Raw genomic sequence first — 72,089 nt, 5'->3', positions numbered from 1 at the left:
ATAAAGAACTGGTGAATTACAATTATTGTAGTAACTACTTTCCTTATATTTAAATGTAGAATTCTGAATCAATGACAAGGCCTCAAATTGGTTAGTTTACAAGATGTGCAAAAGTATAGAATAAAAACTCTGCAGCATAATTACTGGCAGTTGAATAATGAATAATTTTTGCATGTTCAAACAAGTCCATTAATGTGACACATAAATTCATGAACATTTATGAGCAGTTAATATTCTGAAAGTTAGTGGAACTGGATATTTTTATTATCTTCCCTAAGGTAGAGCTATTTACATGCTCTGACCAAGTTTACTATTCCTGTCTTCATACCTTTGATTTTCCTAATAAATATGATTTTTATATTTTAAATCACAAATGAGCTTAGTGTCCATAAATTGAAATATTATATTTTTGCTTGAAATTACAAGCAGTTGTTCATCAAGATTTAGTGCATCTCTATTACCCATCGGACTAAACTAAACAGTAAGACTAAGCTACCAATGATCCTTAATAATCCTAAGGATTATATTTAACCAGATTCTCAAGGTAAGGAATGATATTTTTGTTTAAAATATACATCTCATAGAATATATACACTGAGTTGGAGCAATGGCAAAGTAAAATATGATAAAAAGCTTTGTCATGTTTCAACTCACTGCATCATTTCTCTGAGATAGAATTTTTAAATAATATTATTATTAAGCTTCAGAGTCTAATATACCTTATTTGACAAGCCTTAATTTTCATGGTTGCTTCTGTAAAATATCACAATCATTTTTTAAAATGAAGATTTGGAATTAGAGAAAATGTTCCTAGAATTGCTCTGATTCAATTTCAAATAATTTTCAAAAATATTTTAAACTATGTCATCAGTTATGAATTTAGATGAATAGCCCTCCAGAGGTCAATCTCACTGATTTTTATTATTTCTAGTAAACTATAAAATTCCACCACAGTGTAGACTTTATAGGATTTCAAATATATGTGAACATCTAAAAGAGTTTAAAAGAGATTGGTTCCACTCTTTGATTAAACATGACAAAATCTTTATATAATAGGTATTGTTTCTTTAAAACTAATGATTAATCTCACTTCAAGAGCCACATGAGTTTTAATACCAAAACTATAAGCTTATTGGAAATAACTTTTTTAATAATTTTTTTTCCTTTATCATCTGGTTGTAGTGAAGTTTCTTCCACTATGGAATGAAAGACATTGGACACGCTACAAGATTTTTGTCTAAATTTCAAATTAAAAATTCAGCAAGATTTCAGTTGAAAAAATTAGAAAGATCAATGTATCATGAATGAAGTCACACTTTATTTAAGAGAAAATAGGTTTAACATTTATTTCAGAATGTATGGATTTGCCCTTTGCTTTACTCTGGTAACAGAGGCACGTGCGCGCGCACAGACACACAGACACACACACACACACACACACACACAGAGTATAGATGATTTTCATGAGCTCACACTGATTGATGGGGTAAAGGGAAGGGGATATTGGAGACATGGGATAAAATCTACAACACGGTATAACTATATAATGCATCAAGGCCACATGTTTTAAACAGTAAAACATAATATTTAATAAATTGATTTTGGAAAAGAGAAGTAAGACAGGAGACATTTTGGTGTAGAAATTAACACAGAACAATTCCTAAAGAGATGAAATATTATTTATGATGCTTGTTTGCTGTTTACCTGGGTGGTTGGATGGGCGAAGTGTACAATAAGAACAAAGAACATTCAAGATGAGGGGCTGGGAATAGTATGAATCAAGGCAACAGCAAAGAAATTTGATTGTTTTTTTAGGAGGTAGCTAAAGTGGCCTGACTAGAAGAGAATATTCTTGTTTGAGAAACATAAAAGAAAATGAAATTACATAAATTAGGGATAATAATTTGTAAAAAACTTTGGAAATTAAATAATAACAATAAAGTTGGTCCTTGTTCTGTACTGATGCCATATAGAGCAAAAATTTTTGAACTAATGCTCAATAGATATATGATGAACAAGACAAATGGAATTTGATAATTAGGGAAATAGAATTAAGATAATCAGGGTATTAAGTAAGGTCGTAGTATTGTTATGACATTGAGCATTTCAGAAAGGAGGAGAAAAAGGTAAGATCTAATTCAGGGAATGATGCAATAGACAAAGAGTAGAAGAAAACCAAAATAAATTGGAAAATGGAAGGTCTTGAACACTACATATCCTTATTTAATATTTCAGACTATTAAACGTTTTTTGAATGAAGGAGTAAACACAGATGAAAAATAACAAATCAGGGAATCTCAAGCCCACTGCTATCAATTCAGTATCAATATCAAGGCAAGATTAATTGGAGAGAAAGAGTAACTGATTATAATTATTATAAACTATTGTACATATATATGAAAAATATTAAGAATCTCTCAAAGTAAGGAAATGTTATCATGGAATAGCATCACAAAATAAAACAAAAGTATATTAGAATTAGATTAATTTTAAACATACTAAGGAAGAGAAAATAAAAAAATCTATTAAAAGTTCACCTCAGAGCTTAAAAGCAGGCATCCAAACATCGTAGAAAATTCTCTGCAGTTTGTCCAATCAGCCTCCTTAAAAGAACACGGCCTCTTGGAGAGTATGATGAAGTTTGTAGTTATAAAAGCATGTACTGAGGTAATAGACTGGGTAAGATTTGTCCTTCCCATCTAGCTTATAACCTAAAAGCTTCCAAAAAATCCTGAATAACAATATCATCAATCTTGTAGATATGAGCTACTGAATGCCACTGTATATCATATCAACAGAAAGACAGCAGAATAGGTAGCTGTCAAACCAGCAGAATTTAGTGAGGAACAGGAATATGAATTCTCAATAAGAAATTATAGACAAAAGAGTTGGGAAAGTTAATTAAAGACACATTTCTTTTCATTTAAAAAATATGTATACATACGTATATTTACACACAGGTAAACATATATATCCTTTAATTATATAAGTTTATCTTATGTGGCATGTAGTACTATATGTTTTAAACTTAATTAAAAAATTTTATCAACTTTATTTTGTAAATGTCTAAATTGCGTAAGAATATTCACACTTGAAATAAATATTTGTCATATCTTTTTCATAATAACTTGATATAAATATCTTAGAATCATGAGTTACTTTGTAGATTTTTAGCTAGGTCCTCCAGTGAATATAAATTCGGTATTGTAAACATTTATGAGCTACAATACTGTGACTGTGTGCTCTACATGACAGAATGTTTTACATGGGTAACAAGTTATAATAGTTAAACAATGTTATGTTAAACAAGTGGCTTCAAATTATCTTCTTTTTCACAAGATAATAATGGTTTTATTTGTTTATTTTTTTTGCCACCACTAGCAGAAAATACTCTGCTTTTAAAGGGCTCACGTAATTATGATATTAGGCTCATCCAGATAACCTTCCTTTGGTAAAGTCAACTGTGCCATACAGTGTAACGTATCACAAGAGTGGTATCTCATTCATATTCAGAGGTTCACCCACACTCAAAGGGTAAGGTCAAGGTTCATTGGGGGGTCATTTTAGAATTCTACCTACTGGAGTCACCATTAATTAAATGTTTTAAGATAATACGATGTATGTAATCAGCTGTCTGGCTACTGCAGGAGAGCCCTCGACATCTGTAGATAATTTACAATGCAGATAATTCATACATTGATAAAAAGGCTTTAGGTGTAATAATTGTGTTTTCAATCTGCACCAAAATTACCACAATAAAATAACATGTTGCATGAGACAAAGCCATTGGAGCCATCACATTTTAAGCATTTTTTATAATTCAATTATTGGAATATAATTTGTCTTTGAATATATTAACACATTTATTATTGCTGTGGTGTAGGAGTATTGGAGATTTCCCCTGTACATCCAGCTTTTTTATTTTTCAAATTTTCTACAATATACTTATATTTTTAAAAAAAAAATGTTAGATTATGGCTTTTAGAAACTTTTAACAATATACATCCTTGTAATTGTGTGGCCTTCCCATAAACACTGCCCTGATTAGATCATTAGAGAGTTCAGATGGTAGGTTCATCTTTGCCTTTGCTTCCCTACTGAGAACTCCACAAGTCAGCATCTGTTGTTGTAACTGATTTTTATAAGCACAGAACATAATTGACATTTTTGACAAAATCAGTGACAAAAATTTTAGAAAAATTTGTAATGATTTACAAAGAAAAAACACAGAAAGGCAATTATTTGAAGAGTTAGGGAGAATTTACTGGCCTAATATATTCTGGTTATAATAATCAAATTGAAGAACACATTTAAATATTTTTCACATTCATGAAAAGCCTTTTGGGACAGATTATAATATTCTAATGCTTTTTCTTTACATAAGAATAGTTTCTATAACCAATATCATATATTTAAAAGAAATTTAACTAATGTCTATTTGTATCATTAAAAAAAGAAAGGATTTTAATGACATTTTTTAAAGTACATGATTTCCTAAAAACTACTACACATCCTCTATTTACAAATTTGATTTATAATTATTGACCCTGTATTATTTCTTCATTCTTCAATTCTAGATATATCCTTCAAAATAATTTAAAATATATTCTGAAACAATGTTTAGACATGATAATTTTCTCTCTCTCTTTTTTTTTTTTTTGAATCAAAGCTAGGAAAATGGTACCTTACTCTCGAACATTACACCTTAGTGAAAAGTAATACAAATATGGCAAATGCCAGAATTTTCAAAACACTGAACAGAACAGATAAATGATATCAAATAATAGTGAATAATAATTTAAGAGGAAATTAAGGTTACCTTTCCTGTCATAAAGATAGTCTGGGGATTTGAAAGCCTCCCATTATTTTCAACAAAATATTGCAATGACTAGCCATTCAAAACCTGAAAGAAATAAATCAATATACAGCAAAACAATTTCAATTGAAAAACAAAATTTTAAAATGTTACAAAGATACACATGTGCTGTGTCTATTTTATCCAAGAATCTATAAATATCAGAGCTTCTATACCCATTACATTGAAGTTCATGAAAGTATTTTTATTTATATTTTCACACACACACACACACAGAAGAAGGTGTTTCACTAAAGATTCCCATAGTCCCATTGTAGCATCTAAGTGGCATTGCATGAAAATTGCAATGTGCTCTACTTAATAAACTACTTGATTCATAATTATTAGATTTTTAAGATGAAACAAGATATCTTAGTAGTGTTTATACTTACATTTATTTTAATAAACTATAATAAAAATAAATGCAATGACAGCACATTATATATAATATGATTTTCCTTATTTTATTTTATTTTTTTTATGTTTGTTTATTTTTTGGTGAGGAAGATTGGCCCTGAACTAACATCCGTTGCCAATATTTCTCTTTTTGCTTGAGGAACATTGTCCCTGAGCTAACATCTGTGCCAATCTTCCTCTATTTTGTATAGGGACACAGCCACAGCATGGCTTGATGAGCAGTGTGTAGGTCCACACCCAGGATCTGAACCCATGAACCCCCCGCCACTGAAGCAGAATGTGAGAACTTAACCACTACCCCGGGGGACAGGCCCACCTTATTTTATTTTGACAAATACAAAGAATTCTTGGGAAACTGAGTCCATATTTGCAGCTGTGAATCAATTTTTCAAATGAAACATATCTTGTGTATAAACTATCTTGCTTTTCAACGAAAATTAGACTAGACATAATAAAGTTTATTGTCTATTGCCAACAGACATATTTTAATTTAATCCTGATTAAAAATCCCATATATATATATATATATATATATATATATATATATATATAGTGTGTGTGTGTGTGTGTGTGTGTGAGATGAGATCAGCCCTGTGCTAACATCTGCCAATCCTCCTCTTTCTTTGCTAAGGAAGACTGGCCCTGGGCTAACATCCGTGCCCATCTTCCTCCACTTTATATGGGACGCCACCACAGCATGGGTTGCTAAGCAGTGTGTCGGTGCATGCCTGAGATCCGAACCAGCGAACCTGGGCTGCCACAGCAGAGCGCGCGCACTTAACCGCTTGCGCCACGGGGCCGGCCCCCCATATATTTTTTTAATCCTGATTAATAAAAGTGGAAAGAAAGTTCTTTACATTTGATGGTAATTAAATCAACATCTACAAAAGTGTGTCTTTGTGGTGGGATTAGGATGTGTGCATGTGTGTATTTCACAATTAGCTCCAAGATTTTTAATTTTCAATTTATAACTGAGAGGGATTTCAACTGATAAGGAGTGCATAAAGGAAAACTGTTGACACTTTTTAGGAAGCTGTTATAAGGAAACAGCACATCTTTTCTATCAGAGAGCCTATTAACTCTCCTACATTCTCAAGAAATTTTTTTTAAATTGCTTCTTTCAGTACTTGGAGGTAGAACAGGTTATCTGAATGTTTAAACTGTTATCATTCTTGATGGTAAACGAGTTCTACAAGTTTACCATCACCATGTAAATTTGCTTAACTACTGCTGAGACTTATTTGCCCTGGATTTGTGGATAATATAACACACATTTTACTATGTGAAGTGATTACATAGCAAAACACAGGATCACTGCACGCATGGAATTTAAATAATAAAACAGATAAAATATCATGACTTTCATATTTCTGGGCAATAACAGGAATTGCTTTTCAGCTAAGATCCGGTCAAGAAGTTGTTTTCTCATACACTGGAGATGCTCATAATCTTACTCTGGAATTCAGCACGGGGAAAAGCCAGAGGGAGACACAGGTCTATAGCCAAGCTGATCCTACAAAAAAATAAAATCTAAAATTCAAATAATAAATCTTAAATCACATGTTATCAGAAGAAAGATACATCCCTTTGGTGAAACTATTAATAATTGTTTTACTTCCAGAAATTGAAATAATTTTTTTTCTTTATGCAAGTATAATAGTGGTTATGTTTCAAGGAAACAAAAGTCCAAAAAAGGCTGATACAAATGAAAATAGTAAAGGATACCTAGAAGGAAAACCACCAAGTGTGGTCAACGAAAGACAAGTTCAGCCTGCACTAGAGCAGAACAATCTAACAGTTTCTTTTTGGCAAGGCATTGGAAATCAATATCGGAAATACACTATACATTATTTATAGTCATTTTCTATAACTATGCTTAGTTAACTACTTGATGAAATGTACATATACATTTATAGTCAATTTTAACCCCTGTCCTGTGCCCCAGAAACCTATGTTTAAGTGCCAAATTAACATTTCTGCTTGAAGTCTCATTATACCTTGCGATATAACACAACAGTTTCAAACAGAACTTGTGGTCATTTCCTTGGTTATAAAGCCCACTTTTACTGCACTAAAAACCAAAGTAGCAACGTCATACTACGTGTTTGTTATTGTTGGTGCCCTCAAGTCCGAGCTTCTAGTGACCCTGTATACAGCAGAGCAGAACCCCGGCCAGTCTTTCTGCACCATCTTCTCACCTTCCCGCGCTATATCAGACAATCTTCTGCTGCTATTCATAGGGTTTTCATGGCTAATTTTTTTTGGAAGTGCATAGCCAGGTCCTTCTTCCTAGTCTGTCTTAGTCTACAAGCTCTGCTGAAACCTGCCCACCTTGGGTGACCCTGCTGGTATTTGAAATACCAGTGGCATAGCTTTCAACATCACAGCAACATGCAGTTGTCATAATATGACAACCAGATGGTTGGTGTGGTTCCCTGACTGGAAACGAATCTGGGCTCAGGTGGTAAAGGCACAAATCTTAAAGCACTAGACTACCAGGGCTGCCTATAGTACAGCTATATAATGGTAAACCCCTCCCCAATCTCTTCCTGTCACTACTTTTACTTATGGTTGACTCTGCTACCCAACAACTTAATAAAGTTATTCTTGATTTCATCATCACATGAAATTATTTTATTTCTTTACACAGTAGTTGTATAATATTCATTCCCTTCTGAATCATGTGTTTTTCAATTAGATCCTTCACTGTGGCTCCCTTTCCTTGCAATTTATTTTGAGGGTTTTGGTGAAGAATTTCAACTCATAATGGTGACACAAGTTATTACAGTGAAGTGTTGACACTGAAAGCATGGATAAAGGAAAATTCTACTGCTGTATGATAAAATGTAATGTTTACTGTGGCTTTACATGCTTTCAAGAATACGATTAAAGAAACAGAGGATAAAAATCATCAGTTGATTACACATTGGAAAAGTCATTTGTCAACACGAAAATCACAATAAACCCCTGCCAACAAGTATTAGAATAGCATAGGAGAAATGCCTAGAGAATTCAAGCGATTTGAAGAGAAAGGAGGGACATTTGTCAATAGGGGATTCTAGGAACATGTCTATATCAATCAAATAGGAGAAAGAAGTCACATCAATTATTTGAATGAAAAAATGTATTATACAAATGCATTAACTAGCAAGTTATGACTGTAAGACAAAAAGGCAAACACTAAGGTGTCATTGAGGTCACACTGCTGACAGAAGCTACCATCCCTGTGGTTGATGAAAGAAGAGAATAGGCTGAAATTATTAAAACTTAGAAATTTAGAGGCAGAGAACTGCTTCTTTTGGAGTGAAGAAGTGTGGCTGGGTGGCAATCATAGGAACTGCAAGCAGAAATCAACCAACAGGAAGCCACGTGGAAAGAGCAGATCCCTTCTTACTTCTCCGTCCTTGCAGCCTCCCTCTAGCACCTCCTACTGGCAAAGTCTAACACAGCAGCTGGCAAAAGAGAAAAGCGGATTGCAGAGTATCAGCTCCAGCGTCTTAAAGCTGAGTACAGAAGGGTGAGTTTGAATTATAGGGGTCAATTATTTAATACTGGTACAGCTCTGTAGAGGGACCTCATATAATGCTGACCCACTTCAAGCTCTCGTTTTCAGAATCTCATATCCATTCCACGATAAATGTGGATGTCCTGTAAATGACTTCCTGTTTGTCTTCTATGACCTGGGTAGTTCATCTTACATGAACTTATTTACTCTCTGAAGATTTGAAAGAGTTAAAAATAAATAATGCAACTTGTAGCCTTGGAAAAACAGAGTGGAAAGGTGAAGGACTGGAGACAATACACTGTTAAAGACTTAATTCTTCGTTGTTGCAGTTCCTTATAAGGTAAGTTAAAGCATTTTTCAGGGCTTTTTTTTTTCCAGGTGAAGCAATCGCCAATTGTTTTTAACTTTGTGCTTTATGTATTTTTCAGATTTTCTACACCAAAATACCACATGTTATTTTTACAATCAGAAAAAGACACATTTGTACAGAAAAGAAAAAACACAACTAAAAGATAAATGACAGTGGAAAATATTTGTAGTACATATAAAAGACAAACAGTATTTATAATAATATTTTAAGCCTATATATATCAAAAATTAAAAAGAGGACTATCTCAATATGAAAATGTGAAAAGACATAAATAGGCAAGTTACAGACACAAATGGTTAATCAAACAAAAAGGCTGACTTAGTCTCATGAGTAATCAAAGACATGAAAACTCAATCAAGAAGATACTAATTTTTATCCTTCTTTCATGTTTCACTAGGTCCACAAATTATGTAACTACATGAACAGTCCTGGGTGTTCTACTAATATGTGTGTATGTGTTTGTTTTCTGTGTAATCAAACAGATATTTGTGCAGCCTTAATCTTAGAAGCGATAGGTGAGGACGCTTTTCTTCACTTTTCTCTAATGGACGCTGTCTCTCTAACTACTCAGTCTTATAGCTAGGGAAAAATATGTGAAACACCTACTACAGTTCTTCACAAGCAAGTGGTGAACAAAAAGATTAGTTCCCAACTTTAAATTTTTTAGCCTCTTGTAAAGAAGGGAGTATGTATGTATATGTCGAGGCAACCACTGATGTAAAATGGATACCAAAAATAAGAGAAAAATTATGTATCTTCCAAGTTCCTAAGACTACAACAATAAGGTATACAAACAGTGATACAGAGCCAAAGAGACCAATGAATTACACTTTGAGTAAAAGGATATAAATATGATTATCACAATTAGACTATTCTATGACACAATGCCATATACTATAACAATAGAAGAGTAAATCATTCTTAGTCCAACATACATCATTTGCTCCACAATTGGAAGTAACGAAGATTATGAGATTAGCTAAGGAAATCTAATTTCCTTAAGATAAGCTAATTATCTCTTAGCTAAGGAAAGATAATTAATGTTAAATGAAATGTCAAATAAATTAGATGACAGTAAGGGATTTATTTATTCAGTATAAAGATGCTCAATTTATACATTTAGCCACTGAATTCCTTAGATTTTAAGAAAGTGTTAACTAGATTTTGAAGGGCAATTCTATACGGAAATAAGTAATATAGAATGTTGTTTCCCCCATCCCTTTATGTAAATAAATAACCAAACATTATTGTTTTACATTCTGTAAGAAAGTATGTGTATTATCTTTTAAGAAAAAGGCACTTATTTGTATTAACATAATACACCAAATTATTTTAAATATAGTGAATATATTTGTGGTAAATTGTAAAAATCACAACAAATTGTGTATTTATGTATAGCTTCAACCAGAAGTATATACATGGCATTAATAATGCAGTCTTATTAAGTTGAGACTCGTTAATGAACTGGTAAAAACGAAGATCAATATATATGGGTTCAAATTGCCATCTTTTTAAGTTTCATAAAATGGGAAAAGTACTAGATAATTAATAGTCTACAAGTAATTACTTTTTTTTCCCACCACTCGGTTAGTCTGAACTCTGGTTTTTCCTTCCTAAAGCTGCTTCTCTGACAGCCACCTGCAACTCTCTTCCTTTAGATGTGATAATCTGCCATCTAACTAATCTACACATACGTAAGACTAATGGTTTTGTTCCAGTTTTCATTCTGCATTCAGCCGCTATCCTATACTTTCATGATATATTTTGAGATAAGAATCTATCTTCATACCATTCCTCTTTTCACAGGTAAATTGACAAGATGAAAAGGACAAAATGGATCCGCACAGACAGGAAGCTCTCTTCTGAGATTAATTTGGTGGTAGCAAGTGTTTTGTTACTGTGTCCATCAAACAAATGTTTCCCTTTTCAGAAACCTCAAATCTGAATACCATTATCTTGAAATGTGTTTATCATAGATCTGAAGTATCATTTTCTATATCTAACATCAAACAGTTTTGCATTTTCTCAATTGGTCTGTCTTTAACCAATGTGAGGAAAGAAGCTTCTGGCAGTTCTGTTGAGATAAGAGCAGTCCAAGTTTTCTTTTACAGTCTGGTTAGAGTAGTTTTCATATAATTTCAAGTCCTTATTTTACTTTCAATTAAAGTATCTTATTCTAATTGTTTGCTATTTGGTCTGTCACTTACATTGTTGACTCATTTAGTTTTTTGCTTTCTTTCGGTCACAACAGCCTTGAAAAAGCAATGATTTATTAAAATAATAATCAAATTTAAAAAAATATATATATATACATCCAATCTGAATGTAATTAAATCCAAAAGCACGATTCCAGAATTACAAAATTATTTTAAAAGTTAGGCAATGAATGTTCATAAAATGATTTCTAAGCATACAGTAGAGTCAATATAGTCTACATTAGAAATGTGGTCCATTAGAAGACAACATCACAGGACTGATCAAAGTTAGTGTTCATGTCATTACACAGTCTTCTGTTTTGTTTTTCTCATGCCCTTTACATCCTGCTTAATATCCTTTGCTCTCAGGCTGGTCAACTATCCCAACTGTGGAATACCCTATACTCTGGATTTTTCTAGGCTACTTCATCTGATATTTATCCATCCTTATCACCAACATTCCACCAACTAACCTCAGTATACACTGGTTATATTTGCTCAATTTCCTGAGGGCTGTATGTTAGGTTCAATAATAGCAAATAAGTTAATACAATAATCCATACAGATGTGTTAATTAACTAGCACTATCACTTTTCATCATGACAACTTTTATGCCCCCTTTATGCCATAAAACTTGTTGAATGGTTGAAAGTGGGATCCTTCAAAATCTATCAACCTAATATACATGGTATGTGAATAAAAGCAAAAAGGTATATATGATATTATGTTTAAAGGAATTAGAAACTGACACAGTTGAGCATATAGATAAATTATAACTTTATGAAACAAGGGCATGAAATTCATGGTAACCCAAAGTGATGTGGATTTATAAGTCATCTGATAGATCTGAATATTTGAAAAATTTGTGATTGGACAAAAGGAGTATTTTTTTCTACTTTACAATATCCTTATTGCATAGACTTTTTCTACTATACATATATCTCCTCTCTTTCCAACTATGTGGCCTCACAAATTTGTTTTGATGTCTCGTTAGACCTCATAAAATAAATAAATCTCTGCTGATATTCACTCTGTAATCCAGAGTGGGCAATGGCATTATCTAATATGGGAGAAACTCCTTTATTTGCATATTTAAACCAACAACATGATGTTTCTGTCTTTGTGATTTTGGATGTAGATTCAAGCTGGGCCTTTACATCTTAAAAGCCTTTATTGCATCTCAATTTGAGCTGCAATCATACATTCCTTTTTTGTTATATTTCTTTTTAAGGTACTCCCAGTGCCCTCCAATGTGAATCTACATACATGACATAAGCTATACTTTAAATCAGACTATCTCAGAGTGCACTTTGAGTTTTTTGAAATTCCATCATGCTAATTTACATCAATGATTGAGTAAATCAGATGGTGAAGAACTACATTTGTGTCATAGAGAATGTATTGTCATAAAGTTCCTGCATTTTAGAAAAGGAAGCATAATACCGCCACTGGAGGAAAGAGGGAGTAACAATCTCACCATCAAATGGTATCATATAGGGCCCTTCCTTCTTTCCTCTAACCTAATTTGCAAGCTTGTTCAGTACACTTATGACTTACCCTTATTTCTTAAACTTAAAGTAATTGAATTTTGTCAGTAGCATTAAACCAGTATAATAATCTTTATATTCTAACATAATATGTAACCCCTTTACATTTAATATAAAATTGATATGTATATTTTCTCAAATATTGTCTTAAGATCTGTTCTCCATTTTTCCCTATCTTTCTGTTTTTTATTCTTTCTTTTTTTCTCTCATTTAAATCATATTTTTATTATTCAATTTTTCATTTTTCTATCTTGGTAGACATACATTTGTCCTACTTCTTTAAATGGTTAACAAGAGATTAAAACATCTACTTTTACTTTATCAAAATCGAATATAACTTGAATTTATTGCTATTTACTTTCCTCTTGATTTTATGGTTGTTCTAATGAATTTTAATTCAAAGTTATTTTAAACCCAAAATATGGTATTTTATTTTAACATGGTCAAAATTCATTTAAATTTATCCACATATTTATCCTCTCCATAGCTGTTCATTTCTTCCTGTGCCTCCAAGGTAGCATCTAGGAATATTTCTCTTTTGCCTGAAGGATACCTATTAGTTTTCCTTTAGTCTACTTTTGTTGGTAATACAGTCAATAACTTTTTTGTCTGAAAATATTTTTTTGCACTTTTATTTTTGAAAGAAATTTTTATTGGACAGAAAGTTGTAAATTGGCATTAATTTCTTTCATTGTTTTTTAAAGGAGTGCTATTTCACTTTAATTCTTGTTGTTTTGAAAGCAATCATTAATTTTTTTATCTGTATGTTTTAGAAATCTTATTTTTAAATTTGAATTTTAATAGTTACTGTGGGCACCTAGGAATGAATTTCTGTTTTCATTTTGTTTGGGGGTTGTAAATGTTTCTTGAATCCATAGTTTATTGTTTGTTTCCCACTTTGGATATTTATCAGTCATTATCTATTCAAATATTGCTTCTTCCCCTCTCTTCTCTCATCTACCTTAGGGACTTTAGATCTTCTAACTATACCTCTATTTTTCTTACTTTTTTTTTATTTTGTATGTCTTTGTCTTTCTATGATTCATTCTGTATCTTTTCTTCTGACATATATTTCAAATCATTAATTCTCTTTTAACCTGTTTAATCTGCTATTTAGCTATCCTTTAAGATCTTTATTTATTTATTGTATTTTAATTTTAAAATATCCATTTGTTAATTTTTACCATTTATAGTTTTTGTATCAAAATTTTAATCTTGTATTTGTCTCAAGTTTACAGTAAGCTCAGTTATTTTCCAATCTGTGACTCATAATGCCATCACCTGGGTATCCTGTAAACTTGTCCTTATTGTCTATTGCTTCTTGTTTTGTAATTATGTTATTTTATTTTCGTTTATGACTAATTAGTTTTTTGAGTTCTGGATTTACTATGATAAATGGCATATAAATTTTAGAGGCCTAAGGTTATGTTGTTTCACTCCCAAGACAGTTTACGTTTTCTTCTGTTCTTTAATGTGTCCACTTGGCCCCATGAAAAGTACTGCTTAGCCACTCAGCTTCTCAGAAATCTCTCCTGAGCAGTCAACGACAGAAGAGTGGCTTCAAATGCTAGCCTCACCTCTCTGATTTTTCTTGTCTTTTTAGGTAATCATTCTATTATTCTTTTTCTCCCCAATTGCATTTAAAAAAAAAATAACTGTTAGCTATCCAATTTCTTCCAATAGATAATTTTCGTATTTTGTCTAAGTTTTATAGTTTTTTTTCACTAGGAGAGTTCATCCAAATTACTTTTTAATGTCAGTGACACCTTGATTTACAAAAATGTATATATTTATGCATTTCATGATATTTTCAAAATTAGTATATGTAGTATGACCACAGAATTAAATAAACAACCAATTTATTGTTATTATAATTAAACCCTTGTGCATAACTGTAGGTGAATTGTAGTGGAGAGAGAAAATCAATATGAAAACACTAGGAAATTGAAAAATTAATAAGGGTATTAAATTCTCATTCTTGTTTTGTATTCTGTTTGTTTAGAGCTGATAATGAATTTACATATCCATCAAAACATATTAGAGCTATATTTGTGGCCTTAATGGTGCGGCTAAACCAAAGACTGAAACTGTCTAAAGAAACAGTCAGTATTTTGTTTTTTGAGAAACTTACTGAAAAAAAGAGGAATAAATACCTTATTTAAAATGTAACAATCTCTAAAATATAAAATCATAGATTAATTTAAAATCATTTTGATCTTAATTATAAACATCTAGTTAATCAATATTATTTATTTCGGATCTCACAAATTTAGAAGCAAGAAAAATAAAATTTTGACGCTTTAAAGGAAATGTAATGCTGATGAAATAAACTAACTGAAATATAAAATAAGTAAAATTAAATATGCCAGGGCTATTATTTGAGAAAATGGGTAAACTAATTGTAACGTCCTGTTTCCTTTAATGAATTGTAAATTATGCCTATAATTAATATTCACTTCTGAAACCCTAAAAGGATATTTTTATCTTTAGTATACCTAAATATTTGTGGCTCTGATTGTGAGATTTTGCTCATTGCAAAATTGTAGCAATTGCCAATTTGTGGGTATAAATAAATTGGAATCAGTCACAAAAAAATAGGATAATGAATGCTGACATAAAGATTGAGATGAGACTTACTAATCACATCACTTAGCAACAGCTAATGAGGAGGCCATCATTCCAATTTATCCCCCAAATTATATAATTCAGCTGAAGTATCATAAGCAAATTAGAAGCATTAATGATTGTCCAAAGAATAACACAGCAATGTAAAACCGCCCAATCCATCATAGAATTGTGGTTTGGTAAAAAAAAAAGTCACCCAAAAATTGTGAAATAACATCATATACTAGTTTGAGAGCTTAGAGGGAATCAAGAGTAATGTGAATTCAAAATTTTTTTTTTGGTCCTGTAATCATAAATCCCCATAGGTGTGACCATTTTTCCTGGTATATTTTTAAAAATTAGCTAGTATCTATAAGATTATCCTTCTTAAAATCAATGTAATTTAGTGGTTGTTGCTAATATCCTGTCAAAATTAGCAGCTCTTGAGGAAGTCTAAACATCATAAGGAAAAAAAATTATGCATTCTCTCCTCTCGCCTGTTACGTAAAGATCAAAAGCATTTGTTTATGTGTGTCTCAAAAGATACTAAAGGTCAAATAGTAAACCAAAGACACATTTAAAGAAAAGTTTTTCATCCATATCACTGACCAACATCAAGGATATATTTAGCCATTAAGTGTTAATGATGAATAAATTGGTATTGCAGCACATACTTAGCGTAAGCATAGAAATAATTTTTAAAAAGAACAATGGGAGTAAGTTTACATTTTCTTTTAATTATGTGATGGAATTCATATTTATACTTTTGAAAAATAAATAAGAAGTAGCAGTAAACAAATTAAGCTTTTATGCCCTTAGAATATTCAATGTAACTTTTGTGTTTCTATTTTAGCAATAACGATTGGCACACAGTGTAAGTGAATTTACATGTTGATTTACTTAAAATGAGACTAAAGTGCCATAAATCACACCTAACAGATATTAAATTATATTTTAATTTAAAATTTTGTATGGAATCAACATTCAAACTACGTGTATTGATAGAAATCGATCATTTTTGAAATTCTAACAAAAAAGTGAAAAACTAGTGTCAACTTATTGAACAATAGTTTTAGGTATTTTTTTAGCTTGTTTAGTGATATTATATTTACAGTGGAGAATAATTGTTTTTCAAAATACATATTGGGAGTTTAAACACGAGTCTCTTTAAATTTATACTATACAAGCTTTGAGCTTCGTAGAAAGAAAGTATTGACAATTCTGCAGCTGTTTTATAGAAAATAAATGTTATCTTTGTATTTAGTCACATTCTACATTTAAATTTTGGTACTCTTTAGCATATCATATTTTTAGAAAAAATCGATGGGCACATGTGCATTTTAAATTGCATTTTTCCAAGAATGTTTCTTTTATAGAAATGTGATTATGATCCAAAAATCTGATAGAAGAAATCAATATTGATAATAGACTGGACTTTAAAAATATTAATATGAAAATAGGAAGAGTGTGAGAAAGAAGAGCAGGTGGTGTATAATACAGCTAAGAATGTTAAAAGCGAGTCAGATTCAATAATGAGAAAAAGACAAATCAGAATTAATTACATTTCATAATTAACTGATATTCTTGTCAAAAAAATTGAAATTATGGTTGAAGACATACTTTACTTTCACTGAACACTACATGTTGCATGACTAAAAAGTGTCATTTTTCCCTAAGAGAAACAAATAATAGAAACAAAAATGTCTCTTCATATATATCATATATGATATATGCATCATATAAAGTGTCTGTGTGCCTGTTTATATATAAATGAAGATCTAGACATAAAGACTACATATTCTTTATATAGAATATGCATATGATATGAGAGAATACGTGTGTGAGAGAGAGAGTTAACAATTATTATCTCAATATACTAAACTAGAGAGAAGAGAAAGCTAATGTTTAAAACCCACTTCATAAAAGTACTTTACCCTATTTACATAAGTTCTGCAAATTTCACTGGCAAGTTCTTCCCTGAAACACTATACTGAATCGGGCCACTATAGAATTCTGAGTAAAGTTCAGTAGCTTTTATTTTCCTGAATCAAAATCCATTAATTTCCTTTTCACTCTGTGGGTTCTGCTGACCTTTATAATAATGTGAAAAGTATACCAATAATGAAGGGTAAAGATAAAATGAGGTTCTAACCTAGAAAGAAATCCAACCAAATTTTTTCTCAAGTGAAAGCAAAGCACAGGATTTAGGTGCCAATTAAATGATTTTAAGTGGGAGTATAACTCATCAATGACAACACTTTTTGTACCAAGTGTTTTTATCATTTTGTCATTACTTTAATTAAATTCAAATGAATCTTTAATTAAATTCAAATGAAGCAAAAATTTATCTGTATATTACTCATTTATTTACCTATAAAATTCACGTTAACATATATTATCATAATAATCATATAAAAGTTATTATTAGCAACCTTATATAGGTGAGAAAACTAAGAACCAAAAGATCTATATCATGTTCTAATGATTTCATCACAACATGACAATCAGTCCTTGTGTCAATATCCTTTGATTCCTACCTAATCATTCTTCCCAAGGACAGTGATTCCTAAGCTTTCAGTTTTATTGTCACATTTTGTGTTTTATTGTGATTTATCAGTCTGAATATAACTCATTGATCTGAAATTAATTTATATGCAAATTGAAAGGATTGAATTGAGTGAATTTAAAGATCCTAACTTACTGGTAATAGGCTAACACTTGAAAAGCTACTTCGATTAGGCCTATTCGTACATTACGTCTTTTAAAAATATCAATTACAATGTTAAGTATTTTATTCTTTTCCAAAGGATGAAGTAGAGCTTATGAGAATAGAAGTAATTTGCCTGAATTCACACAAACAGCAAGTACTGGAAAGAGTCAAAGCCGTGTGTATTTGACCTCCAAGTCCTCATTTTTTCAACTAAACCATAGTATGTAGTGGCTAAAAAATTATAGCAGTGTAATTCCATCAGACTTCTGGCAAAATTTCCTTTTATTCAAAGGAAGTTAAATGAAAAAATTTAACACTTAATGGTCACTTTCAATCTTGGATCTGAATAATGAAAATCACTGGTGCTTGCTTGTACTTGAACCATTCAGAAACCATTGTTTGCAAATAAATGCTTCTTTAAGGTGGAAACTATTTAAAAAAATCTTTAAAGAAAACCTACATACAGCTACTAATCACACAAGTGCAGATCACTATACTTTCTCAAAAATAAAAATTTCTTTAATTTTTCTAACCTTAAAGAAAAGCCTAATATGTCAATCATGGTTTATGGGATTCAATGTTATAGATGAATTAGTATTTCAAATTTATCCTTCAACATGTTATCCATTGGTTTGAGGAAACAGATTTTCACTACACACGCAGCAACTGATCAGTGATGAAAATTAACATTTAAAAAATAACTTCAAATTCTACTCTACAGTTTAGTCACTTTTAGAATAACTTGAATTATTTTCATAAAGGAATGTGAGTTTGGCTATAACTAGATTTCACCTTTTTACCAAATGACTGAGTCCTTTCAAATGTGTTAGCTTCATGGCACTCTGCTTTGTTATCATGTGGGATGAACTACTATAGGACTTACTGCTTAGAATCAAAGTAAACTACATTTGGACTTATAAGTTGTACCAGCAACATTGTGCTGCTTATCTTGAAGTTATTTTGGATCAGGGAGATGTTAAAACGTGCCTTGAGCCCATGGTGAGGCTAATTTTTCCACTCTTGATTCTTTTATCTCAGAGGTACTTGCCTAAGTTTTACTGTAGAAGTTCTTGAAAATACATTTTGCAAATTTAATTTGGGCCATCTCAAAATTTATTAATTTTTTTTGTTGTTTTATTATTATTATTTTTAGTAAGCTGACCAAACAGGTCCTCATGTGTGGGAGCATACACTCTTAAGCTGTTTCTTGAGTTCAGATTTTGGGATGTACTAATTACTAACTATGTAACCCAGGCAACTTAAATGGTCTCCTTATGCTTGTGTATATATATTTTTTTCATTTGTAAAATTAGTATAATGATAGAGCAGATCTCCAAGAATTGTTGAGGTGATTAAATTGGATTCTATATGTAAATTACTCATTCCCATGGCTGGCTAAAATATGATGTTCATAATAATGGGTGGAATTATTATTATGCAAATTATATAACTTGAGAAATGCTTAATATAATTGACAGATCCGTCAAGGGTTTATTCAAGAATCATTTGTGTATGCATTTTTATGAGTCAGACAATAGTGTTAAGCCAATGAGATTGAAGTCAGACAAGATTCAATATCTAGCTTTTAATAAATTACACTTGTATAGTTAGATAGTAACTGAAAAATTAGAAAAAGTTTGATAATATTTTGACTGTGTTAAGTTTAAAGACCCATGTGAAGAAATTTGAATATTTTCTTTGGAAAAATGTCTATTCAGGTCCTTTGCGAATTTTTTGATTGAATTATTTGGTTTTTGCTATTGAATTGTGTGAGTTCTTCACATATTTGGGATATTAACTTCTTATAGATATATGATTTGCACATATTTTCTCCCATTCCTTAGGTTGCCTTTTCATTTTGTAGATTGTTTCTTTTGCTGTGTCTAAGCTTTTTAGTTTGATGTAGTTCCACTTGGTTTTTTATTCTGTTGCTTGTGCTTTAGGTGTCATATCCAAAAAATTATTGCCAAGACCTATGTCAAGAAGCTTTTCTCCTATGTTTTTTTCTAGGAGTTTTATGGTTTCAAGTCTTAGAGATATTTCCCCCATATTCATTGCAGCATTGTTTACAATAGCCGAGACATGGAAACAACCTAAGTGTACATAGGCAGATGAATAGATAAAGCAAACGTGGTATATGTATACAATGAAATACTATTCAGCCATAAAAAAGAAAGAAATTCTGTCATTTGCAACAATATGGGTGGACTGCGAAGGCATTATGCTAAGTGAAATAGACAGAGAGAGACAAACACTGTACGATCTCACTTATATGTGGAATCTTAACAAACCAACTCATAGAAAAAGAGATCAGATTTGTAGTTGCCAGAGCTAGGGAGGTGGGGAAAGGGGGAATTGGGTGAGGCTAGCCAAAAGGCAAAAACTTCCAGTTATAAGATAAATAAGTATTGGGGATGTAAAGTACAACATGATGATGATAGTTAACACTGCTGTATGGTACATTTGAAAGTTGCTAAGAGAATGGATCCTAAAAGTTCTCATCACAAGAAAAAAAAATTTTTTATAACTATTGGACGTGATAGATGTTAACTAAACTTATTGTGGTAATCATTTCACAACATATGTATGCCAAGTCATTATGCTGTACATCTTAAACTCATACAGTGTCGTATGTCAATTACATCGCAATAAAACTGGAAGAAAAAATAAAACTAATGGCAGTAACCAAAGTAAAAAGTAAAGTACAATAAGAACACATAACAAAGTAACTAAGCTCCAACTTGGATAGAAGATTTTAGAGAAGTTCGTTACTCCCAACAGGAAATAACCATTGAGCTGAATCTTGAAGAAAGTGTCAGAGTTAGGCAAATAGTAGGTGAAGGGCAAAAAACATGCTGACTATAATCAAGAGCCTCCTCAAAGACCATAAGCAAGTGACAAAGTTATGATGTAATCATTGGGCAATATGAAGCAGTTCAGTATTTGTGTGTCTAATCAGGCATTGATTAATAAGGAATTTTGGGATTGATTGCATCTGGAGATTGAAACTTATACCAATAACTTAAAGAATATTTTAGGGAAAAGTGACATGATCAGAATTGTCTTATAGAAATATTTCTGATCTCACTGTGAATAACAGCTTGGAATGGGAGAAAGCTAGAGAAGATGACCATTAAGATACTTAGAATTATGGAAGGGAAATATGGATAGGCTGAACCTATAAAATAGTTGATGGATTGTTAGGAGATGAATAGTAATAATAGATCTACTGTGGGCCTTTAGTTAGTAACAATATTCAGTTCTCTAATTTTACAGATAAGTAGACTGATGTCAGGGACATTCAGTGATTTCACCAAAGTTATATAACTAATTAATGACTAAGATTGCATGATTGCAAACAAATCTTCTAATATTAGTTTTAATGTTAAATGGCCTAATTTATCCAAAACTTCAACACAGTAGAAATGTGATACAGCTTCTGAATTTTAAAGGATGAACTGGAGGCTCTGAATTCTCAGGGGAGATAAGGAAAATCAGAGTTCTAGTCTCCGTGGCATTCAATGAGATCAATTGAAAAGAATTCTGTCAACTTGCATCCTGGAATTCAGACAGATTTTCTTAGCTTTCTAATGAGGAATGTCAGAGAGACTCACAAAGGAGTCTTGTAAGAGGGGCTGCCCTGTAATGAGTGTGTGGACCTTGGAGAACTTCCTGATTCTGATGAACCCGGAAGACTGGAGAGAGACTAAACGTGTGTACTGAATTGTTCCTGGTTCATATATTTGAAAGAAAACTGCTTCTCCTTGGCTTGTGTCCAGTGAGGCCTGTGGAAATAGAGGTGGCTAAGGTCAGAGTTTGCAAAGTTAATCTGACAAACTCACAAGAGTGAAAATGATGTACTATTATCTCTCCTTTGCTTGTTAACCATTGCCCCCAAAAGTCTAACAGTCTGATTTGTTTAAATAACAGACAATGGTATTTATTTTCAATATTTGCCATTATCAATGAAAATTAAATAATGACACTGCAGAATTCAAATCGAAAACATTAGTTCAGAAAAAAAGGAAGTTTTTATTAACTATAGGAAAAATTTAACCATCAATTGAGTAAGGCGGCCTTAGTTCTTCAGTAATTATTAGAAGGAAATCATTAAATAAAGAAAATGCTGTTATCACTGTTAGGAAAACAATCAGATGGGGAGCCCCAAACTTCCCCCCCTTTTGAGTCTCTTGAGTCTACAGTACCATTCACGTCTCGACTCCCATTATGAAACAACTGAACCTCAGCAGAAGAGAACCGTCTTTTGATTCTGACTCAAATCTGTGTTGCTGCAGTTTGCTAGCATAAAAAGGTATACTTTTTTTTTCTTGTGAAAAAGTGTCAGATGTTCCAAAGGACCGAGAAAGGAAAAGCTGATCATAGAGATTAAGCTAGGTTGCTGCATGGGAAGGGGTGGGAGATGGTGAACTGTGTTCAGGAGAAGAGAGAATTTCCATGTGGCATTTTCTTCTTCTAAAAGTTCAAGTCTTTTTTCTCTTGTAAAGTACTAAAGAACTTGCAAGTTCATTATGGAATTTCACTTTCCATTCCTATGGATGAATATTGTTTTTGTTGTTACTCTCCCTTCATATAGGGCACATATGAAAGTAATCCCGGTAGGAGAAAAAATAGACTTCTTAGGTAACAGGCATTTGGAGTTTAAGTACAAGCTGTATACAAAAGGTGTCTGAAAATCAAGTTTCCGTCATCTGGACATCTGGACAGTTGTGATTCCTCTAGCTGGGAAAGTGAAGTCTTCAATCCTGTGAAAATTCAGGTGTAGTCTCTTGCTAAGGAGAAGGAATAAAGTTTTGATTCCTTGGCAACCCAGAATATGCTAGTATCATTTTTGCAAAATCCTGCTTGTCACACCACAAAGTCATAACTTCTGATCTTCCTACAAGATCGCATCTATGAGGAGTTGTTACCTTCCCAACAGAAGAAATATACATATATATGTATATACATATATACGAGCCTCTTCCTAGCAGTTGAAGGCCTTAAGAGCAACATTGACTCTTACCTGGTTTCCCAGCTGGCTGACCCTCCCTACAGATTATGGATTTGATAGCTCCCACAATTATGTGAGACATTTCCTTAAAATGTCTGTCTGTCTATCTATCTATCTATCTATCTATCTATCTATCTATCTATCTGTCTGTCTATATTCTATTTCTGTTTCTCTGGAGAATCCTGATTAAAACACCATGTTTTACACACTGCATCTCAAATAAATTAGATTCTTGATTCTTTTTCAACAGCTTCAATATAATAATACCTCATTAAAATAATGCCTAAAATCCCTGGCATAGATTAAGAAGGACAAAGATAGATTATTCTTACTGGAACAATTGTGGACTATTGTTGATATATATAATGGTCTGTGTTGAATCTATGCTTAGATACATGGGAGAAGCTATGGCCATGGGAACTCTTACCCATACTGGAAGCTGACACTCTGAGAGAAGTCTAGTGTTGCAGTTAATCTGAACTAGAACTGTTGCAGTCAGAATAGGCTAAATTGTGCTGTCATAACAAACAATTCCAAAATGTTGGTGATTTTTAAAAACATGTTCATGACTTTTTATACAAAGTCCACTGTGGATTCAAAGATATTCCATGTGATGACTCAACACTGGACCTTCTTATTAAAATGCTTCTTTACCATTGGTGACACAAAGGAAGAAAGTCAGCGAAGAGTTGGGCACTGGCGACTATATGCTTCCACTTGGAAGAGACACATATCATTTCAGCATATGTTTTGTTTTCCAAAGCAAGCCATATTATCATGCTTAACCTCAAGTGGCTGGAGGTGGTTTAATCTCATGTGCCCGGAAATAGATTGGAAATGGATATTAGTGAATGTGGACAGTGGTAATATTTGGACAAAGTAAGCAAAACAAAAGAAAATATTTTTGATTGTTCAAGTCTTCCAAAAACTAAAAAAAATGAGAGAGGGCAAAAGCCTCTATATGTTCCTTCTTCTATATCTCATGTCTCCAGAATAGTAAACCATGTCAAGACTCTCTTAAATGTATTGTATCCAGAGATCTTTGCAAATTGTTTAACTTCTCGATCTTCAAATCTTAGGTTAGTCAGTACCTACTGATTCTGGAAACTGTTTTTGATGCTTCTTTGGGATTAGGTGCCCCTTCTACATGAACTGTAGCACATTGTACACATAGTAATCACCTACTACTAGTGTCATGTAATGGTTAAATGCAGGGCTCTGGAGACAGACTACGTAGTTTGGAATCCTGGCTCTGACCTTTCTATATGACAAGGGCAAATTTCCTCATTAGTAAAGTATAGTGTTCCGGTAAGATCAAGTGAATTAATACATGTAAGTTCCTTAAGAGTATTAAATATTCAATGAATACTGGCTATTATGTTTATCATGTTTCTTTTCAGAACAAAGGCAAGGATGCCCTATCCTTACATCAGTAGCACAGAATACAGTTACTGACACATAAAGCACTCATAATACATTTTTATTGAATAAATATACAAAAGAATGAAGATACAACGTCCTTATAAAGAACTTACATTTAGCCAACTTTCTGGTCCTAAACAGTATCACTGTGAGTTAGGAAAAAGTGAGCTTTTGTTTGATAGTTCTCCTTTTTTGGATTAGTTGCTTCCTGCTCAAGTCTCAGGAAACTACTTGAAAAACTCAATCACATTTAGATGTGAATGACATTAAATATTTGACTTGTTTTACCTTTATCAGGACGCACAATGGGCTTTAAATTTTTATTTTTTAAATCATGCTCTATTGTTATAGATATAAAGTCTTCTGGCTCTCTTCGATAGGAAAGAAATCAAACGTAAGTCATTAAAAGTAGCTTCGCTCTTAAAGACAGTATTGATGATCCACTTGGATGCATTTAAAGCAGACGCTCACATGAGAACAGGAGATGTGTTTCACTATTAATGAAAAGTGCATGTAATTTTTAACTTTGGATGTCTACAAGAGAAGATGTTAAGCTTGGAAGGAACAATTAAGGGAAGGGAGAGTATGGTGGTTACGGCTCCAAGTTATGTACTCAGCAAGACTCAGTTTTCTTAGCTGCTTATGACCAAGGATAAGGCTCTCTATGGAGACCTAGGGAAGAGATGCTTTAAACGATCACCGTCACCACCTATAGCAATAGATTATGTGAATCAGCACTCAACAGTTTGCAGTTTACCAAGACAGCTACCATTCAGTGATGAATGTTTTGCTACTCCATTACTGCAGAAGACACTACGAATCAATCCCCATGGTATCTATACGAATCTAGAACTGAAGGCCTCAAGCAACTAAAATCAGAGATTAACTGAGACCATTACTGCACCAAGAATGCGGAAGAGGAGAGTAGACACAATAGCTACATCCCAAAATATCCAGCTTAAACCAAAGTAATGAATATTAGAAATGAAGGTATTAGGAAGATGAGAGTAGAAAAGAAAAAATGAAAGGGAATAAGTTTTTGTGGAGCCAGAAAATATTTCCTACACAGCTAAAATAGTTATGTGTATCACAACATACACACAAACCTGATTCTATTGAAAAATATAGTAAAACAATAATAAAACTAAATTGCTGGACCTCTTTAAATTTTACTATTCTTCTCATAAAATACTGTATAATATACTCTAAATTCAACTGAATATATTTTTGTACATTTTTAACCTATGTTCTTATGTGATATGTAATAATCATAAAGACAGCTCTGAAATATTTTTGTCAAGTAATCAAAAACTTGCAATGATTTTAGGTTATTGAACAGTCCTACAGTAATGGTGAGTGGTTATCACTTTAATGTGCTATTACATCAATAGCTGTTATGAAAAAGTAAACGTGATATATCTTGACATTGGCCTAAATAAATAGTGCTGGGTTTATTTTGTATGTTATAAGTCAATTAACTGCCATATAATACAGTCTTTCTTAAACTTGTTTTAGTTTAAAAATAAATGTTTCACTTATAAATTAGGAATAGTATTTTCTACTAATAGAAAACAAATGATACACATCACCACTCTTTATCTCTGAAAAACAAAACAAACAATGACACTGGATTAATTCATTCATTGTGGTTATAGAATTCATACTTTCCCTTAATCATGATATAGGAAATAATCATTTTGCTATCTTATTATACTACTTTTATGTGGAAAAGATTGGGTCATTATCTTGTATACGATTTTCTGTGGGCAAACTCCAATTCCAGTGAGTTTCCAGCTGCTAGGATAATGATGTTCTGACATCTTGCTCAATAGGAGTGCAGCTCCCACTAATAAACAAATATCACCTACATACAAGAAAAACACTGTGTTAAATGGAAAATACAACAAGCTTGGATTAACATCATTTATTTTCACATCCTTATTTCCTGTTTAAAAATGAATATTACCTAATTATTCCTAACTAATTACTTCTATCTGAAAACTTTTTGTTTAAGTTAAGAAGTTGAATAGTGCACATAATAGCTCTTTTGTCCCTGTGATAAGCCAACATTTATGCTGCTGAATTAGGTTTGGAGGACTTGGTGCCTGGTTCTTGTCCCATTACAAACCATGAATGTGGCCTTGGACAAGATATCATTTGCTTCTGTGAGGATTTCATAAATAGTATATATAAATAGATGGTAGACAAAGACAATGGAGTATGATAAGAGTGTAAAATATTATGGTTACTATTAATTTAAATTCTCCCATTGAGTAAACTTGATCACCTCTTCAACGAAGCATTTTCTGACTTCCTAAGGAAGAGCTAATTACTCTCCCTCTGTGCTTTAAAAATAATTTATCCTGTATTATAATTAAGCCACCCATCACACACACACACTGTTGGACTGTTCTCAAGGGTTGGGACTGTACCCCTACCACACTATCTGGAAAAGAATATAAGGAGGGGAGAGAAAGGGAGAAAAGAGGAATGGATGTTAGCTAAGGGCTGATCTTCCTCACAAAAAAAAATAAAATAAAATAAAAGAAAGAAAGAAGATGAGGAAACAAAGGAGCACAAGTATGTATTTATAGCTTTTGTTATATTAACCTTCCTGTTTATCATTTCTGGTTCTCTTCATTTGTTTCTGTGAATTCAAATCACCATCTCAAGTCAATTCTTTAGCCCAATATAGCTTTGCTCCCACCCACCTCTTTTGTGCTATTATTGGCAAATATATATCTATATGTCATAGGCCCAATAATATATTATATACATATTGCTTTATATGACTGCTTTTTAAATCAGTTGAGAGAAGAAAAGAGGAGAAATATATATTTCACTGTCTTTTATAATTACGTAATTACTTTTACCAATGCTGTTTGTTTTGTATGTGGATTCAAATTACTATCTGTAGTCACTTACTACCAGTCTTAAGAAATTTCTTTAATATTTCTTATAGTTAGGTGAGCTAGCAGCAAATTCACTCAATTTTTGTTTATCTAGGACTTTCTTTCAGCTTCAATTTTGAAAGGTAGCTATGCTAAATTTGTATTTTAGTTTGATAGTTTTTTATTTTATCACTTCAAATATATTTTCCCACTGCCCTCTGACCCCCAATGTTGCCGCTGAGAAGTTGACTATTAATATTATTGAGATTCTCTTATAATGATAGTAGTTTCTTCTTGCTACTATCAAGATTTCTCCTTCTCTTTGGTTTTTGGCATTTGTACTGTAATGTGTCTTCTTGTGTATCTCTTTGTCTTTATCCTATTTGAAGTTCACTGAGCTTGCTGGATGTGCAAATTAATGTTTTTCATTAAACTTGGTATGTTTTCTTAGATGTTTTCTTTTTTTTTTGCTCCTTTTACTCTGTCCTCTCCTTCTGGTACTCTCATGTATACATTGGTGCATTTAATGCTTCTCCTATCACTCTGAAACTCTGTTCATTTTTCTTTCATTCTTTCGTCTCACTGTTCTTCAGATTATATAATCTCTGTTAATCTGTCTTCAAGTTTGCTAGTTCTTTCTTTTTTCCTCTGAGGAAGATTAGCCCTGAGCTAATATCTAGTGCCAATCTTTCCTCTACATTTTTTATGTGTTGGTTGCTGCCACAGCATGGCTGATGAGTGGTATAGGTCCATGCATGAGATCTGAACTCATGAACCCAGGCTGCCCATAACATCAGAAACAAAACAAAGAAGTCCATTCTTGACCCCTCTATTCAACATTGCATGGGAGATTCTAGATAGGACAATTAGAAAAGGAATATTAATAAAAACATCCAAGAGCCAGCCGTGATGTTCTAGTGTTTAAAGTTCAGCGCCATCACCGTTTTGGTGGCCCAGGTTCGCTTCCCGGTCGTGGAACCACACCACCCATCTGTCAGTTGCCAGACTGTGGCAGCAGCTCACATGGAAGAACAAGAAGGACTTACAACTAGGATATATAGCCATGCACTGGGGCTTTGGGAGGAAAAATAAAAGAGGCAGATTGGCAACAGATGTTAGCTCAGAGTTAATCTTTCCCTGCAAAAAAATTTCAAAAAACACAATAAAATAAAAGCATCCAAATAGTAAAGGAAGAAGTAAAATTATCTGTACTCATAGGTGGCATAATTTTGTATACAAAATATCCTAAGGAATCCACTGAAAAATTTATAACTCATAAATGACAAGTTAGCAGGATATAACATTCTTTCAGATTTTCTACATAGATGATCATGTTATCTGGCAAGAAAGACAGATTTATGTCTTCCTTTCTAATTTGTATATTTTTTATTTTCTTTTCTTGTCTCATTGCATTAGCAAGGACTGCTGGTACGATGTTGAAAGGAGTGGTGAGAGGGGAAATCTTAAACCTTGTACCTGAACTTAGTGGAAAAGCTTCATTTCTTACCATTAAGCGTGAAGTTAGCTGTAGGTATTTTGTAAATAGTCTTTATCAAGTTGACAAAGTTTCCCTTTTTTCCCAACGTACTGGGAGTTTTTATCATGAATGGGTGTTCAAATGCTTTTTCTGCATAATATGATTATGTGGTTTTTCTTTTTTATGCTGTTGATGTGATAGATTATATTAATTGATTTTTGAATTTTCAGCCAGCCTTACATACTCGGGATAAAACCCATTTGGCTGTGGTGTATAATTTTTTATCCCTTTTTTGGATTCAATTTGCCAATATTTTTTTGAGGATTTTTGCATTTATGTTCATGGGAGATATTAGTCTGTAGTTTCCTTGTAAAGTCTTTACCTGGTTTTGGTATTAGGGTAAAACTGGCCTCATAGAATGAGTTAGTAAGTATTCCCTCTGCTTCTATTCTCTGAAGGAGATTATAGAGAACCGGATACAATTTCTTCCTTAAATGTTTGGTAGACTTCACCAATGAACCCATCTGGGCTGGTGCTTTCTGTTTTGGAAGGTTATTAATTATAGATTCAATTTCTTTCATAGATATAGGCCTGCTCAGATGATCTATTTCTTCCTGAGTTATGGCAGATTGTGTCAAAGAATTGATCCATTTCATCTAGATTATCAAATTTGTGGGCATAGAGTTGTTTATAGTATTCTTTTATTGTCCTTTTAATTTCCACAGAATCTATAGTGATATCTCTTTCGTGTCTGATATTTGTAATTTGTGTTCTCTCTCATTTTTTCTTAGCCTGGCTAGAGCCTTATCAATTTTATTCATCTTTTCAAAGAATTGGCTTTTGGTTTTGTTGATTTTCTATATGGATTTTTTGTTTTCAATTTCATTGATTTCTTTTTTTTTTTAATTAATTTATTTATTTTTAATTTTTTGTTTATTGCGGTAACATTGGTTTATAACATTGTAAAAATTTCAGGTGTACATCATTATACTTCTATTTCTGCTCTAATTCCTATTATTTCTTTTTTTCTGCTCACTTTGGATTTAATTTGTACTTGCATTTTTTAAATGATGAACAGAGATCAGAAATGGCAAGAGTCAAAAAGTGGTGGAAGAGAGTAAAAGTATTTTTAGGTTGTTAATTTAGTTAACCCAACCATGAAAAATTACAAACACAAAATTCATATTAATCTAAAATGTCAAATCTGACTTGACATTGAAAGATAATTTGAGAACAAATTAAGAAAATCATGGCTGGGATAAATGTTTTGAGTTCCTTTTAATACTCTGGATACCTCATCCTTCAAGTAGCACATGAATTTTTTTTTTCTGATGATTTTCAATGTTGTTTTGGATCCCAGGCATGGACCTACACCACTCGTCAGCCATGTTGAGGTGGCAACCCACATACAAGATAGAGGAAGACTGGCACAGATGTTAGCTCAAGGCTAATCTTCCTCAAGCAAAAAAAAAAAAGAGGAAGATTTTCAACAGATGTTAGCTTAGAGCAAATCTTCCTCACTGAAAAAAAAAAAATTATTTTTATAGCCCACCTGCCCCAGGAGACATTTGTGATCTTTCTTTAAGAATCACTGACATCAGGAGTTTGTTCTTGGTTGTATTGTACCTCTATACTCACCTAGATATAAAGGACCATATTTCAAAAATATGTTTATGTATAAAATATATGTATAAGATGTTATGCAAATGAATGGGACCACTATCTTAAAATCAGTTATTATCTTAAATCATAATAATATGAATTTTTTGTGTGTGAGTGTGTCAGGAAGATTAGCCCTGAGCTAACACCCATTGCCAATCCTGCTCTTTTTGCTGAGGAAGATTGGCCCTGGGCTAACATCCATACCCATCTTCCTCTACTGTATATGGGACACCACCACAGCATGGCTTGACAAGCTGTGCATTGGTCTCCACCCAGGATCCAAACCTGCGAACCCCGGTTGAACCCTGGGCTGCCGAAGCAGCGTGCACGAAATTAACTGCTACACCGCCGGGCCAGCCCCATGAATTTTTAATAGGATATCATTTATATACTATCGTGTACATCATCCTAGTTTATATGTGTCTATTGTTAAGGATTGTAATCTCTCCCTTCTTGCCCTATTTTAAACCTTCATTTTATCTTGCACAGTATATATGACATTTGAATCCTAGCTACTATGTAAGCTTTACTTCATTCTCATTAAGAAATAAAAACTTTTAGTTCCTATATCCAACCAGATGATGTTTTCCTTGTATAAATATGCCATCATTTTGTAGTTTTTCTAACACCATCTGTGTTATTCTGATGTGTAATATTTTTCATGTATTTACCTTTCTTACAAGAATTTAAGTATACTGAAGACAGGAAAACATGCCAGATAAAAAATACCTCCATATTCCAGAGGATGTTGTTTTATATATAGCAGGTCCTAAATATATATTTGATTAATGAAGTTATAAAAAACAACCCCTCAGGAACACGTATCTTTATCACTATTTTTCCTATAATCACATTTTCACAGCTAAAATTTGCTACCATTTAGAATTTTGGCCCTTTAAATAGAATTACTAATGAAATCCCTATGTATGTGAACATCAGTCTAACTTGGAAATAAATTGATGTACCAGAACTCTTAGCCCAGTGCTGAAAACAATAGTTTTGGCTTTTAATTAGTTGAGTTGATTTTATCAGTCTGGGAAATTGGATGAGTTTTTTAAATTTAAGACTCATTTTGTACTTTTTAAATTATTTTAATTATTGCAAAGTGTCCAGGTGCAATATGGTAGTCATTTATAAATAAATAAATAAAATTAAATAAAATACAAGATCATTATCATTATGTGTAATGTACTAATTACACAGAGCTCTATTCAGGCCAGATTTGATTACTGTGATTCTTCATTGCTATTTCTCTAGATTTAAAAGCCAAGCATTATTACAACCAATTTCTTTTAATTTTATGACGGACTCCTTTTATTTTACCCTTTCTCATTGCTGCATGGGAAGAAGTAAAATTGTACTGTGCATAAAACTACATTTTTCTCCTAGTTTGAGAAAATTAGGAGGTGTCCTTCTTTATCTTTGAATTTAAAATGTATAATTCACAGTGTTTACGTGAAAAGAGAATGCCTGGTATTCTGGTATTGGATATTGGATGCTAAAAGGCAGCTTGTGTGGAGGAAGTATTACTTTGTATATGCAGTCCTTTTAACTGTAAAGTATGGAATGATGAGAACATCAAAAATTTAAAAGGAGAAAAAATGCTAGAGTTTTAAAGATAAAGGTAACTAACTAGGTGGAATATCAGAGCCCAGAGTAAACAATCCATTTGGATTAAAATGGCATTGTACTGCTCTGTGTTGGGTGACCCAACATGGATTAGTAGTGGAAACTAGTTAAGCTCAGGGCGGACTTAACACTGAGCTTATGTAAACTTTATATGATAGTCTGAAAATTGTTTTCACCTTAAAAAAATAAGATAAAAACAATTGCTGTCCATTTTTACCTACTATGTGATAGTTTTTACATTAGTTAATTTATATGTACTATCATCTAAATCTCACAACAACTTTCTGGGTTGATATCAGTATTCCAGTTAGAGAAAAGGAAGCAGAAACATACATAGGTTTATAGCAGTTTTCCAAGGTAACGTTGAACATGCCAGAGCTTGAGTTTCAGCCACAACTTCCTGACTGCAAAGCCTAGTTTCTTTCTACGAAGCCATACAGACAGAAGGAAAGAAAGATTGTGAGCTGAAAGGTAGAATACAGAATGAGTTCTGTTTTAAGGTTGTCTGGCTGGAATCAGTGAGAAAAGAAATAGAGATGGGTCATAGAATTTTAGGGTACAAGATTAATGAGTTACCCTCAATTTTTAAAGCACATCCGTTTCTAAGTCCTGTAATTGTCTTTGTATGATACTAGAAACAAAATATACCTCACCATTTGATAAGATAGAAAACGTGATGGTCCAAATATGTTTAGAACCTTTTCAAGGACACACAGTAATAGTCCAGACAACTATCAAATTAATTTTCCTTGAAGCCAAATAGAGAGATTTCATCCACAGGAAATAATTTAATACTATCATTGAAAAGCATAGATAATTTTGAAAGGCAAATATTTCAATAATTTTTTTTGTTGTTTTCAATTTCATTCAGATATTTAGTCAGCAGCCCAATTATCCCTACTGTGTATATAGTACAACTTTAACTTGCCTTAAGAGACAATGCCCTTTTAAAATTTTTATTTTTAAACCTTATACAAAGGGGTGATTTGCATTTAAAACATTAAACTCTTTAAAATCTTTCCTTCTCAATGTGTGGTTAGTGTTGATCTTACCTTGACAAATGAAAATGTGAGCGGGAAATTAACCACTATTCTTAAGTGTAGAAGTTGTTCTTTTGTGGAAGGCAAGGAAAACGAGTGTTTGTTAGCAATTGCTAACTGCAAATATGTATATTTATCTCTATGTTGCTGTAGATTCTTTTGGTGAGAAGGTCAAAAATAGATGAGTCAAAACCTTCAACTTTTGACAACAGACGTTGAACCCTTGGTATGGACTGCTTCTGAAACCTCTTGCACCAAAACCTCCCACTGGAGTAGCCTTTCACCAGGAAACCAGGGCAGTCAGGCTACAGTCCACAGTGAGGCCTGCCAGAACACCCACTGCCACCAGTTTTAGGTGCTTAGCATTATTATTGAAGGTACTTTCTTGGGAATTGGCCTCAAGGGGAGTGAGGACAGTATGGGAACCTCTTTAGCATCACTTTGAACTTCCTGGAACTATTGACTAACGTGCTTCAATAAAGGGATTTATTTTATTTACCCAAAGTTGTAGAAAACTTTCATTGTGCTTAAACTTTGCTGGTAATAGAGCTTAAGAATAACGTATCCGGTAAACTCATTCAATGATATTTATGGAGTACCTGCTGTGTGTTGGTTGCTGGAGATAATAGTCCTCAAAAGGTTAGATGAAGTTTTTCTCCTGATAGAGCTTACGGTCTAGTTTTGGAGACATAAACAAGCTACACAAGCATAGATGCATGATCGCGCATTCTGAAGTGGATGTGCAGGAAACGTGTGAAGAAAAAGGACAGCATTCTATGAGAAAGAACAGCAGGAGCTAGTTTTAAACAGCGATCTAATAAGATCAGATTACCATTTCTGCAAGACTGTTCTGGCTGCTGAATGAAGAAGATGCAGAGCATCAAGAATGACAGTGGAGAACCGATGATAAAGCTAATATCATTAAATCTAATTAAAACTGTGTCTTCAGAGTTACATACGCATCCTTAATTATTTATTGTTGATATATATACAACTCATGACTTCACAACAAATATCTTTTAAAATTTATCCTTTTCAATTAACAGCATTCGGCAAATATTTATTAAGCACCCACAACTTATCAGGCACTGTGCTCAATGTTGAAGATCAATGATGATAAAATGAAAGAACACATTGTCTTCATATATTTCTCAGTCTCATGGTGAAACCAGACAAACAATACCAATAAAATGTGATGAAAATTGTTATTACTTAATCTGTAATGATACTTAGTGGAGTGGAATATTTTAAGATGAGACAGGAAAGGTGAAGAGGGAGTAGATATGCAGAAAGCATGGCAAATATGTCAAGTTGAAGAGAAATGTGAAAACAAAAAGAATAATTTTCCATGGAGAGAAAACACAAAAAGATTCTAAGTGGACAGATAAATATGAAATATTGGAGGAACTGAAAGAGATTCAATAATGTCTGGAGCAAAATACGGCTATGAGATGGTAGGTGGTTGGGAGTGAGATGAAGATTTTAAGTAGTAAAAGATGTTATTTAGGTAGAGTGCAGTTCAGTAAAAGCCACATAAGCCATAACAAAGAGTTTGAGTTTGATCTGAAGTAAAAAAGAATACTACTGAAACATTTCGGGGAGAAATATCAGAACTTGCGTTTCAGAGGTGTAACTGAGGCTATGATGATGATAGTGGACATTAGAGGATCAAAGTCGGAATCAGTGAAACCGGTTAAGAGGCTGTTGGAAAATAACAGGCAAAAGGTGGTTGATGTTACAATTGGATGATGTTTTGAAATATTTAAAGTAAAATCAACAAGCCCTGGTGACAGTTTGACTTCTGGGTTGGTTGAGCTATTGGGAGAGAAGAAAGTAACTCCCAGTCAAATGTACTCCATTATTTCTGCCATCCATTCTGTGACAAGGATGTGGATATGATAGTGGACTTGATTGGCTAGGAAGAAGTAACATGAAGATCAGGCACATGTGTGTGGTGATGGATTGTAACTAGTATTTCGGTGGTGAACATTTCTATGCAGAAATAGAAGTATAATGATGCACGTCTGAAATTTATACAGTGTTATAAACCAATGTTACCTCAATAAAAAAAAAAAAGAATAACATGAAGAAAATCAATGTATTTTAAATACCTGAAGTGTACTTTTTATACACCCAGCATATGAAGGACACAATTTAGGCAGAATCAGACCTAACAGACTACAAAACTGTATTCCTGTCTGCACATCAAATCCTGACTCTCCCAAATACAACTGGCTTTTTCTCAATGTACATGTCAGAAAACAGTTTTCCTCCACATCAAAGGAATTGGTTAGCAAAATATATGGTATTTGTAGAAAGTTCACAAAAAGAAGGAAAAAATATCAGGGAATTGAGAGTAAAATTGGCTACTGATAAAAACTGAAGATGAATGTTAAAATGTAGTTTTTAGTACTTGGGCAATTATGCAAATCATAAGCAGTTCATAAAAGATGATTACATTTAACTGCAAAATAAATTAAAGATTGCTAAATAGGTCAGCATTATTAATCTATCATCTTTTCAAGTTCATGGAGTGACAAGGGTGAAAAGTCGAGGCTAAATCATTAAATTCTAAATCTTAAGAAAGGAATTAATTAAAAATATTAAGATTATTGTTTCTTTACTGAGTACAATGAAAGCATAATTAGAGTCCATTTTTTTACCCATTAATTCACTAAAACATACTACAAGATAAGCATATAAAATCTGTAAAATGTGGAATGAGAAACAAGTAAGACTAAGTAAATTTATTTTCTAACTTCTTCTCCTGGATATTTGTGTGCTTAGGCCTCTGATGTAAGCCAGAAAGATCTGGATATCAGGGTTTAGCAGGCAAGTGGTGGCACAAAGAATCAGAGGAAGAAAATGAGCTAGGAACCATAGAAAAGTTGTGAAACATCTTCAGGGTGAACAGAAGAAATTGCCTAAAACCTACCTTTTAGTGGAGCCAACAAAATCAAATCTTGCTGAAGAGAACACCAGAGAAATGACATGCTTGAACTTTAAGATGCAGCAAACACACTATAAATCATATTAAATTTTTTTTTTCAATTTAGGTAGGTGCTGGCACAACTAAAAAGGATGGTAAGATACATTCACTGTCTGTAGAAAGTTTGGAGAAGAGATATACATTTAGAGTAAGGTGTTTAGATGCGCTTTTAAGAGAAGAATGAGTGACATCAATGAATGGGGTGTGGAATCACTTGGTTTCATCTTTAGCCCTCGCATGTGCTTGCCTCTGTTCTGGAAAGGTTACTTACTATTCTAGGCCTAAAGCTTTACTTTTCTCTCTGTAAAGAAGACCTCTTACTTTCAGTCAGCAGCTGGTTCCGTCTTCTTACACATCGCTGGGATGTTTGTTATATGATATCGACACAGACGAAGTCAAGATTAGGATCAAAAGCAATATTCTGTTTTATCTATTAGCAGTACTGATGTATGGGTCCAGATACTATTTAGTGTGTTTTTAGGATCATCATACATTTGAAAACAACTAGAATGTACCAGCATAATTGTAACCATATGGCAAGAATTAGTTAATATTTTTCACCTCTAGATTTATTCATATTTATTGATGTGAATTGTCTACAGTGGCCTCAATTAGTTTGGCAAGGTCAATTATTTTAGATTTTCCTCATCAAAACTTATCCTTGATCAATTTATTCATTTTCATGGTTTTTTTTTTTTTCAGTGTAACTGAGCTGTGTTATGACTACAGTAGATACTGTGCAAATAGCTTGCCAAATTCCAAATTTTCCGTATAATTTATAAAATACAGTAAACAAATGGACTATCAAAGCTCACTTTTGTCCTTCTAATGGGAGGAGAAAAGAGAAGAGACAATTAATGAAACAATATACAGCTTTGCCTACATTGTAGATATCAAGCAATTTTATTATACTACATTACATAATTTCCTCCCTGAATAACTAGTGATAGACAAAATTTAGACTCATTCCCTGGTGACACCTTACTGTGCTCTTTATAGAAAACATTTGATTTGGATATAGAATTCTCACAATTCATAGCACAATATTATTACATTAAGTTGCAAAGTGCAAAGATAATAATTTTCCACTTCAAGAAAATCACTAAACGTAAGAACTTCTTATATTTTTATGAAATTAATGTGATGTTAAATTTAGAATGGGGACTTTGACCTCTTTGAGAAAACTAATTAAGTGTACTGTTAATTAATTGTAAAATAACAGTAAAATTTGATTAACTGCTGTTTAAGACTTTTAGTTATCTATTAGCTCGGTACCAAAAAAATTCTCATTTCTGTCACTTTGTTATTTTATTGGGTTGTTTGTTTAACTGCTTTTTGAGAATTTTTTTAAAGTAATTACGTGTCAAGAATATTCATTGCAAATATTTTCTCCAAATTTGTTGCTTGACTTTTTACTTGATTCACGTTTTGATAAACAGATGTTCTTAATGTTAACTTAGTCAGGCTGAAGAAATTTCCTTTACATTTGTGTTTTTTCTGTCTTATGTAAGAAATTCTGCCCTACAGCAAGGTCAGAAAGATATTTTTTCCTAAATTTTCTTCAAAATTTTTCATCGTTTTGCCTTTCATAATTAAATCTTTAAAACACCTGCGATTGAATGTGGATATGTGAGAGCAAGTGGTGAAATATCATTTCTGCCACAGAGTTAAGCAGTCATTTCTCCATGATTCATTTAAAGATTTCTCCTTTCCACACTGGTTTGAAATGCCTGCTCTGACACAAACTGTGTCCAGTTATTCATTTCTCTCAATGACCCATTGATCTATTCTTCTGTAAATAAACTAATCTCCCAACTATGATCACTTTAGAATTAGTCTCTCTTTGTTTTTTATGTGTTGGGCCAGTCCTTCTCACTCCCAACTCATTTTTTGCCAATATTGCCTTAGCTATTCTTGGTTCTTTAAATGCCCATTTCAATTTTTGTTCATCAAATAATATGGGAAAAGAAAAACCTATTGCCATCTAGATTGTTTACTAATTTTTTCTCATTTTGTTGTGGTGTCTATGACCTATAAACCAGTGCTGATTCAGTGATATTAGTAGATATTCTCATCTTTTTCCCTCCCAAAAGAAAAAATTCCAATGTTTCACTCTTACGTAAGATTCACTAATGTATTATAGATAATATCCATCTGACTAAAGAATTTATCTTTTATTCTTCATTTTATAAGTATTTTAATCAGTAATAGATGTATTTTATCAAATACCTTTTCCTAATTTAATTAAATGACGCTAAGTATATTTCTCTTTATGTGCAACTGTGATATATTACATTAACTACTGTATAATGTTAAAAGACACCAGCCGCACCTCAGATAAACCCAACTTGCTCATAACATAGATGGTCATAAAGTAATTGGTCATGATCATGTTTATGAATCTCCCTGACTTTACCCAATAAGCCAAAGAAACCAAAGATAAAGAAACCAAAAACACATAGGTAACTTCCACAACAAAGCTAGACAGAAAATTATTCTTGTTGAACTTGAAAACACTGATAGTACATGAAATGTGTGGTCTCAGCAATGATGCAGGGGAAAGCAAAAGGAAGGCAACTGTGTTTGTAATGTCCTGGCTAACAGTAGAACCCCAAATTTGAAAGTGTATTGGGCCAACCTAAAAGTAGCATCTACTCTATTAGGAACAAATTTTCAAGTCAGTAATGGACAATGATGTGATAAAGTCTAAGCATGTTGGAGCATTCCATACATATAAACTTTATAATTAACAAACATTCTTTCAAGTAAAAGTCTTACCACTCAGGAAAAACTGGAGGAAAATCCAAATTGTATAGGACAATTATAGTACAGGGAAGGGAAAAGAATATTCAGATAAAAGCAAGAAAAAGGAGTGTAGAAAATTTATCAGAAGGTATGATTTTTTTTTCTTATTGCCTTATGAACCCAATAATAGAGAAAGCTCTAGAACTATGATTCTAGAAACCCCTTTCCTGGCCAACACTTCCTTCTAGAAGTATTGGGAAACTAAGTGCTCATGAAAAATGAGCAACAGAAAAGTATTGCAATCAAATCCCATACAAAACTTTTAGAGGATTATAAGATAATAACAGCAAAATTTTAACCCTACTAACAATGAAACTATTCAAGAAAGACATGCCTAAAAAGTAGACAAAAAGTACAATCTAATATTTTAAAAAGAACTAAAGATACTAAGATGTTTACAGCAGTTTTGAAAAAAACAAAATAAATTAGAATTTTTAAAAAACTTAGAAATGAGATTGGAGAAAAAAAAGATTGAAAATAAATGTCATAAAATTCAAGAAATAATTAGAAATAAAGAAATAAAAATACTTGAGAAATGAAGACTAAACCTAGGTAAATCCAAGGTTGGATTACCTTGGATTTGCTCTTAGAATCCAAGAGCAAATAAACACAGTGGAAAAAGTCATAAAAATATAACATATATAACAACAACAAACAACAAGGAGGCAATGTGCCTGAATTAAAGACAAAGAAGGGAATAGTAGTAAGACGTGTTCAGGAGAATTACAATGACACAGATCATTTTAGACTCTTATTCTAATTATCCATTACTGTGGGTTTCCTGTGTATTAAATCATAATCCATTTCATTAGTCAACTTCAACTAGAATGTGTTAAAATAATAGTATAATAACGTAAATAATGACAAAATGGCTTAAAGTATAAGAAAAATAATTTTTATGATTCTTTGTGTTCACTGCTCTCAGGTTAGCATTCATTAAACATTCAAATTGAGATATTGAATATGTAGTTAGATATTCCAGATTTAAGATAATGGTTCAAACTGGAGATATAATCTTGGGATTCATCAATATAGATGCTTTCATAAACCATGAGACTAGATGAGATTATGTAAGAAGTGCATATATATATATATATATATATTCATATATGTATATAAAATAAAAGAGGTCAAAGAGGATTGTGCCCTGGCACTAGCACCATGCCTAGCCATATTGGAGCTTAAGGCAAAAAAATTGGTAATGTTGATTCTGTTTTTATTTATAATTAGATATTTTGTTTATCATGGATTTTTTGATGAATTTTTTAAAATATTGAAATAATTTTATCCCTGTTACTAAGTTTTTTGACACTGTCTTAAATTTTATGCCCAAAGTGAGTTGGTCATTGTATCACCATACTCTCAAGCTTACCTGAGTACCCCAACATTAAAATTTTGAGGCGATCTTAATGAACCAGCAAAAGACACTGAGACAGACTGGCCAGAAATGTGAGAAAATCAAATGAGTATGGTGTCTAGAATTCAAGAAAAGAAAATGTTCCAAAGAGGAAAAAGAAATTAACCTGATTAAATGCTGCTGAAAAGTAAAATTAAATGAAAATAAAGAAATGACCAAGAGATTTAGCAACAAGGTTATTAGTGACATTGGGAAGTGCAGTTTTAGTGGAACGGTGGGTATGAAATCTGATTAGAGTGAATTCAAAAGAGATAGGGAGAAAAGAAAATAGAAAGAGTGATTATAGACAATTTTTTCTAGGATATTTTCTACAGAGGAGAGAAAAGTTGAATGGCCTATGAATAAATGAGATCATGAAGTTTATTCATTTATAAGATGGGAGAAAAATAAGACCATTTATTTATAAGATGGTCAAATGATATTTATATTCTAAAAGGAGTGATACAGTAAAAGGGAAAAACGATGATGTAAGAGAGGAGAGTAGCTTGAGACATGTCCTTGAGCAATTAGTGGGAATGTGACCTGGTGAATAGCTGTTAGAATTGGCCTTAGCTAGGAAGGTGGACTGCTAATACATTTGGAACAGGAAAAAAAGGTGGAGTATATGGGAGCAGAAGAGGGAGGTGATTTGATACAGCAGTACAAACTAATCTGTTATCCTCTGACTGCTTCTATTCTGTCTATGAAATAGAAGGTGAAGAGGGGAGTTGGGAGTGTGGACTGTGGAGACAGTGTCAAAGGAAGAGAAAAAATTATAAAGGACAAAAAAATGAAATAATTATCTGGGCCTCTAGGGAAATGGAAGAGATAGTGAATTAGGGGAGTCTAAGATGTTATGTTCAGCTGTGTGGGTGTAGCCATAGACCAAGTGCCCAAGGAACGTCCCATAAAACTGTATTTTAACACCAAAATTCTGTATTTCAGAGAGTGGGATGGATTCTTCCATGGTATTACTGTCAAAAAAGAAATAAAACAAGATTATATCTGTATTTCCACTTTTGCAAAGTCTTCCTTTTCCCAATAAATGCCAACATTTGCCAAGATGCAGCTAAAAGTTTTGGGGAAACTTAGTCCAATTCCCAGGCAGAATTAAGCTCCCTTACAAAGCAGTCTCATATCACTCTGTAGTGATTTCAAAATATTTATCACGTTAAATAAAAACATTTAAAAACGACTAATCAACTCTGTCATTTTCTCTGACTCATTGGACAAACGAACTTTATATTAGAAATGAGTTTTATTCCTTGATACTGTTGAATAAACTAATGATGAATGGGACATGTTCATTCTTGTTCTGAAAATGTAAAAGCTGGAATGTTGGATGACCTTTGGAATTTCCTAACAGTTATATGATTTTGCACTCATATTTTGTAGAAAAATATTCAGAGTAGATTTAAAACTGTTTTTGAAATGGGTTGATAGCTCATTCTGTGGATTCTTTTGAATGGTGCTCCAGCAGGCAGAATATATTAGCATTCATCTTAGAAAGGAAGTGGCAGCCTATCAATTTCCATAATTCCAACACAAGTAATCAATTCATTGGGGGTAATTACAAGCTAAGACTTCAAAAACACTTAACTTGAACTGCTTAACCTCAAGCTTAGTTGAAAAATTTCCTAACAATGGTTTCTTGGTTCCTGCTTAGAGATTTTGCTCTGAAAAATAAATGTTTGCTAATTCTTGCATTGAGTGCTGTTGTATAAACCACCTCGAGGCCAAATTCAGAGGCAGATCTGCTTAATAGAGAGAGAAAGGAGAAACATTTTATTTCCTTTATACAACTACTACCCTCTCCATTTGTGAAAACAGCTGCCTGTGTCTGCTAGTCATTTGTTGTTTATGTATTTTGGATGACCCCCACTGGGATCCAAAATTTGTCACCCACATTCATTATATTCATCTTCTCCAGAAACTACTATTACTTTATTCTCCAGAGACCTGGACCACAATCAGTTCCTATAAAACCCTATTTGTATTGCCCCCTTACTCAGTTACAAGTATGAAAAACTATAATGTATCCTTTTAACCTGAGGGCAAACATTTTCACCATGTGCAGCTTGATTAATATCAGATTCTGATGGAGGAATTTATAGACCAGAATACCAAATGTTCAGCTCTCTCTTGTTCAAATTTTCAATAATAAGTATATCCATACTATTCAGTATGATTCTGAAAACTTTTATATTTTTCTACCTGCTCAAAAGGCCATGCTCCTAAGCAGGAAACGTGTAAATCCCTCTTCTGGTTATTGTTAAGTTCACTGCAGAGAGTATAAAAGGGAAAGCTTACAAAAAAATAATCTGATAATAATTATTTGATGAAAGATAATATATTAAACTATTTCAATATCTCTATTCATAAACATAAAAGTAATTTAAATGTATTATTTCCAGCACAATTACTTTTGTACTAGAAATGCAGCATAAGGAAAAAAAATGTGTATGCTTATTTGGAGATATGTTTATCTATTTTCTTAGATATTCACTATCATAAATATAGGAAGTGAATCCACTCAATCTTTTTTCTCCCAAACCTTAATGGATTAAAGCAGGTGAAGTTAAAAGTTGCTAATAGTTAATAGTTATTTTTGTAAGATTATCATTAGTCCCTTCTAATTTTTCAATAAAATATAAATACATGGGATTTTAATTTATTTGAAATAACAAACAGAACCTTATTAAAATAACAATAAGAGTACACTTGTCTTTAGAAAGAACAAATAATTGATGGCAGTTACATCTGGGGAGCATATCCTACAGGACGCTTAAAGTTCTTAATTTGAAAAATTGAGTCTCTTGTTTTAGGAATAATACCTGATTGTAGTGGGCATGCATTTTTGCAATAAAATAATATATCTGATTTTTGAGAAGTATGAAAAAAAGATGGCAGTGATAATTCATCTTCAACCGACATTCGGTTTCAACAGAATGCTCCATTCTGTTGAAATTTTCAAATATTACAGACATATGCTATTTCAATTTATACAGTACCACATTGTGATGAAGTTGAAAGCATCAGTACAATGTGAAACAGAAAAACAAATGAAAAGATCAGGTAGAAGGAGGGGCAAAGGAACGAAAAATCTGTAGCCCGGACAATCAGCACCTGAGTAATCAAGATTTGTCTGTATTCTACTATGAGGTAATGCATCTTACTGCTTATTAACTTCAAACAAGAACTCTTACTTTTTGTCTGATTAATTTGAAAATTCAAGTACCAGTTTCTTGATATCACTGCTGATACGTAAAATATTTAACTTTTGAACTCATAAAATTAACATATAATATGATATCTCAGGGAGAATCAGTGCAATAATACCAAACAAATGAAAAATGCTTATGTAGAAATGAATTCCCAGTGTTTTTTCCTAGGTATCTGTGCTTAATCCAAATACATTGCTCAAGCATTTTTATGATAAGTAAACTTATTTATTTTTATGTTGAGATAGTAAATTGAGTAAAAATTGTCTAAGTATGTGTGAATTTTCCAGTGATGGATCTCATCCTCAGGCCTTCATATGCCTTTTTCTCACACTGCTAAGTTATGTTAGCAATACTTAAGATAGTTCATGAATGAAATTCACTTTTACAGACCTAGATCTGTACCGCCCAAAGTTTGGCTACAGTTTTTAAATAGTTGGATTTCTCATTAAACCTCAAAACTCCTCAATAAAAGAAAATGCCTCAACATATTTTTATCAACATGTATATACATACATATGTGTGTGTGTGCATACATACATTCACACACACACATTTATTTATACCTACCCAATCTAAAATGGATCTAATTTACTGATTCTCTGTTAAATTGTCTAATATATTATTGCTGGACACATAAACTTTCTTTTTTATTTTGTTTTATTTTATTTCATAGTCTATGAGTAACTTTTTCACTGTAGATATGTCATTTTCTGTATTTAGACCAAAGCCAAAACTTGCTAGTTACTTTAGGTCATAATTTCCTTTTGCTAAAAATTGCAAGACAATTACACCTCCAGATCAGGCAGGCTGCATTTTTTCAGTGGACTCCATGTTGAATACTTTGCTGGTTTAGATGGCAGACTTATGCTCAAGTTCCCATGAATGTTATGCAATCGAATTTCAACCCAAGTGATTGACAGAATATCAGTTAGGACTAAGGCAATCACATACTTAAGTTTATAAAACATTATTAATTGAAAACCATTTACATAGATGAGTGATTGAGTTTACAAAAACCTGGATTTTTTATGTTAAATATGTAGTGTTCCAGGTCAATTTTAAAGCCACAAGCCATTTTGAGCATATCCGGTGCTCGATGAGATCAGGTTGACAAAAATACAGGTATGATTGTTGTCATAGAACTTCCCAGTTTTGGCAAACAACTCAACAGAAATTGATGTAAAGACCATCTGAGGTAAATATCTAACTAACTAGACTAACTTTGGAAAAGAAGGAAGAGTGCTTTAGTTCATAGAAGCTTTCACAAATCTGAGGCTAACTTCTCAAAAGTCCAACATTGTCCATCATTTAAATTTTAGAAATGTATATAATTTTAAATGAAATAAAATGTTCATATAGGAATAGTCACTACTTTTGGGAATCTCCTCACCAACTAAATCATAAGTAGATCTGTAGCATCTACTTGAGATTTATGCTTAAGTTCCAAGATATAAACATGTACATATATACATATACAGTCTTACAGCACATAAGGACATTCTGATCAAAAACAGACAACATATAAGATGGTGGTCCCATAACATTAGTACTGTATAGCCTAGGTGTGTGTAAAGCTACCATCTAGCTTTGTGTAAGTACACTCTATGATGTTTGCATGATGAAATCGCATAACAATGCAATTCTCAGAATATATCCCCATTGTTAAGTAATGCATGACTGCATATGTCTATACATAAACACACACACACACATATGCATGTGTGTATATATGTACGTGCAGGTATGTATATCTATACATGTATGCATACACATATTTAATACTGATACAAATATAAAACCTCAAAATAACTTTCATATTTGTACTAAGTGCTCTGGGGTAGAAACTTCAAATATCACATAGTATCCACTGCTTTACCCACAATTAGAATATCAAATAACTCAATCAATTAATAAATGTCTTATAGTTTTAAAAACTAGAACTCTGTTAAATAATACTTTCATAATCATGGAAAGACATCTACTTTTTATATCAACATCACAGAAATAGTTACAGATACTAATAGAATTGGAATCTTTATTTCCATCAAGAATATCCTTTCAAAACAACATAAAACTAATTGACACATCGAAGCTTTAAAAGGAAGGAGTCATAAAATCAGAAATGTTCCTCCCTCTTTTTTCCATTTATAGTTACCTTGACCAACACCAACTTCCACTTTCCTGCTCCCAGACCATAAAGGCATGGATATCTATCATCTATGTATCTATCTTCCTATCTATCTACCTATCTACCTATCTATCTCTGTCTCTTGAGGTTATGTTTATACATTACTCTATCTTCAAGAGAGTACTATGAAATGTATCAAAATGGGAGAATAAGTAGTTGAATAAATTATATTTACAATTGCTGTGTTCCTTGAGCTGTTCAGAAAGAAGTGCATATTTGTAACAATAAACTTGTCTTCTCAAACTATACCCTCCATAAAGATAAGTCATTAAAATACCTCTTAGTCATGAGAGTTGGTGTAGGGTAAGGGCAAAGAAATGTGATTGAAGAGACACATTTAAGCCCTGGAACAAAGGACCAAATGCATATGGTATTATTCATGGTTCACTTTATATTTTGCTCCTATCCATAATAGGTCGTATATTTGCATACAATTTACCTCAAGTAATGAATTGAAAATAGAATAAAAGATTGAAATATATTGGTCAGTTATTTATTGCATAATCTACCTAAATACATGCTCTTTATTGCCAAATCAAAGAAAAAGAGCTACAATGTCAGTAAGTTACCTTATATTTCATTGTTAATTTATGGTGTACACAAAGCTAGCCTCAGGATCTCCTGATTTTTAGTGACACCAATGGTTCTTGAAGAAATAAGGACATGTACTCCATCTTCAGTGTGCTCAAGGTTATTATTCACAGTACAGGTTATACAATATATTCTGCTTTTATAATTTTCTTTTTATTAGTTCCTTCTTTGGAATTCTTTTTCACATCTATTTCACTCTTTATTTTCCATCCCAGAACAGCCTGTAGTTGTTCTGCATGAGTTAAGAAGGGAATATTTTTAAACCTCCTTTGATTACCAGGAAGAGCAGAAAGAAAGCAATTTTAAAGAAAAAAATCTGCATTTACTTGTTGCTTTAAATACATATGAAAGACAGTTTATGAGACTATACACTCAACAACAAGTAGGTGATTTTTTTTTTCAATGTCACTCATCGGGAATACTGTTTTATTTCTGTGTCCAGTCTTTCAGAGAACCAGGAGAGAGTCTACAGAAGTAGCCAAGAAGACGTTTACCATATTTCTAAGGGATTATTTTATGTTGGGACTTTAGAAATATTTCAAATTACTTGAAGAAATGAACGTAAACTACATTATAAACAATAAAAACTACCAATTATTAAGCATAACGTGCCATGAACTACACTTTGTGGGTCTTGTGTTAACTATGATTCTTTAAGGCCTCAACAAAGACTAAAATATTAGGAAGTTTGGTCCTGGATAACCGGTTCACTTGGTCATTTATTTGACTACACCCCGGTGTTGCTTATACATACTATCTTGGAAGCCAGTGGTTGAATTTTGACTATCTATGACAAGTTAGCACTCTTGAGTGCACTTCACTAAGGCAGACTTCCACAACAACCAGCTTAAAAGCTAACCTAAATCCTATTTTGGTTGAGAACAATGTCACCTATTTGTAAACGGAGGGGGAATAGGGAAGAGTATTATTAAAAATGTATAAGGTATGGTATACCAAGCTCCATAAACACTGAAAATCTTCTTTCTGAGGTAATTTCCTGTGTCCTTCTATGAATTAATTGCCATAACAAACTACCACACACTGGGTGTCTGGACATGAATTTTGAGAGTATGCTATTCAATGCACTATAGTCTGCTTTCTGTTTCTTCAAAATTCACATTCATTCCACATGCAAAACATATTCACTCCATCCCAACATTCTCAACAGCCTTAACTCGTTCCAGCATTACTTCTAAGGCCAAAAATCTCATCTAAATGTCATCAACTCAAAAAGTTCTAAACCACATCATCTAAATCAGATACAGGTGAGGCTCTGGGTAAAATCCATTTGCAGTATTTCTGCTGGCTTGATATTCTCAAGAACCTTGTCCATTGCCAGTGTATGTCAAGGAGATCCATGCCATTAGACGCTAGGATCCTCCGCAGATCCTTCCTGGGCAACTTCATCTCTACTTCTGGCTTCTGCTGAGATGATTTGTTGGATCGGTAAGTCACGTAGCTATTATCTCCAGCAACAGATTGTCCTCCTCACCCTTGGCATTTTCTCCAGAGGATGCTTTAGCATCTTTTGAGATAAGGATAGGCTGAGAATTTTCCAAAACATCAGGTTCTGGTTCCAATTTGCTTTATGGTTTCTTCCTCAATTGATCTCTTTCTTCTCACATTTTACTATAACGGCAAGGAGAAACAAGGCTACATCTTCAAGACTTTATTTTGAAATGCCCTCGGCTAAATATTCAAGTTTGTTGCTTACAAGTTCTGTTTTCTTCCCAACAGTAGTGTACAATTCAGCCAAGATGTTTTTACCCCTTTATAACACAGATTGCCCTTTCTCCAGTGTCCAATGACAAGTTTCTCCTTTCCTTCCGAAACCTCAACAGAAGCATCTTTCATATCCATATTTCCCCCAATGGTCTCTACAAGGCAACCTAGACTTTTTTTTTATCATGAACTTCAATATTTGCAGTCTCTACTCATTACCCAATTCCAAACGAACTTTCACATTTTAAAATATTCGATACAGAAGCACCCCAATTCTGAGTACCAAAATCTGCATTAGTTTTCTAGGGCTGCCATAACAGTGTATCATCACAAGCCAGGTGGCCTCAAATAGCAGAAATTTATTCTCTTATAGTTCTGTAGGGTAGAAGTCTGAAATCCAGATGTTAGCAAGAGAGTGTTCCCTTTGTAGACTCTAGGGAAGAATCTTTCCTTGCCTCTTCCAATTTCTAGTAGCCCCAGCTGTTCTTTGGCTTGTGGTAGCATAACTCCAATTTCCACCTCCCTCCATCTTAAAAACGCCTTCTTCTCTATATGTCTGTATCTTCTCCTCTTCTTATAAGGACACCAATGATTGGATTTAGGGTTCACTCTAAATCCAGTATGATATCATCTCAAGATCCTTCACTAATTAGATCTGCAAAGACTCTACTTCCAAATAAAGTCACATTTTAAAGTTACAGCTGAGGTTCCAGCCTGATAAGGGGGAAGGGAGGGAGAGATGAACTAGTCAAAACACTATACCTTCTTTCTCTAATGTCGGTAATTGCAAATAAGAGTCAAAGGCTGTTGGATTTGCCATAAGAATGTGGCCTTCCAGTGGTTTTTATTTTCCATTTTAATCCAATATACACACTACTACCTTCAAAATACCTGCATGGGCAGATAACAGGCAAGCAGCTATAGAGGCGCATACTAGGAAAGCTATAGAAAGTCATGATTTCCTTGGATTTGGTCTCTTCTTAATGGAGTTGAGTTATTTTGAAGTATGATGAGATTCATAAATATAAGACACACTCAAGTATAGATACATGTTTCTATTCCAAGTCAACCTCTTTTTTCCTGTTAGAGATAAACCTTTACCTCCAACACTAATTAAAAGCTTTTACTTAAAATTATTATTACAGAGTTTGAAAATATTTTCACTGAGGCTGGAAAACCTGAGATTTGTTTAAAACCAGAAAATATATTTACATTTTTCAAATTATAAAATAAACCCTTCACCACTTGCAGGAAATTAAAAAGAACACACTCACAAGACACACACACACACATTTTCTTCTAAGTTCTACAAGAAATGTTGCCAAACAAATATGAAACTCTCCAAGTGAATTCCAACTGAGTGATTTTCAAAAGCAGAAATTATTTTATAAAGCTAGAAATGTTCTACTCCACCTTATAGTTTACAATTGAAGAAAATCAAGACAAAAGATGTTGAATTTCCCCTAATCACATAGCTAATTAGTGACAAGGCTAGAGTTGTACATACTTGGTTTCATAGACTGAGTCTGCTGATTTCTCTCACTCGCAGACCAAGCCCCTTGCTTGCTGCTGATAGTGTCTCATAAAAATGGCAAGGACTTGAGCTTTCTCTACTTCTCTGTTATGTTCATGCTGAGGCCTGTGAAACATACACTGATCTGCCTTTCTCCCTAAAGTTCTCACTTCTGCAGCATGGGGAAATCCTGCACAGTGTGAGTGAGGTTCAGACTGTTTAACCAGAACCATCTATTAAAAAGATATGTAGACAAGAGTAATCAACTCATTTCTTTGCCAAGGAAAACTAAATCATTATTTCTAAGCCCAATATTATGGGGCTGTCATAGCAGCTGCTCTATAGAATAGCAGCAGTGATAATAATGTCTGTTTTAATGCACTGTTTTAAGGATCAAAGGACTCAACATATGTGAAATTGCCTGACACATAGCAGAAAATCAGTGAATCTTAATGTCTTCTTTACCTTTCAATTAATTATACAGACAAAAAAATTGAAATAACACAGACAATGAGTCTAAAAGATATCAAGATAAATAGAAACTAAGAGATTATGAACTACTGAGAGTATTTAGACAAAAGAGAAATTCAAGACTTGTAACACACTTTCTCAAATATGTTGCATTGGATGTATAAGTAATTTGATATTCATTGAGTTTTAGAACTGGAATGAATCTTAGTATGTACTTAATCTGAATCAGGATTTCTCAACCTCGGCACTATTCACATTTTGGTCCCAATCATTTTTGCTGCTGGGGGCTGTCACGTGCACTGTAGATTGTTTAGCAGCATCCCTGGCCTCCATTCTCTAGATGTCCATAGCACTCCCACCTTCCAAGTTGTGATAAGAAAAACACATTGCCAAATGTCCCCTTGGGGCAAAACTGCCTCCAACTGAGAACCACTGGTTGGAACTGATCATTTTATTTATAAGAATCAACAATATCAAGAATTTAGCTGGTGTCCTCTAAATAGGTCATGAACTGCAATGAGATGGAGAAGAAATTTCAATGAACTAGGGAATCCTGTGGATTTAATTTTGGTTTCTCCTCTGCCTTTTACTTTCTGTATGACTTGGAATAAGTCGTTTATCTTTTATAGTCTTAGTTTCCTGAGTTTGGAGGCAATCCACCTCCACACACACACACACACGTGCACACAGATACACTTGTGTATTATTATCAACATCACTATTGTTAGTTAAGAGCCAGATTTTAAACCCAATTGCCTTTCATACCTAATTTGATCCACTGAAGTAACACTCAGAGCTGCCTATAAGCAGTATTATCAAAATATGTTTCAGCCTCCACCTACATAAGAATAACCTGACAATGCTTGCTAAAATGCAGATACACAGGCCCATTTCCAGTTCAATTAATTTAAAAGTCTAAAGTAGACTTTCAAATTGGCATGATTAAAGGATAACATTAGACGATTCTGCTGTTTCCTCTTATTTTTGAATCACTGCCATACTGACCATTTTCAGATATTTCCAAAATAACTTCTATGATTTTCAAGTGTTATGTTTCCGCAATGCAATATTTTCCAATGCAATATTTTCCATCTCTTATTTGCCAAAAAATCTTGTTGACAAACAATTTTTACTAAATCACTCCCTGCTAAACTTCCTCAATAAGTCTTTCTCCACTGTAGTATAAAATGCACTCTATCATGACAGAATATCCTCCTGTGGTCTGTTCCCTTCTGTGATCTGTTCCCTTGTCCACTGATCAACCGCATCTCCTATATCTTTCTTTTCTTCATCTCCCTCTCCCTTCCTGACTTTCATCCTACTTTTCATAAAGCACCCTTCCTGGCATATATACGCCAGTACTCACACTTGAGAATCCTACAACAATAAACTTTCTCTAACTCCCTAACACAGGTGATTCTCACAAATGCCATGCTTTGCAAATCCTGGTCCTCTATTGTCCACCATATAAAATTCTGTCTTTCTAATCTCATATGATGCACTCCACAGCTGGATACCCTTATCTGACTTCCACAGTGATGATTACACGCAATCCTTAATCCTTTTAAATACAGTAGTGTGTTGTGTGTGTTCCCATGAACCACAGGATCACAGTGTTCTCTAATGCCAGAAATAGTACATTTCCATTCAATTATTTTATATATAGCACCATAATTGGGGCAGAGTAAAGATTCAATAAATATTTGTTGAAAGAATGAATGGTACTGTGAGTGATACAAATACTATTGAGATAAAGTCACAGCTCGAAAAGCTTATATAGTAAATGAGATGACTATACCCATAGATAAATATAAAATAGAATGCAATGTGTACTCCACCATATTAATGGTATGCATACAATATTACAGGAGCACAGAAATAGGATGATCACTTGTGTTCACTTATATTCCTGTTTCTGTTCCCAACTAGATCCAAAAGAGTTCTTTTGCAAAATGATTGATTGTATTATCTCATTAATCCACGGGTAGCTGCTTTCTGTAGAGAACATGGTGCAAATCAACTGCCCTTATAATATATTTTTTTAAATACTAATATCAGGATTATCTCAGCCACAGGACTGGCCTTTTCCAAAAATAGTTATTTTTTCATACTTCTCCTACCACTAATGTTTACTTTATATTGTGATAATATTATGCTTTCGTGGTATAATGGTCTAGCCTAAACTTTAACCTTCCTACCTGAATCCTACATAATCACGCCAGAACTAATCTCACATTTCTCCTAAAGCAGAGACACCGTATAAAACTGATTTTCCTCTTAGGCCCATGCAACTTTTAATTAACAAGATTCACTTACCACCTACTCTCTGTTAAACAATGAGTGGATATGAACGTAATTAAAGACAGCTTTTGAACAATTAGGGGATATATCTATGCAAAGGCTCTTCAAATGAAAAAAAATTACCTTCAGACTGATGTGGTTAATATCTCTAATTCTCTCCAATTTGGATATGTTTTTGATTCTTAACGTGAGGTTCCTTTTTTTGGTCCTTACTCAACTGAATCATCAGTTTCCAGTGCAATCCTAATGTCTTCTCCTAATCTCATACATCAAATAACTGTTGTTGTGTTCTAATATGAGGGTGAATACTACAGAAATAAATATGTGTTAGTATTTACACAACATAAATAAATGGGAAACACATTAAATTTATTTAAATAGGCTACATTATAATTTCATTTTATAAATTTATCTAGCAGACCTTTTTATTTTCCTTAGTGGGTGATATGCTTTGTTAAAGATGAATCATTCATAGAATAAATCATTCATTTATCAGAAAGTTACACATGACTCTTTTCAAATCTTCCCAAGCATAATAAATGTCTCAAAAGTCTAAAGTAGGAAAAATAGTAGACGTTTTGTTTCTGGTTGGTATTCAAAAAGGAAAAAAATCATATTATTACATTTAATATAGTTATTGAGAAACAACGAGGAGAATTTGCCTTTATAGAAAGTGCCTTCAAGTGCTTGCTTAGAACTTTCTTTTTTTTCTATCAAAGATGCTGGTCAATACTTTATAGCTTTTCTGAGCTTATGCATTCTGATCAAACTTTGGAATATAAAAGATTAAACTTCTCAGCTAATTACATGCCTGAAGGCACATTAACAATGCAAGTGTCAATGCTCTGTTGAAAATTCATTTTGCATTTTTAACACAGTCCTGATAGCAAAACTTTGAAGGCAACAAAGTGGAAAGAGTTATATTCTTATGTTAAAAGATAGCCTAGGAACCTTGAGAAATTGGAACTTCATTATTTCACATTATGGAAAATATTAGAGGTAGTATAAAATCAAAATGAATTTTTACATACTTAAAAATTTCGTGGATCATTGAACTTCAGCGAGAAGGACCTTAAGAATCTTTTGACCCCACCTTTTCATTTCACTACTGAGATTATTAAAGCATAGAAAGATTTCGACTTGTACAAGAGTAGACAGTTAGAGAGAGATAGGTCCAATCCTCAGAACTATTAACTCTTAAATCAGAGAGCTTTCCTCAGTATCATTGCCTCTTAACACTACAGAAACTTATTTTTTAAGATGTTTGAAATATATGCTGCCCATTATGGGCTGAGTTGTGTCCCCTGCAAAATTCATATGTTGAAGCTCTAAGCCCCAGTGCCTCTCAAAATGTGACTGTATTTAGAGACAGTGCATTGAAAGAGGTGACTAAGTTAAAATGAGGCCTTTGGGATGGGGCCTAATCCAAACTCAGGATATCCTTATAAAAAGAGGAAATTTAGACACATAAAGAGATACCAGTGGTGAGCACACACAGAGGAAAGACCTTGTGAAGACACAGCAGAAGGAGGCCATGTGCAAGCCCAGGGGAGCAGCCTCAAGAGAACCAAACCTACTGACACCTTGATCTTGGACTTCTAGACTCTAGAACTGTGACAGAATAAATATCAGTTGTTTAAGCCACCCAGTCTGTAGTACTTTGCCATGGCCGCCCTAGCAAACTAATATACTGCCTAAATTATTCAAAATATAGTATCCATTTTATGATAGAATTCTAGATACTAATTTTTTTAAGTTTAACCTTTCCGTAGAACTCTAAATTTACATTAAAACATTCAATCTGATATGAAAAGATTTTACTGTCTTAGTAAAGAGGGAATAATTTCTAGTTTATGTGGAAGAATGCTTTACACGAAGCAATTAACAAAATGAAACTTAATTTGGTGTGTGGGGCAGATCAGATCAAACTTGAAAATTACAAATAGAGTTGTAAATGCATCATAATTGACTACATGACAAAAGTAGAAATCAACACAGAGATAAATATAGTAAACTGAATTCCACCTATTTTATTTTTGATGTACTTGAATAATATCAAAATGTGTTGTGGGGCTGGCCCAGTGGTGCAGTGGTTAAATGTAGACACTGCGCTTTGGTGGCCCAGGGTACGCAGGTTTTCGGATCCTGGGCACGCACCAATCAACCACTTGCCAAGCCATGCTGTGGCGGCGTCCCATATAACGTAGAGGAAGATGGGCACAGATGTTAGTCCAGGGCCAGTCTTCCTCAGCAAAAAGAGGAGGATTGGCATCAGATGTTAGCTCAAGGCTGATCTTCCTCACCAAAAAAAAAAACAAAAGTGTTGTTTATCCAACTTAATTTAAAACCACTAATGCTTATTTCATATTTTCGTATTGACACAGTGTGAACACAATATTAACTAAGTTTCAGGTTTTTTCAAATAAAAATTCTAAAAGAGCATGACAATTTAATTTTTATGAAATTATGAAAGGAGCTAATATAGTGAAAAGAAATTTTGGCTTAACGGCAAGAACCTAGAATTATATTAGCCCTTAATTAACAGTATGATCATGAGCACATGGCTTATTTTCTCTGAGCCTCAATTGCCATATATCTAAAAGAAGGATTATTCTAAACGATCTCAATATTTATTTATTTTTTCCTAAAATTCATTCTGTGCTGAAGATAACTGCTTTATTCAAAAAGAAATTTCTGACATGTTGAATATAAAAATATCCATTAGTCCACGTTGGGAAAAAAAGAGTCGGGAGAAAAAAGTAAACCTCTTTAAGTTCTCTACTCGGTAATCTTCTTATAAATCAGAAAGAGAAAGGGTGAGAAATAGGCAGATGTTTAATTCTTTAAGACATTTGCACCAATAATTCTCTCAAGGCATTTCACAGACTTCGCTGTGACAGAGCCAAAGTGCACCTCCATGCTGTCTGATCAGACTGCTGTTCACCAAACTGAGAAACGTATTTTGTACCTTTTTTTTTCCCCACAGATGTGACAGAGCAAGTGAGGGCAGACTTATAAACAGTTGCTGTAGAAAATCATTGAGAAATAAAACAAAAGGTAAATATTTTCTTAAGTAGTTGCTCTCTATGCGCTTAAGTTCCTTAGCTAAAGTTTTACTTGGTCAAAACACTCATAGTCATAAATAGATGTTGGTCTAGCACTGCGCTAGGTTGAAGGAGAAAGTAACTGATTCTGGGTGGATGTAATTTGAAATGACAAGAAATTTGGCCTAAGAAGCAGGAACCATGTTTTGACTTTGCAAGTAATTTAATAACCATGAGCCCCTTAATCAATAGGAGCCACAATTTAATGTGTGTAAAATAAGTAGTTCACTCAATTATTCAATAAACATTTGTTGAGGACACAGAGGTGTCACACACTTGTGCTAGTTTCCTGAAATTAGAAAAATGAAAGAAAGCTGTAATTCAATAACAGAGAGTGAGAAGTAAAATGACTGCCACCCTTGGGAAGGACTGTTACGGTAGAGGTATGCACACTGTGCTGCGGAAGTCAATGAGAAGCATCTAACCCAGCCTGGAGGAAAATGCTTTTGCAAGTTGCCAGTGTCCTTGGCTTTTGTTCTGAGTCTAGAAGTATATGCATGGTCTATTTGAAAGAAACGTCAAGGGAAAGCAGATTAGTGTACACGAAAGCATTGCACAGAAGAGTAACTGCCAGGAAAGATTGAGCGTGATGCTGGGGTTAGTATTTGTGTCAAGATTCCATCCAAATCTAACATGCTATTTAAAACATCACCAAACAGGTATTCCAAACAAACAAACAGAAAACTCAGAGGTATTTAGTCCAAGCATACTTGGATAAAAGAAACGAGTGGAAGTATTAGAAAAAAATCTTCCCCAACTGTGTATTTAGAAAGAATTCATTTTCCAGCCCTGGGCCCTTCCCAGGGGGAGTACCTGATTGTGCCAAATCTTATTCTGTGTTTACCTTCAAACACTATGCAATATGTTTTAAACTTTCTGATGAGATAAATTGAAAATAAATATTAGATAGTACAGAAATCTCCAAGTTTTCTCTGATGTTCTAGCAACCCTCTGCCTGCCCCATGCTGTAGATGCCATGATCTCCTGTACCCTGCTTGCTTCAGTTTCCCCCACGTTAACACCAGATATGACCTGTTCACCCTCTGGGTAAGAGCACAAAGATACAGAATTCTCTAGTGCTTTGGAGTGTAGTATTTTGGCGGTGAAGTGAATGAAGAGAGAAATTTAAGTCATTACCTTTTACTTTGAGGACTCAATGATGGCAGCACAAGGAAAGGAGCTTCTACAAAGACAATGGAAATTCCAGCAGAGCGCATGTGGGAAATGAAACCAGTGCTGCTTCAGCCCCATTAGTTTTGCCACTTCACAATTTTCCAAGAAAGATTCTGAGCTTGGAGAATACATCTACCTTTACTAGCATAGAGTATTAATTTTTTGTAAAAAAATGAGAAGTATTACTGGATGGGGTCTCCAGCTGGGGAGACACATATTTTAACCAGGCATCTAACCTGAGATGATTGGAGGAAGTTGTCCTGTTCAGATTCTCAGCAGCAGGACTGAGCAGATAGATGGGGGAGACTTTTTGCATCTGTGTTTGTGCATAAGGTCAGCTAAACAAATGTTTATTTCAAATGAAAAACTATCAATAGCAAACCTAATGGATACTAGATAAGAGTACTCTTTCTTTTTCTGTTGTATGGGGTCGGGGTAGGGGAAGTACGAACAGTTGGGTAGAATGGCTGATTTTTAAATTATTAGTCAATCATCTTCCTCCCCATCTTGTATATCCAAGTCACCTTACAAAAGATTTCTCTGAAATCTAAGCCCTAAGTTAGGTTTCAATTCAGATTTCTCTAAGAGCACTCCTGCTTGATTTTGGAGTAGGCATTTTAAACAAGTTTCATGTAATGCTATCATCTCCTTTGCATAGTATAAAATATTAAAAGTACTTTTTATTCTTAATTTAATTCACATATTTGACCATATTGATTCAGTTACATAGTGAACATCTAGCAGTACATAATTTTGATGTCACAAATAAATTAAATGCTAATTTTTCCTTAAAAATCAGGCTGTTACTGACTCATATTGATATTTATACATACAATAGAAATAAGGATTATTTTAAGCAAAGAAAAATATATTTGATGGATTTGAATATGACAACCATATAATGAATCTACTGTGAATATAGCAAGTATGTCTTCTTAAGGCCAGTAGTATATTTCTCTCCTGAGGTTTATTTTGTCTCCTTAAACAGAACGATAATGCATCATAATGAGCTTTAGACATGCTTAGAACAAGGATGTTGTCTCAAATATTAACTCTCCTGCTTTACAAGAAGATACTTTGTACGTACATTTGAGAATAAGCTTGACCTTTTTCACAGTGGCACTATACGACCAATTCCTATTTAATTCATTACCACCCCTTGTCTTTCTTTGATTCCTGTTTTTTAAAAGATTTCCACCCTCTAATTTGAAACCAGGTCTTTTTGTTCAAGAAATTGTCTGAAGCAGTGATCCATATTAACTTTTCAGCAGGCTTGTGACTCCCAGTCTTTGAATTTTCTGTGTTCTTGCTACTTAAAAAAAGTAAAAACAGAGTAATAAATTTGACTAGAAATAATTTCCAACGTAGGCATAAACTCCTGAATTTTCAAGAGAAGTCATTTGTTTCACATAATATCCGGGGACATAATTCAACAAATGTTTATATAGCTCATTATTTAGTGAGCTATTGTTTTGTTGTAACAAAAATATCCTACATTGAAGTGGTGCAAATATAACAGAATTTTATTGTTCTCTTATGTAACAGGCTATGGTGGCAGTTCGGTGAAGGTAGATAGTTCTACACCACCCATCATGAAGGAACCCTAATTCCTTCCATCTTGTTTCTCTGCCATCTCTGGGGGTGTTGTCCTCAGGTGCACAGGTGATTGTTTTCACTATCATGTTCACATCTCAGCCTGTAGGAAAGGGGAAAGGAAGGAAGTAGAAGGCAAACAAAACAATATCCTTATAAATATGCACTCTGGGAGTACATACATCACTGTCATTTTCATTTTGTTTGCTATAATTAGTAGCATGCCCACATTGAAGTACAAAGAGACTCAGAGATGTAGTCTCTAACCTCATAGCCCCATGCCCAAATAAAAGAAAGAAGGAAAATGGGTAATCATGAAAAGCTGTCAGTCTCTGTTGCAGCTCATAACCTCACATGGCCCTGTAATAATAGGCTTTATAAAGAAATTGCTAGAAACTTGGAAAAACAAGTTACATATTCAAGCCAGGTGTTTAGTTTATTTGCACAGCTATAACAAAGTACTGTAGATTAGGTGGTTTATAAACAACAAAAATACGTTTCACAGAGTTATGGAGGCTGGGAAGGTCAAGGAGCCAGCATATTCAGTGTTTGGTGGTGACCTGCTTCCCGTTCATAGATGGCTGTCTTTTCACTGTAACCTCATGTTGCAGAAGGGACAAGAGAGATATCTTGGGCCTCTTTTATAAGGACACGAATCCTGTTTATGAGGGCTCCACTCTCATGACTTAATCACTTCCCAAAGTCCCCTCCTCCTAATACTATCACCTTGGGGGTTAGATTTCAACGTACGAATTTTGGAGGGACACAAAGTTTTAGTTCATAGCACTAGGGCACTAAATTTTTATTAGTTGTTTAAGGAGGCGGCTTCCAACTAGTCAATGTTTGTTAAATTAAAATGTTACTAAATTCAAAACTAGCAGAAATAATCTTGAAATAAAATTTAATTCCTATTGATTATATTGCTAAAATGTGATTTTACAATTCATAGAACTACATTTGGATAAATCTTAAAATAGTATTTTCGCTCACTTTTTGGGAAAAACTTTGTTTTCCTAGATATATCATTTCTATCTCATTTTATCTTTTAATAATAAATATTTTCTCAGGAAGACACAGCAAAAAAAATATGGAAAATGTTTATTCTTTTCTGTACTTATCTTCAAACAACATAGCAGCTTAATTTTTTAATAAAAATATTTTTCTTGCAAATTGTAGCAATGCATCAAAAATAGCTGAGAATTTATTATGGATAAGCATATCCCTACAGCAACAACAAAAATAGGAATACAGTAAATACATTTTTTCTTTAGAGAGATTATAATCCAGATTAGATTGATATTTAAATTCAAAATTAAATAATTATAATAAAATGTGCTCTAAGTAAGACTAGAGTTGAACCATAAGTAATAACTAGCTATAAACTACTCAGTCTTCAGTTTCCTCTCTGTGTCTCACACAGAAGAAATCTTCCTTCTCTGGCCTAACGTCACAGTGCCAGGCAGATAACTGGGACTGAGTGCATATGTTTTCAACAAAAGTTAAACACAAGGTTGTATTACTTTCCCAGGGCTACTGTAACACACACACACACAAACACATACACACACACAAACTGACTTAAAACAATAGACAGTGATTCTCTCACACTTCCAGAAGCTAGAAATTTGAAATTAAAGTGCTGGCAGGTTTGGTTCCTTCTGGAGACACCGAAGGAGAAACTAATCCATGCTTCTCTCCTAGCTTTTGGTGGCTGCTGGCAATCCTTGGCATTCCTTGGTTTATAGCTGCAAAACAGCAATCCTTGCCCCCATCTTTACATGGCCTTCTCCTCTGTGCCTCTGCATCTTCTTCCTTTCTGTCTCTTATAAGAACACTCTTCATTGGATTTAAGGCCCACCCAATCCAGGATGATTTCATTTCAAGATCCTTACATTTGTTATATCTGCAAAGGCCCTATTTCCAAATAAGGTCACGTTCACAGGGACTGAGGATCAGGAGTTGGTCATATGTTTTCAGGGAACACTATTTAACTCACTTCTGAGGGGAATTTTGTTTATAATGAGATCCTTCAACTTTTTCTCCTACTCCTATAAGCCTATCTCCAACACATATATCCTTAATACCTATATTAATTTGAAAAGACCCAGAATTAATTTCCCCCAACCCAGTTTCATTAGATAATCTAGATCTAGGTTGACATCCATCTGCAAACCAGATTTAACCATCCACATCTTCTCCCTCGTTTACTGTCTCTATTCCCTTGGACTTTGCCTTTAATTCCCTCCCATCTTGAACATAAACAAACAAACAGAAACCCTGGTCTCAAAATACACTCTAGCTAAGAAATTTCTCCTCTCCTCCTTTAATACCTACACTTCCAAGATTTTCACATATTATTGGCACTTTCCCAAATTCCCATTTATCTCTTGGCCTAATCCACTGGGACTTTTACTTCGTCATTTCACTGAAGCTACTATTGCCAAAATAAGCAATGTCCTTCAAACCCAATTCATGGATTACTTTAAATTCAGATTTTATTTGACACACCTGTGATATTGCATTCTGCTGTGTATGACCGCTTTCTCTAATCTCTTTCCTTTCTTGGCTTCCGGAATACTATTCCTCTGATTTCCTCATGCCATCCTTCTCAATCTCTCTGTGGGTTTCTCTCCCTCTTTTTCCTCTTATCTGTTTTACTAACAGTTTTTTGCCCTCAGCTTTTCTCAAGCTCTATTGATACTGGTGGCTACACTACCAATTAGATGCTGTCCACTTCCAAATGTTTAGCTCCAGCCCAATCTTATATTCTAAGATTCAGATCTGCTGTTGATCTTTCTCTGGATAAATTACAGTCAACTGAAAACAGCATGTTAAAAACTGTCCACAATAAATCTCCTCTACTAACCAATTCTCCTCTTGCATTTGCTATCAAGTTAATAATTTTATCTGTCAAGGTATGGTCAGTAAGGCAATACGGTTAGGATACATAAACACAAAAACACAAGTATTTTATCTATTTATGTATGGATATCTTTCTATATGTTATCAATATCTATATCTATCTACATATCTTTTTATCTATAATTTATTCTATCTACCTACCTATCTATCTATCATCTACTTATATATGTATCTTTCCAAGTTTATTATAGGGATTTTACCTTACACAGTTGTGGGAGCGTACAGTCTATGAGAGACTGTTGTCTCCATTTTTGATGCTGGAGACTGAGGTCTGAAGGAGAAACAGTAAGAAAAGAGAAATGGAGGTAAAATAAGGAAAGCAAAGACAAACAGGAAGCTGTGAATCTGAGCTGGAAACCAAGAGGATGTATTAGAACCCTGTATGCTCTAGCACCACCTCCAAATCTCCCATTGGAGGATGAGCGGCCTGCAGGAGAAGCTGTCACTCTTCATCAGGGAGTTAAATGCACGCCTGACCCAGAGAAGCTGAGATAGGAGATATAGCAGGAGCTGTAACTGCTGTGGGCCCAGCTACCACCTCAAACCCTCCAAGTGAGTCAACAGATAAATATCAGCACGCGTGAGCTGCCACAGTAACCTGTGTCCACTGCAAAGTTTTTGAGCACAAGAAGATGATGGTTGCTACTTCATTTATCCCTTCAAAATTTTATGCAAAATATCTTTCACGGTTCATACTAACCTGGAAGTATGCAGAGAAGGAAGCTCTGAGAAATATAGTTCCATCTTAGCTAAGTTGACTTGATACAAATCCACCACAACTTTATCAATGTAATTCAGAAAACTTCAGCCTCACTTCCTCTCTCCTTCCACATCCACACTCTTAATAAATCCTGTCCTTCCATCTTACTAAATATCCAGCACTCAGCACTGTGAATGGATCCTCCCCTATGCTTGCTCCCCCTTAGTTCATGTATTCATCACATTTCATCTTACTGTTAAAAAAAAATCTCCCTGATTTTCTTAACAAAGCCCCATTATATTCCAAAAGCATCTTCCACAGATTTATCCTCTGTAAAAAAACAATCTAATTGTGTTTAAATATGCTTGAAACTCTTTATAATATACACTGTCACAAAGGATAAGCTCTAAATCAGATCATACAGGTTTTCTCATAATATAGCCTTTGTCTACCCACCCAATACTCTGCCCTCCAGCCACACCACACTCACCATGAAATTTAATTATGTTAATTATTTTGTGGTGGTTATATTTTTATTATACTTGTTATTTTAGATGTGGAATAAATATTAGTTGTTAATACTGAAAAGCACTGTCAAATGTTGGTCACACATTAAAAGGATGGGATTAAATCTAAAGAAGCCCTTTAAATCTGATCCCTCATTTTGATTATACATGAAGTCATACTACTTAAGTCATACTACTTAAAAAGTTATATACTCTTGAAAATTTAAAAGAAGAGCTGCAATATTGCTTGAGAGGCACCTCTGAATTCTTTGAAAATGATTATTGACTGAAATATTTAGTCTCAACAAGATCTAGAGAAGTACCACGCTATATAGTAGACAAGATAGTTTGAAAGATAGAGAGCAAACTGAGGAATATGAAGTTAGCATTCCTTCTAGAATCCAGACCTAAGAAGTCATAGCTTATTCAACTGTGCTTTGCCTATTTTATAATCTCTGTTAATGTTCGTTTGCTTTCTTTTCAATTATTATTACATATGACGTAAAAGAAGTTTAACTTGCAAGGGAAAGTAGCCTGAGATGAATAAATTTTCCCTAGCTTATCTATAATTGAATTGTTATAGCCAAAATATCAGGAGCTTTATTTTGCAGGAATCTTTGACGACTATGATTCATAATCAAAATACTGGAACAAAAAAAAAGAAAAGATAGTTACTGTGGAAGATAGTTATATTAATGACATCTAAATGACTTGGTCATTTAGCTCACTTTAACCAGTCAGACACCATAAAATGTGACACGGGTAAAGGCTTGATAAGCCCTCGTGCACTGGAACTGGTACTTTTGGAACTCAGTGACCATATGAGGAATCCTAAGCTAGCTGCTGGAGAGGTCATGTAGAGAATACATAAATAGTTCAGTTGACAGCCTCAGCCAAATGACACACATGTGAATAAGGAAATCTGGGACCAAACAGCCCCCAGCCAACCTGCCATCTGACTGTAAACACATGAGTAAGCCTTGCCCACATTACCTGGAGCAGAGACAAGTCATTTCATCTGACCTCTTCCCAAAAAAAACAGCCCACAGAATTGTAATTAAAAAAAATAAAAGGTTGTTTTTTAGGTTACTAAGTGTGGGAGTGGTTTATTAGGCAATAATATATAAATGGCACACCTACTAAAGGAGGCTTGTTAGTGTCCTAATGTAAAGTTTTTGCTTACTGTCATGGTCACATAAATGGAAACTATACATACATTGTTATCCTTCTTATTAAATTCATTAAATTAATAATATTAATTGGAGACTATCTATATATTATCTATCTAATTTATCAGTCTATCATCTGTCTCCAAATAGACAGTATTGATATGCATTATTAATGAAAAAAGACACAAATAGTTTTCAAGTAACTTGAAAAACACTAAGAAAATTCAGGTCCATTTTGCCTTATCATGGTCCCTATAGCATTAAGCTTTCAATAAATATTAGTTATCATTATTATCAAGAATATTATTATACTAGCAAAATCTCCACACACACTATCAACTATTTAAGTCAATTTCATCTGTACCTAACTCCTTTTCTATTCCATATTTAATTGACTCTTCTATTTGTTTCACTCATTCTTTGGCAATCAGAATATGTGTCTGATGATGATTCTTAAAAACGTGATTTTTGTAAAACCACTCTGCAAAGGATATAAAATGCATTGACAATAATAACTTCATAAGTGTGCTTTCATTGTACTTAATTTGCAACTCTGAAGTGCTTTAAAGACAGATTTTTAGTGATAAACCTTGAAACATGGCAAGTTTTCTATGCTTATCAAATATGAATTGAGTAGATTATTATGATGGTAGTTTTGAAACGTAGTACACCTCTGTGAAACACTGTTATAATGGTCTATATCCAATTTGCATAACATCAATCATTTAGCATTCAATGGATGTCCTTATTTTAAATTTAAACAATGTTTTCCTAACTTTAAAATAAGTAAGATTGTGAGTAAACTTGTATTTGCTGATCTGTAGAACCCTTTTTATTCTTTTCAAAAATCACTTATCCACATAATTACTTCACACATTTAACATTAGTGATGTGATCATAAAAGGAGGCCTTTAATTGAAATGTAGGTAGACATAATATTATATTTCATATAAAGACGTTAAATCATGGCAAGAGAAAAATAAAAATATAACGGTTTCTTCTCCCAAATTAATAGTTACAATTTTAACAATATCAAGCTTATGTTGTTATTTGATCATTTTCTCTTCATGGGGGTCCCACATCCTCCATTGTATTAATTTTGTTTCTTTTCCAATTCTGCTCAACTTTTGCCATGTTGGCCATAGGCTGTGCAGACTGTGGTCCCAAGATAACAAGATAGGCTCAATAGTGTCATGGACTATAATAGGAACAAAATGTGGCTCATATCATAAAAGTATTATTGCTAAATTCAAAGAAAGGCTTGGTTATTAATATAATATGTGTTCTATTTGAAGATATTGATCTTTAAGCAAATTCATGAGGTAGCCCCTAATTAAAAAAAAGAAAAATTAAAATAAAAAGGTAATTTAACCCAATCTGCTAGAAGCATTTGGATTATTAGCAAAATTTGGAAAAGAGAACACATGCCCACTGTTGTGTAGAAACTAGTCTCTTGGTTATGCCCAACAAACTGTTTCCACTAGTTTATCCCTCCAGTTCTCAAATGTATTTCCATCCACATGTTGGTTTGCTTCATGTTGAGAGTGGATGAATAAGACGTAGTCTCTGTCTTCAAAGCTATTGCAGTCAAATACATCATGGTGACAGTTCAAAATAGTTAGGGCTCATGACAGAGGTATGAATGGGTTCTATGGATACACAGAGGAAGAGTTTCTCTCTCCGACTCAGAGAACAGGCTGGGATTTCCAGAGAAGGGTATGCTTGGACTGGAGTTTTGAAGAATTAGTAAAACATAGTTGAATGAGAGTAGGGAAGCCCGAGACAGGGTGGGAAGGAAACATGTGTGAACTCATGCGGTTATCCAGTTGACCCTAGTGAGGATTTCCTCTATGTGAATAATGGAAAGTGAAGCTGAAGTTGTTTAGGGAGGTGGACATAATATTTTTATTAGTAATGTATTTCTTACATATCTTTTGCAGTTTTGATTTCAATATATGTAGTTAAATGTTTTGAAATTGAGAGAGGAGAAAACATATTATTTATATTATCTTGCTATTTGATCACATAATATAAATAAGCAATGATAACAAATAAAATAAATTATGTTAATTGATACGGGGTAAAAAGGGCAGAAGATTTGCTAGGGTGTGTGGGGATGAGTCTAAAGGATGAGGAAAAAATGAGCCCATCATAGGGGAATCACATTGTTTGAAAGCGTGATCTACTCTTGTTCAAGTGTGCTACAACGGAGAGATTTTACTGTCTTTAACACCCTCCATATGTTTCTTGATCAAGCCAACAGCGACATAAAAGCATTCACACTGTATAATATTCTATATTTCGATAGTGCCTCATGTTTCACCCCACGGACCTGTTTCCACTTAGTTGCTATTTATGATCATTTTCCATAACCAATGGAATCTTTCCATATGTTGCCATATTTAAAGAATTACATTTGTCTTCCTTGGTATAGATAAATATCTTGTCTCAGGCTTCTCTTCCTGACAGCTTCGGACACTTTACAGATGCTCAGGGAGTAACAAAACCGGTTAAGAAGCATTGATTACAGAAAGCCTTTAATAAGCATTTTTTTCTCTATATAGTCCATGTTCTATATGATAGAGGTAACATATCTGGCCTTATGTCATTATAAAAGATTGATAATATTCAGTGGTTTGATACAATTTTATACGTTGCAAAACCAAGCAAAACTAAGAAGAAAAATACGTATATAGTAAACATATTTTCTTAAAACAAGGTGTTAGTAAAATTCAGGATAATGAAGACTTCTACCACAGAGGGAGGGGATAATTTCAATACTGTATTATTGGATACATTCTTTTTCTAAAATTTAGTAGTGACTCACAGGTATTCATTTTCATTTTATTATGATGATTCAGAAACCACATATGTTACGTATTTTCTCTTGATTGTTTCAATATTGCATCATTTTAAAGCACTGCATTGGGAGTCAAGTGACCTAACTTCAAGTCTCAATTTGGCCATTAACCAATTCTATGATATTTGACAGAGAAGAACTGGACATTTTCTGGCTATAGTGTCATCACACATAAGGTAAGCAGCTAAGCTCTCTATACATTCTACTGTATCTTCTGCCTAAAAATTCTGACTTTATATGTTATACTTAATATAATAGAAAAGCTATTTCATTAATAATAGAGACCTGGAAGAACTCTGCAATGTTTAAAAATAAGGATTGTGAACTCAGATTAAATTTAAGCCATGTTATCTTTTACTCTTGTGACAAAGAACAAGTAACAAAATTATGTAAAACCTCAGCTTAGTATCTGATAATTAATGAATAGCTAACATATATTGAGACCTAAGCATATACCAGATATTATGATAAATGTATATATTCTTTTTGCATTTAAATATCATCACAAGGCAATGAAATATGTGCTGCTATAATCACCATATGAAAATAAAAACTTAGAATGTTAAGCTGCCATCAGGAGAAACATTCAAACCCAAATCTTTCTTTCTCCAGATATCTTAGTTAATATAAAAATTCTTTCTCAATAGTAATAAAATGTTTAGAAAAGTGTGTGGCACATAGCACTCAATAAATATTAGACATTATATTTGCCAATTATTCTGATTGTAATTGAGATCAGAGAAGTGTTGTCAGCAATGCAGTAGCAGTAATGGCCCTCGTAATAGTAGGGGTCATAGTAGTATGAGACATCCTGTATGTCTCACTCAGTCATGTAATTACAGTGATTTGGGCCAAATAAGCAATCACAAGCCAAGGTAAATTTGAGAAATTAAAAGCAAGGTGAGTAGAAAAGGAGGGAACAAATGAGAGTTGCTGTGGACATTAATTGTTTTGTCTGCTCAGAGTAATGTTTCTCCATTTTGGCGGTAAGATTATTCCTATGTTTTGATGGAGTTTGCCTTACCTGACCCCTTGGTTTCTGTTGTCTGCACATGACTGAGGTGGGGCCATTGTTGTAGTCCACTCCTGGCAGGACAGCATGTGAGCCAAGCTTGTCTAGGTGTGTTTTCAGAGCCATGTGAACCAATCTGTGTCATCATCATAGTATTCATGAATTTCATGTCAGATGATAGATAGGTATAGATAGAGGATAGATAGATAGATAGATAGATAGACAGACAGATTGATAGATGATAGATGATAGATAGACAGATAGGTAGATAGATAAGCAGATAGTATTTAGAAGTCGCTAGTTCTTTTAATTTATATTAATGTCTCTAAAATTGCCCACACAATTAAAAGACTGGTCAACAAACTGGGCTTTAAGAAAAATTACATTTAATTATGAATAATGATAATAAGCATAAATAGCCATCAAACAGACTACATCTCAGAAATGTTATAGAACTAATCTCCCACCACTATGACCCATCCATTTTATTTTAATACTCAGAGTTCAGGGTACACATTACCAGCAGCCTTAGAAATGTGAACTTACATAGTTGTTCACGTTTATAAAGAATGAAAATTGTACTGAAAGATAACATTTACCATATCATACATGAAATACAACGAATCTATTGCTTTTCCGATCTTAAATGACCTTACGAGAATCACCTACGTATGGACAGATTTTTATAAAATCTTCATTTGCTTTCTTTTTAGCCATCTGCATTTAAAATAAAACCCAGTTTTAAAACAAAACAACAATAAATAAATTGGAAAACAAATACTTTTTTTCAAAGTCATTCAGTAATGGTATCTGGAAATTTTGAAAATTAAATGTTAGTTTTCCACTAATAGATTCCAATCAATAGAGATTTCTCAAAGAAACATGAAATCCCAAACTTTGTCATTTGAAATACAATGGTATTCACATGCAAAATAAGAATAAACAGTTCATTTCACCCTTAGCCTGAGAGGTAGAGATGGCCCGGTGAAGAGAGTGGGCATGTGCCAGTATTTACTTTTTAATTGTGTGAGCCTTTGCTGTAAGTGCCCACAAGGAAGGGCACCCTTGACTCCTGCTAACTTTCCTTCAGCCATGGTTGGCTCATTATATTTCCTTTGTACATGGCTATTGGCAGAAGCAGGCATAACATTTTAGCGTGCATTGAGCCTGCTTCAAGCATTTTAATTTGTTTAAAACTGTTGGTAGCGTCTTTTACTGTATTAATTTATTACTTCAGCTTCAGTCAATTAAAACCTTTGCCAGATGCTAGTGCAGCCACTGCATACAGAACAGGAGATTGAAGGTATTTATATGATGCAAATGTCTCTTTTTCATTAAGTATTCACAAACTTTCTCTTAATCATTATATTGAAAAAGTACCACCAAGACTGAGATTTATGCCTTGTGAAAATTAATCTAATTTTGCAAAATGACAGTTTTGTTTAAAAGTGATGGAAGACACAGCTTTTGGGCAGATACTAACAGTTGTAAAGAATATTTCTTCGATGGTTTTATTTTGTTCAGATTCAATGAAATTCAAAAGTGGCAGCCTTAAAAATAAACGCCCCTCATAGCATGGAATAAGAGAGCATGGTGTTTGTTTATGCCATAACTTTAAAGCATTACGTGTTTATTCATTTAGTTACAGAAAACACACTGTGCAGTAGTTACATAATAGTATGTTTCACAATAGCATTAGCTTCAAATTGTTTGTATAAAAAAACAATAAGTTATTCTCAGGTAGAATCTGACATTCTAAAATAACACACACACACACACACACACACACACACACACACACACACACAGGAAGAGCACCAAAATAACATTAAAGCTATTTTCAATTTCAATCAATCAAAATTTTGTAGCTTTTAGAATATATCGCTCAAGACTGCACATAAGCAACTTAAATGCAAATTATATTGGCAGCGCTTAAGGTAAGCAGACTGTGTGCTTTTGAATACCTTTCCTGCTGAAAACATATCTACCTGTAATCACAAAGGCAAAATATGTATTCAAAAATGATCTAAATACATATTTATAAGTTGTACAAAGATGGCCAGGGTCAAAATATCTCTGAATGAAACTCTGCCTAAATACTGCAAGCATTTGTGTATCCATCAGTTTTTATTGTCTAGCAATACTCGTCTTTATGGTATGGTCCATTAAGTATACATAGCGCAGTGTTGATGGGATCTCTGCCCAGAGTGAGAAACATCTCTCAAGATATTTGCTTATAGATACTTGCACCTATAAGCCTTGCTTTGTCGGGGGGAAAATAGAACAAAATCCTTAGTAACAGAAATTAACTTCCAGGGACCCAAAGAAACAAGAAAAGTTATGATTTATAACGATGGATCATTTTTCATTTAAAAAATAACAGCATCCTATTATATACAAATTGCATTAAAAGAACACAGATTTATTGTTAAGAATTTATTTTATTGATAAAATGAGGAAAGGAGGGAGAGAGACAGAGGATATTTATCTGAGAAACGGTGTTTTATAAATATCATAATTGGCACAGGTTCATAATTTCAAACTAAACCGGATCTTTTTGCTAGAGAGTTCACTTTTTCTTGGTCAAGCATAACATGTTTTGAAGTGAAAAGCCTGTCTGGCTTTGTCTTAATACTCAAAAGATCTAGTCATTCTGCTTATGAATATTACTTGTATGTTTTTAAATCTAAAGTGATTTATAAAGCAAAGAGAAATACATCCTATAAATCTGTGCATTTCCTTTCTTGCATCTGCTTCTGCTATCTTCCAACAATGCCATCCTACAAGTCTCAAGCTTGTGAAATTCTTCCATCCATTAAAATATTTGAAAATAATTTTTAAATTCCATATAAAGTGTGTAAAATCCCTTGTTTTCTTACTAATACTCGTTGTTTTCAAGCTTCCCAATTTGTTTAGGTTTTGTAAGATCCTGTTGAGCTACCACAGACAGAGAAGTACAGCCCTGTAATTCATAAAGTTTAGGTTTCACAAAATCACGTTCGGTTATTTTTTTTCTTTTGTACTCAATTCGTTGAGCTACGATTTTCATAAAGTGCACAGATTTTAAGTTTACACATCAATATGTATTGACAAATATATGCCCTTATTTAAGCCTCAATCAATATACAGAAATTTTCCATTATCCCAAAAAGTTCCTTATACCACCATTGAAGTCTCTCTCCACTCCTCAACCTCAGGCAACCACTGATTTGATACTTTTCATCAAATCTTAGTTCTGCCTGCTCAGAACTTAATATTAACTGGAAACATGTGGTTCACATTTTACTATGTCAGGCTGATTTATTCAACCAAATTATGTTCTTTGTTTACGCTTTTAGAAAAGCAGCAGTTTGCTCCTTTTAATTGCTAGGTGGTATTCCATTGTATGAATTTATCCATTTACCTGAAGATGGGCAGTTAGTCTTTTGCCAATTTTGGGGTATTATGAAAAAAGCTGCTGACATTTCTGTACATATATTTTTCATTCTGTTGGGGTAAATACTTAGGAATGAAATTACTGGGTCATTTTTTAGGTGTATATTTTTAACTTTATGAGGAAATGTCAAACTATTTTCCAAATTTTTATAATTTTATACTTTTATATCCTTTAAGACACTTGGTATAATCAGTCTTTCTAATTTTAGACATTCTTGGGGGTGTGAAGTTGTATCTCTTTGTGGTTTTAATTTTCGTTTTCTTAGAGACTAATCATGTCAAGTGTCTTTTCATTGGCCATTTATACATTTTCTTTTTTGAAGTCTTTTTTTTTTCAAGTAATTCTGTGTGTTTATTGGATTATTTGTCATTTTATTGACCATTTTCAAGATATGTATATATTGATATATTATTCTGGATACATGTTTTTGTCAGAATTTTTATGGCAAATGTTGTGGTGTTGTATCCCATGGCTTTTGTTTTTCTTTTTATTAACAGTGTCTTTTGAAGAACAGAGTTTTTAGTTTTGATGAGATCTGATGCATTACTTGTTTCTTTTATTGTTAGTGCTTTTTTGTGTCCTAAGATACTGCCTTATATTTTCTTCTGGAACCTCTAATACTTACATTTAGCTATATGATCAATCTGAACTTAATTTTTGAATGATGTGAGATACTGGTCCATATTAATTTTTTTTTTTTTTTTTTTTTACACATGGTGGATATCCAGTTTGCCCATCGTCACTTGATGGAAAGTCTATCCTTTCCCCATTGAATTAGCCTAGCACATTTGTTTAAAAAAAAAAAAAAAAAGCCATTTATGTGTGACTTTATTCTGGATGTCCTTCTATTCCATTGGTAGATTTGTTATTCCTTTCACCATCAATATTCTGAAGCTTTATAGAAAGTCTGAAAATCTGGTAGCAAAATCCTTCAACTATATACTTTTTCAAAATTTTTTCAGCTGTCATTTTCATATATGTTTTAGAAACAGATTGTCAATGTCTAAAAAAGAAAAAGTCTGCTGAGGGTTTTGACTGGAAGATGGAAGGAAACAAATCTGTTCCTGGGGTAGGCTAGC

The sequence above is a fragment of the Ceratotherium simum genome, chromosome 12, assembly GCF_057802395.1.
Source record: "Ceratotherium simum simum isolate JZ-2026a chromosome 12, ASM5780239v1, whole genome shotgun sequence".
Lineage (NCBI taxonomy): Eukaryota > Metazoa > Chordata > Mammalia > Perissodactyla > Rhinocerotidae > Ceratotherium > Ceratotherium simum.
The sequence above is the reverse complement of the archived record's forward strand: the minus strand, read 5'-3'. Positions refer to the sequence as shown.